The sequence below is a fragment of the Urocitellus parryii genome, chromosome 7 (assembly GCF_045843805.1).
Source record: "Urocitellus parryii isolate mUroPar1 chromosome 7, mUroPar1.hap1, whole genome shotgun sequence".
Classification (NCBI taxonomy): Eukaryota; Metazoa; Chordata; class Mammalia; order Rodentia; family Sciuridae; genus Urocitellus; species Urocitellus parryii.
Genome location: NC_135537.1, coordinates 159760246 through 159828546, shown reverse-complemented (window position 1 = coordinate 159828546; position 68301 = coordinate 159760246). Strand labels below are relative to the sequence as shown.

The following is a 68301-nucleotide window of genomic DNA, read 5'->3' as shown; positions in this document are numbered from 1 at the left end:
CTTCTTTTTTCCCCCTTTCTGTCCAAATTCCTCATCACCACTTTTTATAAAACCTCCAGACTGATTCTCTCTTCTGTCACGTGTGTTTTGAAAACTTAAATCTCATTCAGCCTAGCTGGTCAACTCCAAAGAAAACTAAAATTAGGAAAGTAAAATGAAAGGAGTGAAGGTGAAGGAAGTCCCTCCCACACATAAATCCCATTCTTAACGGTACAGATTTATACTCAAAAGAAAGGCGGTGCAGTCGTGAGTTCCGATTGGTTTCTGGGAAGAATCTGTTTCTGGAAATGCACATGGGTCTGCAAAGCAGCAGGTCCTTCCAAGGAGAACTGGAGTTCAATTGACCAGGCTGACCCAATCCCTTTATTATTATTACCATTATCCTCTGATGATTTAACCAAAATTAGCTTCGGAGCAGCCCTGGCTGAAGGGGGAATTAATTAACAGGCGTCAGTTGAGTTTGTTATTAATAGATAGAGAAGAGAATGAAATAAAAACGTTGGCGGGGGTTAGCTGGGTGGGCCCTGGCTTTATTTAGTCTAAATGATTGTTACAGCAATGATGATGATGATGATGATGATAATAATAATAAACAATAATTTGACTAGACGCCTGAGGCCGAAATTTCTGTTGCTTCCCCTGCAATAAACCCCAAACCATCGCAGGACGGAGGCCAGGCGAGTGTGGGAAGCGAAGGAGCCAGAGACGTAATAGGAAAGAATGGAGACTCCGCCGGCGGTGATACAGGGCCGGGAAGGTTTGTGCACCGGGAGAGCCCCCGGCTGTCTCCGCCGCTGCTGCCGCAAAGGCTGGCGATGAGCTACCCGCCGCCTACGCTGGCCCAAGGAAGCGAAGAGAAAGCGATCGGGACACGAAAACGGTTAGCAGCCGACAGGTTCCAAGCACACCGGGCCGGCCCTGCAGCGGCAAGTTTGGGCGCTGGAGGTAACCGAATTAAAAGGCGCCTTAGCAACTCTGCACCGGGACTTTGCCCAGCTGGGCTCCCAGCTGGAGGGCGCCGAGGCCTGGCTGACAGGACTGTGGGAAGAGGGAAGGTGCTGCGGGGATCTGAGATCTGGGATCCAGGAGAAGAGGGGGTGGGGAACAGCTCTACCCAGCCAAACACTGTCTATTTCCCTTGCCTCCATGTTGGAAAAATTCAGGCTCCATATGGCTCCACGGAGGGGTGGGAGGGAGACGGTGGCTCCAGGCTTTCCCCCTGGGTCTCGCTGGAGAAGGGAGGTAAGCCCCACCAAAAAAAAAAAAAAAAAAAAAAAAAAAAAAAATCATCTTGCCAGGCGTACCCCAGGGAGAGCCAAGGAGGGTAACAATAGCTTGGTGAAGCCCCAGGAGAAACCACAGGCCACCTTTCAGGACTTAAAAAAATAATAATAATAAAAATGGAAGTAAAGAAAATAAAATAAGAAAAGGCGAGAGAGAAAGATTAGGCTCTTCTTAGCAACCGGGGGAAATTTCAGCCCTGGATCTGGCTGCTGGAAGAAAAGAGAGCAGAAAAAGAGAGAAGCAGGAAAGAAGAGGGAGAGGGAGAGAGAGAGGGAGAGAGAGAGAGAGAGAGGGAGGGAGGGAGAGAGAGAGGGAGAGAGGGGGAGAGAGGGAGAGAGAGAGAGAGAGTCAGTCGCTGCGTGGAAGGAAGCTTAAAGCTTGTGAACTCTTCTTGAACCGAGATTGGAGTCATATGGGCCATAAATCATTGAGACATACTCTCCGCCATTCACAAACTGATAGCCTATTTCAGTCCAGCTTACCTTAGCCACCGACGAGGGGAGAACAGGCAGACATAATATATATTCACATCGAGCCCCAGCGCGAGCGGTAGGCGAGAAATCTCCCCTCCTTGAAGGCAAAGGAAAAAAAGACCACTGTTTAAAGCTGCGTCGCCCCCCCTCCCCAAAGCCACCCCGGCTGGGGAGCCCGAGGGGCAGACCGGCCAGAGGAGCCGCGCGGCGTCCGCTTCAATTCACTCGGCTTAGGAGCGGGGGTGCGCAGGAGGGAGGGGGTGGGGGAGCGGGGGAAAAAAATAGAAGACCGAAAGGTGCCGGGGCGGCTCGCTCGCCGAGAATCCAGCTCCAGGCTCCGGCACGGCCAAGCCGCCACAGTGTGGTTGCCCTATAAGACTGGTACGCCCTACTCTCGGTAACAATGGCCTCTGCTTTTGCACAGGGAAAAAAAACCACACAGACACACACACACTCACTCACTCACACACAAGCTCACACACACCCCCACCTCTCCCCCTTTAGCAAGCTTAGATGCCTGATAAGGAGAGAAGGTGATGGTGGTGATGGGGGAGGGGGGAATTTTAAATACCCCCCCCCAAAAAAAAAAGAGAAGGAAAGAAGGTAGAAGTGTTTTGTTCTTGTTTTTTTAAGAATAGGTAGATTTTTAAATTGAGAAGGGGAGAGAAAGAAGAGATGAAGGAGAGCTGGTGGAGTTCAAAGCTACCCCCCAAACCCCAAGAGTGAACCATTATGCTAATTTGAGAAGTGGCCTCTGGAGGCTTAGTGAAAGACTGGCCTGGCCTGAGGGTGCTGGGTGCCCCTCCACACTCATTCACAGTTGGAACACCAGGACTTTTTTTTTTTTAAGTAGTTTTACTTCTCCTGGATTGAGGCTACTAGGTCTCCTGCCCTCTCTTTCCCTCTGACTCCCTCCTTAGTCTCCCACTTTTCTTTTCGCTTCTGTCTTCCACAACCTCTCTGTCCTTTCCCCTCAAATTTCTAGGCCCAGTCTCTAACAGGGGAGGGGGTAAAGCAGTGAGTGACGATTTTAAAAACCCAGAACATCTTGCAGGGGGTGTGGGTTTGAGGAGAGAGTACAAAAGAAGTACCCTGAAGTTTAGTTTGAACTCCAGACAGTAAGAACTTCACAGAGAAGTTTCTGTTAGGATTCTCACCTCCAGATAGGCAGAAGAGCTAAGAGGTGATAAGGACATTTGTACTTCTGAGAAGACGAAAACTAGCAGGGCTTCATTTTAAATGTGCATGTAGAAGAGATGGAAGATGGTTTTTGTTATTATTCTGAGCAAACCTGTTTGTTTCTCTCCTCTCTCAGCTGTGCAAGATTTACGACTCTTGGCACAAGTGAGGAAGGCTACAAAAGCTAAAGTTTTCTTAGGGCGTGTTTGAGCAGGCCAGGAAAAGGCAAGGGGGGAGGCCTGTAGGAGGAAGACAAGAGCCAAAAATGTAGGTGTCTGCAGATTTGAGGCGGGGGTGGGGATGAACCATTCCTAGCCAAGGAAAAAGACAGAAAGCACTAGGACATTTCCCCAAGCAGGAGTGTTTGCAACTCTCTTTAACTGCTGACTCGGGGGTTCGGGGATAAAATAGAGGGCAGGCAGTCTCTTCTACAAAGGCAGCCTGGGAAGCGGGTTCTCTTAACTTCGTGTAGACAGAGCCTGCCACCATCCTGTGATTTCCTGGTTAAATACTTTTCTTTTGCCTTCTCTCATCTGGATGCACCAGGACAGGCGATGAGACTGGGAAAAACAAAGGTGAGAGATGACTTCCAGCTATTGTCTCCCCTCCAGAAGAGGGTAGCTATATCTGATTCTGCCAATGCTTCCCTCATACCCTCTTACTCCCCACTCACAAGCTCTGCTTTATGGGTGAGAAAGGGGTGGTCCCTAGCCTCTGGTCCCCACTCTTTTTCAGGCCCTCCAAGTCAGGCCAGGTGGGATGGAGCAGCCAGTTTCCTAGGGTCCTGTGGGACAGGGAGAACCTGTGGACCTCCCTACCCTCCAGCAACAGAGTCACTTTCAGAGCCCTCACTGTTTTGTCCTGAGGATCCTATAGCCATCCTGGAGAGCTGGCGGCTTTCTAGAGCATTGGCAACTGGGAGTTAGGGTAAAATTGAGGGTGGGAGCCATTTTCTGTGTTCATATGGAGAAAATGCCCAAGCCTGATGAAGTACTGGGGTTCAAGCCAGGATACCTCTAAGGAGACCTATTAGGGCTATCTGGGTATGTGGCTGCAAGAAACTGCTCTTAGATCTATAAATTGTGACTGGAGATCAGCACAGTTAGACAGCAAGTAACTTTGGGCCCTGGTGGGTCAGGGACTCAGGCCAAGGAGTAAGGGAACAAGTACTCTGGGATCTTTTCTCTTGCTCCCCAAAATAATTTTAAAAAAAAGAATGTACTTCAGATCTTTCAGCTCTTCTAACAGATATTACCACTGGCTAAAGAAAATCACTGTGGACTTGTGCTCCTGATTGTTCTCTGGACGGCACAGTTTTGCCTCAAGGAATAACAAGAGAGCCTGGAAGGCACCCCGCCAGCTGCGGCCAAGGAGAGGAGATGGGGCTTGGTGAAGAGCAAGCTCTAGGGGTGGAAACTGCAACAGTAGGGACCCTTCCCTTTCCAGCCTCCTCAACCCTTTGTGGTCCCCTCTGGCGATGGGACATCTTAGGATAGGAGTGAAAAGGAGGACTAGGGAACAAGAAACAAACCCGGAGAAAATTTCAGAGGACACACACCCCTAAATGCGGTAGGAGCTGGAGCAAGGGCTTCTAAACCAATTCTGCAGAATAGCACCCATTTGGAATGCTTGGGAGGCAATGAGATCCCAGTCCGGTTTCTTTCTTGCCTTTTTTCTTTCTTTCTCTGAGGTTTCCAACCAGAAGTTCAGTTGCCTCTGATTGGGGCTCGGAAGTTGGAGGGTGGATAGAGGAGGGAACACACAGCCCTCAGGGTGCCCATTTCATTGGAAATGTGACTGCAGGTTAGGGACAAAGGTAGCAATGAGGAGCTTGGGGAGGGAAATTGGGGTGGGGAAACTCAGAGATCTGAGGAAAGACAGTGGGGTCTGGGAAAAGAGGGGGAGGAAGGAGAGATTAGGACAAACTAAAGATAGAGAAAAGGAGAATTATTTCTTTTTTGATTCAGGGAGGGAAACTTGATAACTGTGTGTGAGAGAGAGAGAGAGAAATTGGGGGGTAGAAAGAGAGAGATTGGAAAAGAGAATTTGAGAGAAAGAATAAGAGACACTAATATAAACTAATAAAGGCAGAAAATAGTTAATGTAAAGATTGGGAAATGTGTCCACCATCATAGACATGCTTTCCTCTCCACAGAGCTAGAGCGCTGGCTCTGACACTCATGGGCCACTCAGTATCCAGTATTGGGAGACAAGCAGCTCTATGAACCCCTGTGAGCAATTGCTGGCTGCCAATCCTTATGAACCTGGATGGGATCATGCCTTTTCCTCTCATCCCCCCCCACACAAAAAAATCCATCAAAAAGCTAATTTTCTCAATAAGGGCAAACGGGGTGGGGGGCTGGCTTCTTTAAAACTGGTTTCTGGTTTTATCCTTGGAGCGGCCAATGATTCTGCCCCTAGCTCAACATCAGAAAACTCCTCTGGTCCATCCCCCAGCCTCACAGCTCTCTGAAGCTGGACCTTGGGAGGCATTTAGCGATTTGCTTCTTGCTGACCCTATCCTGGTTCCCTGTCCCACATTCTCTTCCAACTGGACAACATTGTGGCTATTGTGGAGTGGTATAAAGTTAACACACTCACCTAGATTTCTCTCTCTTAAATCTGAATAAAGATTTCAACACTGGGGATTGTAAAGCTACGGGGATAGTATCTGTCTCCCCAATCAACAGCTCCCTAAAATGAGAGTGGGAAAGAAAAAAGGGGCATCCGAAGGAGAAGATTTGGCACCTCCACCCAGGCCTCTGAGAGCTGTGCAGCAGTAGCGCAGATCCGCAAATCCGAGGTGGTAATGGGGAAAGGCCTCCACGGAGAAGAAAAAGCCAAGCTGTACCCCCCACCCTACCCCAAACATGGGTGTGCTGCTCTCAGGCCAAGGCTGCAAGTCGAATCCAGGAAGAAACAGGATGGTGCAAAAGTCTGCCAGGTCTACTCAGTGACCACAGAGGACGCCAGAACATGTTAATGGGAGGGGGGGGGAGGCACTGCCAGAGTGACATAGGAGCAGGCTGTCTCTTTGGTGGTGAAAGATCCCGTTCTGAATCAGGGATCCTGCCTCATCTAGAAGCTCTATCCAGGCCTGGCAAACCCCACCCCTCGGGAGTGAAGAGACAAAGCTGGGCGGGATTTTGAGGAGGGCAGAGGAGGAGAGACTGAATCTTGGACAGCTGAGAGTGGGGTGCTGGAGAGGGAGGGAGAAGTAAGCAAGAGAGGAGCAGGAGCCCGGTACCCTGGGAGCGGCTGCACACTCTCTCCTGACAGATTGGATGTCTCTCTCCCAGTGACCTCTGTTTAGCAGACAATAACTCACTGGATTAATGACCAATCAGTGGAAGACCTCCAAATATAAAACTCCAAAGTCAGGATGGGACAGAACCAGAGTCTGGGCCTGCTGGCCCTTTTGTTATTTTCTCTCTCAAAATAGGGTTTAGGGTGAGGCTTTGGGAAAGTGGATAGTGTGGCCAGAGATAAATTTCTAAACATGACATTGTTGCCCATCTCTTTCTCTTCCCACTTCCTCTCCCAGAATTTATGTCCCAAATCACACTTCCCAAGACAGCCTGAAATCCTCCTGTCCCATGCTGACTTCCTTATATCCCTGATCCCATAAGAAATTTTCCTTCTTACAACCACACAACTGAGAAAACAGTACTCTTTCAAATCTTGCCCCCCCACCACCAAAGTTGGAGAATGAAATGGAAAATAAGAATAAGAATAAGGCTGAGGTTGTAGCTCAGTGGTAGAGTACCTGCCTAGTATGTGCAAAGCCCTGGGTTAAATTCTCAGCACAAATAATAATAATAATAATAATAATAATAATAATAATAATAAATACTACAATAGAGTAGGGGTCTTTCACTTGCAGGCTTTCTGTCGTGGTTGCCCTGGAAGGACACCTAGAATAGTGCTATGGCATTCTACATATACACCCCCTCCCACAAAGAGAAAGTCCAAAGGTACAGAAGTCAAGGGAAAGGCTGTGGAGAGTGCACCTGCTGTCACAGAATCTAAACTCCCGAAGAAACCACAGTTCAGGCCCTAGGCTCTGGTAAGATAGGAAATACTCTAGCCTTCACCTAGTACCTATCAGGGAGAGGGCCCTATTTGGTGAGGCTGAGCCCCTTCTTCATTAGACCCTTTCCAAATGTCAATCTCAGCACAACCCAGCTAGCTAGACTCTTTCTCCACTCCTTTCTATCACCGTTGCTCTTAGCCTTGACTCCTGTTGAAAATGAAGATACCTTCAGGAGGAGGGACAGTCCAGATTTCAGTGGACTAGAGTCAGTCTGAGTAACCACTCACTGCTCTGGGATATAAGACTCTGAATGATGGAAAAAACATGCAGTAACTTCTATACCCAGATGCTTCCAGAACTCCAAGACATACAAGGAGTTTGCTCCTGAGCACTGTCACACAAAGGATGGATACATAGAGGTATTCAAGATCAGAACTGGAGAGAACTCAAGGAGTATCCAGTCCAACTCTGCCAATGCTACAGAGAGGGAAACTGAGGCCCAGAGTGGGGAAGAAATTTGTCTAAAGTCACACTTGGGATAGCTCGAGTTCTAGGCATTCCAACTTAGCTGTGTGATAGAAGGCAGAACACCCCTAGAGTTTCATTGACCCCTTCTGTAAAGCCAAGGTATGCATATGGAATGAAGGGGTTGGGTTAAATGATCTCTAAGGTCCCCTTTGAACAGAATGTTAGTGAATCTCTATGTGATGATGTAAAAATGAGTGACAACGAGCAGTAACAAACTGAATTTAGATAATAACCAGCACCACCATGATCAAATTCAGGATATTTCTCTTGGGATTTAAATGCTTACATCCCTACCACTGAGTACAAATGCCACTCCTGGTCCTCTCACCCCTACAGCGGTTCATGCAGTGGGTTTTTACTGCTCTTCTGAGTAGGGGATAGGTTGTTTTCTATTCTCATTACCAAATCAAAAGTGTTATTTCTGGACACAGCAACGTGAGCAGTAAATAATTAATTTGTATATTAGAGAAGGAAGCCTTCAACCTGGCAATTTTTAACCAGGCATCAATACATCCATTGTACCAGCCTGGCCTTCTCACCCGACCCCCACATCTGTCCACACACCTACCAGCCTCTCCAACCCCACCCCCACAAGTTGGAGACCAGCATTTCTAGGATGGTCACAGGGTCCACAGAGCCAGAGTCTGCTCCCATTCCCAACAAAGTTCCTTCCGTTCTCTGCTGTGCTTTATCAGAAATTTGTCTGTGGGCAGCTGCCCCTTGCAGCTTGCTTTCTCTACCCCACCCCCAAAGATGTGCTGGGCTACTGGTCCCAGTTCTTAGCTCTTGGGAAACTGTAATCCACCGTCCCCAGCTCAAGATGCCCCAACAATGCAGCGAGTTTGCATTTCAAGAAACCCCCATTAATATCAATTTACTTCACTGAAACCTCGGGTTCTTCATCAAGTTGATGATTTATGATAAAATCAATTAAATTACAGCCACTTAGGGCCCAGCCGCTTCCTCTCAGATTTCATTGGTGCGGGGCCCAAGTGTCTGGTGGAAAAATGCAAGTTTAGCTGGAGGCGAGGAAAGATAATTCTGCGGCTGAGAAAATTTAATGCAAAACAATTTCCAGGCAAAGCTGGGCGTCTGGACAGAAATGCAGGAGCCTCTAGCTGGCCTGCGGAAATAACTATCTGGGGGTCAAAATGCTTTTCTCCCCACCCACACCATTCAGCACCGCTTCCTTATTTTGTTCCTCATTTCTGCCCTCCTCCCAAGCAGAGACTTTGGGGGAATTTGGGTAGTAATGGTGGGACCGGGAACAGCCAGGGCCCAGCCTCAAATCAACACTTTCCCAATCTCCCATAACACACCAGGCCTTTTTCTCCTCTTCCTCCCTCCTCCCCACCCAATCTTGTTCACTAAGGCCTCAGTCTCCCACTGCAAAGTCACAGATCCAAAGGGAAGATCATTCTGTGTGGGCAGATAGCACACTACTAAAGGCAGAGGAGCAGGGGTCAGGGGCCAGGACAAGTGGGCTCTGCTACACGTGGCTTTGGGAAGATAGAAAACTCAGGCAGGAATGCGCAATACCTCATGGACAAGGAAAGAGGCAGCAAATTATGCCTAGAGCTACCCCCTCCCAGAGTACCAGGACCTGAGAACACCCAGTCTCCCTCCTGGTTCCTGAAGTGTGTTGAGTCACAAATGTTGTCTCTAAATGCACCCAACAAACCCTAACCTGAAAGCACACATACACATCCCAACGTGTAGATACACTCCTACAATATACAAACACACAAAACCACATCCTCATCTACAAAGGGACCTTTCCCCCTATCTTGTCACATCTGGAAAAATAAATTCCAGTGTATCATCCTGGCATCGCCTCCCACTCCAAGAAGGAATTCTCCCGCTTCTGCTCCCTTTGGTTTTGAGTTTCTAGAGCAGGCAGATAGTAAACACAGCTTCTCTGAAGTCATAAATCACCCCCTCTCCTACCTTCCCAGCTTAACACCTTGCATCAGCGCAAGGCCTTGTAATTTCAGCTTCAAATAACCCCTGGGTGCTAAAGGGCTGGGCCATGGTAGCAGCTGGACCATGGGAATAGAGCCCAGCCTTCCCTCTCAACAACCACAGCTCCGGATGCCTCTAGCATCTCCTACACCTTTCCTGAACAGGAGAGCTCCTCTACCCCAACCGGATCCAGTCCACACAGCCACAAGTACAGGGTCACATTCCTCCACACCCAGCTCCACTCTGCCCCCTTCTACCTCTTCTCAGCCTCCATCTCTTTGTAAGTTGCTCTCATCTTTGTCTTCCATTCGGATCTCGGCCTGATTTCAGAGAGTCCTGGAAGTGAACACCTCTCTCTCCATCCCAGCCTGGCCACGGGCTCCCGCCTGGGCACCTCACACTTACCTGTGTGGTCTCCCGCTAGGGCGCCTGCTTCGGCAGACCGCCGGGCGCTGGGGGCGCGCGGGAGCCGACGGTCAGGCCCCAGTCCCCCGGCCCTGGCTGGGGCTCCGCCGCCTTAGCCGACCGCATCCTGGTCACTCCAGCCCCGGCAACCCCGAGAGCGTCCGGCCCAGCTGGGGGAGAGGCCCGGATGCTAGTGCCCCTACCCCACCTCCGCCCCGCCCCCGCCCCCGGCTTTGTTTGGCCTCTGCCGCCGCAGGGCCCGCAGGATCCTGCGCTCGGGCTGTGGCCACTAGGCGCCCTTTTCTTCAGAAGCCTGAGATCATACTCTGCCAGGGCCCGCGTCAGGCTGCGGGAGCCTGGACCAGTCTGGCACCGAGCTGGGCTCCAGCTATGAGAGCCCGCCAAGTTGCCAGGCGAGAGGATCGGCAACTGACAGGGGCATGGCGAGCGGGGGGCGCGGGGGGCGCCATGGCGGAAGGCGGGCGCACCGGCGGCTCTTCAATGTCACCAGCAAAATGGGTTCCATATGTCCGACCCAGCAGAGAAGGGAGGGAAAGACAGACAGTTGGGGCAGGACAGGAGGGGGTGGGGGCCTCGACGGAGGGTGCAGAGAAATGGTGAGGAGATAATGGGAAGGATCGGAGGGCAAGAAAGGATTGTATATTCCATTTCCCTCGAGTTTTCTAAAACTGCTTAAGCCGGTAGGAACTTTGTCTTTTTCCTTCTCTTTCCTGAAACACCGGGAAGGAAGGAGATTAGTAAAGGAAGCATCCGTTTGTTAATCTGGGGATTTGAGCGGGGGAAATGTGAATCCTAGGTGAAAGTTCTTAGGCGGCAGTAAGAGCAACTCCTTTTCCCAGGTCCCCAAAGAGAGAAAGAAGAGATCAAGCCCATAAGAGGGAAGAGAAACCAAGGAAGGGTTCCACAATTCTCCAGGTGTGAGAGACTGACCCCAATCCTCGCCCCAGGTTGGCATTTGTGTTGGGAGGTCCCAATGATAAAGTTACTGGTGGTGGAGGAGGAGACTGAAGTGTCCAAGACATCTTGGTCATTCCCTAGCACTTCAGTTCCTACCCCAGCTGATTTAGCACCCACTAGGGCCTATTCTAAAGACAGTTGCTTCTGAGATAGCCTCAACTTTCGCAGCTTCCTGTAAAGAAAGCTATATGTACTAGGAGGAAAAAAAAAATTGCACTTGGATTCTGGAGGAGCTTCCCTGTACCTTTGCACCAGGAAGGGACGGGGCTCTTTCTCTGAGTTTACATCTCCATTTCTGTTCTCTCCTCCTCTCCGCTTTTTCTAACCCTCTCTGTTGTCTCTGTCCCTCACAGCCCCTTTGTCTTTTCACACCGCCTCTCTCTGCATCTTAAATGAATTTGAATTGAGCTTCAGGAAAGACTCACAAATGTCTCCAGAAATCACTTCTGGGTTCACTCATCAGGCTACCTTTTCCCTTCTCCTTGCCTTGGGTCCCTTTCCTCTGTGAGATCTTATTCTAGGGAGAAGGGGCAAATCAAACAGCTGCCTTTCTGTTCCCCTTCTTTCTCTTAACTCTGCGTGCATGTGTGTGTGTGTGTGTGTGTGTGTGTGTGTGTGTGTGTGTGTGAGTACCTAGCGTGCGTGCTTATGCCCATCAGAGTTGTGGGTCCTTCTCTAGCATGGCCTCCCTTCCCCTCTGACTGCCCTTTGTCTTCACTCCCCTATCACCCTCTCCTTGAGCTCAGCCTTGACTTCCCACCCCAGAAAGGGAGCCTGCTGCTTGTTCTCTCTCTGGGTCCCTCTCCTCCCCCCTTCTCTCTCTCTCTATCCAACACCTCTGGTCATAAAAACCTTAGCTGACTGACTTCTTAAAAGAATAAGGATAGTCACAACAATTATACAGATAAAGAGGACCCCAGCAGAGACTGAGGAGAAGATGGGGTCAGCAACTTTCCTACAGTCCCATCTACCAAAGGCATTCTACACCATTCCCTGAACAACAAAAAAGCAGAGGGGTGGGGGTGCAGAACTGCCAAGAGTCAGAGTTCTTCATGGCTAAATAAACCCAGTGCATGAACATACACACACAGCAACAAAGTCTTTCAAACTTGGTGATTTGGGAGGTAGGCCTAGGTGCCTGGATGGAGGGTATCAGGCCTCACATAGTGGGATTTAGCAGAGATCAGTGACTGAAAGATAATGGTGGCAAGGGATGGTCTCCCTGCTTTGTCTCCTGGGGAAGTCTGTGTTCCAGTTGGGGAAAAGGAGGGGGAAGGGTATCAATGCCACCTCCCTTCCCCAGGGCCAGAAGAGACAAAGACCTGAAGGGAGCTGAGAGAATAAAGAGGATAAACTGTGTGGAGAAGAGGGTGTCAGACTTCCACATCACTGGTAAAGGTAGCAGAGGAGGGGAGGTAGGAAAGGGGTTGGGGAGGAGGAGTTAGAATCATGCACGTAAGGGCCTCCAGCACTGGCTCCCAACAATCTCTTAGCTATACCCTGGCCCAAAGAGCTGTTCCTCCAGCTCCCCTTTTGTTCCCCATCTTCTAAAGCAGACTGAATTCAGAAACCAATACAAGTAATTCTACCCTCTCCCTTCCTCATGTCCCTCCTTCTTTCCAAGGAAGAGGTGATATTTCCCCTTTTCTCAGAGACTCCAAGGTTTTGACCTAAATTCGGAAACACTAGTTGGGGGTAACATACCCTCTTCACTTTTGTACATATGCACACACCACACTTCCCAGGTGAGGGAGTAGAAATGCCTGCCACACTGAGTGTATGGGAGATTCTCCAACATTCAATGGTGACTGGGGAATGAGACCGAAAGGCTTGGAGCCCCTACTCCCAGGTCTCTTAGATGCCTTACCCAGCATCTCCCATCTTACACCCTCTAGCACTGTCAAGGTTGCCCCTGAATCCAAACTCTCCCCAATTATTTTAATCCAGGATAGGCAGTGCCCCTATCCATCTAGCCTGGGCTCTTTGCCTTCTCATTCTTCTTCTCAAATCCTTTTCAACCCAGACTCCTAAATTAAGAGGCTTCACCCACCATTCACCTGAAAATCTCCTATTAACCACTTTGGGGCTCAGCACCACCTTTGAGAAGAGTATAGAAGTGAGCTCCTGCATGCTGCAAGGACTAGGGCCTAAGCTGCCACTCTAGGAGGCTGATGCCCTGAATAATTAACACCTAGGTATAATGACACTCTTAATTTTTCCTGCTCAAAGGTTTACACTAGTAGGCAGAGTTAAATATCACAGATAATAGTAGCTATAAAGTCAGCTGGCCTAGCTCCAGGCAGGGGATGAACAGCCAGCAACTTGGATGGGTCTTGGCAAAGGCCCTGGTCCTCTACCCCCCATCCATCACAACTTTAGGGCACAGAACACGATGTCCCCAGAAGTCATTTCTCACTTTGCTATTGACCAGCAGCCTCTTCCTAATGGAGCAGGACTGTGACCTCCATGAAATCCTAGGGGAAAGTTACTAGTTTTCCCTCTCCCAATCTGTACCTCATTTGCTCTTTGGAAATGAGTTTAGATAGAGGAATAAACCCCATGTCCTCAAACATGCTCCAACTTTTCAGGACTACCTGATTCCTAGAACATTTCTTTTCTGAAAAAAACTTAAGAGAACTTCAGCCCCAAACACACACACACACAGTCTAACTGCTGAGGAAACTTTCTTTGTTTCAGGAGGTTGAAGGAAGGTTCCTGGGGTGTGAATTCATTTCCTTGTTTTGTTAGCCAGGAGGGTGGGGAGCCAAGGCTTTCAGCTTCACTCCCTGCCCTTCATCCTTTGCCTGCCTTCATTGTCTCCTCCAATTTGAGTAGCTTATTCTCCAGCCTCAGCACCCCTAATACATATCAGACCCATAAATACAGCTTTAATACTGTAGCTGAATCATTTCCATCCCCTTACAGTTGCAGAGGATTTCCAATGGGTCCCCATCGATTTCAAAAATCTTTGCCTTCAACTCCAGTAATTTCTTTCTCAGCCTCCACCTCTCTTGCCCCCAGGCTACTTCTGTTTCAGAGTTGGGCTTGTTCACCCAGGGTCGGAGTTGGAGAAGCCAAACTCCTGAAGGGGAACTGCCTAAAAAGTAGAGCTCTGTTTGCTCCAGGAATGTTGCCTCTATCAGGCTTACAAATGTAATTTTTATATTAGTCTTTGACTGGGTTTATATGCCAATGAGGCATTTCTGGTTTACCAAATTTATACAAATCTTGCCTTAATTGATAATCACAGATGCTGTAATTTAAGACCTCCAGCTATAGAGCTTTCATATTAACTGTTGATCTATTACTGTAAATTGTCTGAAATAACCAACTCCTGGGAGCAGAGCAGAGAGGGAGGAAGTACCTCCGAGAGCGACTCTCTCCCGGCCCCAGAATCAGCCCAGCTTCCACATCATTTTCCATGAGAAATGATTTATCGAAGACATGGCCATAAACAACACAACTTGCTCACAAATACACACAGACGCACGCAAACACACGCGCGCGCACACACACACACACACACACACACACACAAACGGCTGGCATGCCGGCTGAGAAGCTGACACCCATATTGCTATAAATCAAGAAAAAGGTTGGAGGAGAGGGAGAGAGGGAGCAAGGGAGAGAGAGAGAGAGAGGGAGAGGGAGAGAAAGAGAGAGAGATTCCTAAAATCTCTATGCAATGCCTCAATGGGTATAAACACACAGAGCACCGTGTGAAGAGAAATGGCAGGAAATGAAGATGGCTATTTGTCACATTTTACGACAATAACATTAATAACAAACAATAAATTTACATGGACATATAAGACGCGGTAGGTAGTGAGAAATCCCTTCTACTTACAATACCCCAGCCCGCGATGTGGCTCCGGCTGCGGGGCTGTTTTATTGCTGCCTCCCTTTCTCTCTCTCTCTCTCTCTCTCTCTCTCTCTCTCTCTCTCTCTCTCTCTCTCTCTCCCTCTCTCTCCCCCTCTCTTTTTTTTTCTCGGGGTACAGGCTTGTTTTTCAAAGGACAGTTGAATTGCACGTCAGAAACAGGGAGACCGATCCTGCGATTTTCCTGACGAATACATATCTATTCTGCAACCTCGGCATTAATTATTTAATGAATCACGTGACTAGGAGGGGGAAGGGGGTCTTTCGATTTCAGGCTCAAAGGACCACTATGACCTTCCCCTTCAGGAGGAGAAATTTTCCTGCAAAATAGGTTCCCCCCAACCCACCAATGGAATAGGAGTGAGGTCTCTCTCCCACACGCACATCTATACCTACTCTATCTACAGCTCTCTACATCCCCCCTACACTTACCCACAGCCCACCTCTCCTCTCTCCCTTCTTCTCCTGCTACTGCTTAGTTCGTTGAGGTGCAGAAATAGTCTGCAGGGGCGCCAGGGGTGGGGGTGGGGTGGGCACAAAGCCCTTCTCCAAGCCCCTATTTTTTTCAGCTTCCAACTCTTCTCTTGGTATCCTTTAGGATTAAGATTCCCCTCTAACTTCAGTCTGCCCTTTCCAGAGCTATTTATAAGTGAAATGTGCTCCCCCTCTTCCTAAATAATCAACAAGATTTCTAAAGGGACCAGCTTAAAAAGAAACATGTCATAAGTCCTTGTTACATATGTATCAAGAGTGGGACTCCTGGCTTTAATTCTCTTTTTGATCTTTTGTGGTACCTTTGAAAGGGCAGGAAAGAGACTAGGTAAAGAGATGACTCTGGAGCTTCCAGAGTTGAGAATAACCGCAAGGGGGATGATTTTCCCTTGTGTTGTTGCTACCACGGTGCACCAAATTCTACTCACTATTTGAAAATAGGCTTTAGAGACAAAGACCCAGGACTTAGGTTTCTACACAAAAGAAGTGGACAAGAAGCCTCTCCATATATAATGTTGAACCCTGTCTCAGTACCCCCCAACACAACAGTGAAGACAGCTGGAGATCTGAACAAGACAGGAAAGAAGGGGAAGGAAGGCTTTGAAGTTTCCTGGCAGCCCCAGGTCCCTATTTCCCAGGTGTGAGTACCCTGTGTTTCCAATCAGCAGACAATGGAGACTGAAAAATGAAGGAAGGCCTGGTGGGGGTTTAGGTGAATGTTAAAGGGTTAAACATGGGGTTGGGAGAAATCCATCCCCTAGGCCTAGGGAGAGAGGTATACAGACTCTTTTGCCTCAAATATAAACAAAATCAAAATTCTCCCAAACTTCACAAGTTATAACCAGAATCCGAGCACAGGGTGGGTGTGAATGTGAAGGGAAGCAGAAAAGGCATTCCTAAGGAGCCGGGCACTGCACATTCCCAGCCTTATCTAGCTTCAGCAGCTCTGGGGTTGCAGCACAGCAACCAGGGCGAGCAGGGCGGGCAGGGAATGGGAAGAACAAGCTCTAGGGTAGGGGAGCATGGGGCTGAGGGGCCTACACTGGATTGTTTGGAGGAGTCTGAACCAAAGGCAACTCGTTGTAGGAGAAAGTACAGGACCTTGTTGGTGTAATGAACCCCAAAGAAACTGCCACTCCGGTGCTGAGGTTCCAGCTGTAGAGGCAGGGGGAGGGGGGCTCTGGAAAGACACTGGAATCCTGAGCAACCCCATGGGGTGGGGCGCCAGCAGGGCCCAGACTCTGTAGGGGGGGGTGGTCAGCTTTGATTGTCCAGATACAAAACAGACTGGTATTGAATTCGCCAGTGGTCGGCCCTGCTCCTGGTTCCTGCAAGGGCAGCTCCCTGAAAAGCCTTGACTACAAACCCAATAAAAGTGGTTCCCCAACGACAAACACTAAAGTCTAATACATATATATATATATATATATATATATATATATATATATATATATATATATATAGTGGGAGAGGGGGAAGAGAGAGAATACAAATATGCCCCGAGCATGGGAAGATAGCATTTTTTGACACTGAGAAATTATTTTTAAAGACAAGAAAAAGAACAGCAAAATAACACAGACACGAAGGCAGGCGGGGCAGGTTCTATTAAAATGCCCAAACTCTGTTCAGATCCTGGGAATGTCCACGTTCAAATAAACAAGCGCCCGAGCGCGAGCTGAGCGCTTTCTTGCTGCCGATAAAGCGAACGTTTAGACTGTGAGAAAGGCGAGATTGATTTACGAATCTGAACGCGCCGGTTTTATGGCTGATCACAAATCCGTCAGCGCTCAACTCACGCTGGGAAACTTCCCAACTGCGTTTTTTAACCAGACCCCCTCCCCAGCAGCTGCTTCTCAGGGAGACCCACCACTGGCGCTGTGGCCACCTCAGAGGGCTCTGGCAAGACCGGGCTGACCCTCTGCACAGGCTGGCAAGTAGGTAGGAGAATGAGTGGGGGCGTCCCAGGGAACTGGGAAAAGAGGTCAAAAGATTAGGAGACCTCACTCTGGGTGGCCTCTAAAATTGTAGAAAGTGAACCCAGGCTGCTCTCAGCTCTAAAAAAGGCCGAATGAGGGGAAGGGGAAATTTTGCAGTTTGGACCTGGGGGCTGAAACCCTTTAGCAACGGTTTTCTCCTGCCTTTTCATTTTGGTGAACCCCTAACCCTCACAGAGCAGAGAGCAGTTTGTAAAGTCCTAGTCCGAGGCTTCTTTGTCACTTAGGCCTATAGGGAGCCCACAATTGGTTATCTCCTCTTATGGGTAATAAGTACAAATCTCTGAGCCCCCAAATATTTTCAGTCCAGGAGTGACCCATCTTGCCTTTCTGTTCACCCTTTCCTTCCTGAGGCTTCCAGTCTCTCCATTTTTGCTGCCCAGGCACAACAAAGAGAATATCAACCACTCTAGTTATTTCTTGCCTGAGACAACAGTCCCTCAAGTTACAAGAAATAATTTACAAAATGGAAACCAACATCCCAAACACATCCCGGCAAGGTTCTCTTTCTCCTTTCTTAACCCAAAGAGCATTTCTTCTTCCCAGCCAGAATCAAGCTCAGTAAGTACCCCCTTCCACTCTCTCTCCTTTTCTTCCTCCCTCCCTCCCTAAGGGAATGACTTTAAAAGTAAAGCAAAGATACAGCAAATAGAATACAGATTTGGAAAGGCTCTATGTTCCAGGTTCACCTATTAGCAAATCTTCCACCACCTTTTAAAATTAAGTTTCTGCAGACTCTGATTAATATAGCAGGCTGGCCTTGGAAAGTGGTCAAAGTGGGTGGGAAAGGGACCCTGCATAGCTGCAGTGGGATTGACAATTAGGGGTAAAGGGTAAAAATGAGTAAAGATATAACTTCCTAAGCAAAAGAACCTCAACTTCAGAAAATGGGTTGAGAGGTTGTGGATTTGGATGTCAACCAGAAAGGGGGGGGGGAGTAAAAACAATGTGTGTGGTGGGAGCCTTCTCTTTCTCCTTATTACCCAAGGGCTTATTCCTCTGCCCTTTGGAGCACCAGGGTTTGAGTCTGTCCAAACTCTCATACTGTATCCCTTTGTGTTTCTTCCCTCAGCTCCCTCCAAATGAAGTTGGAAAGGAGGAATGAACTGGACATGAGAAGGAGGTTGGATCCTAGTTTAGGGAAGGGGCTGTGTATAGACCAGTACCTCACCACTGCACTCTTGGAATGACATTTTTATTCCTTCTCTCTTTAATGGACAGTGATAGAAAAGTAATCCAGAAATTTCAAGGTAGCAAAGAAGGTTTTGGGGCTAGAGGGGAATGGAGAAGATGGGTTATATGACAGCTCAAGTACCACTCTCTGTGGAGGTGTGACTTTCCCTCCTGGGAAGGAGGCAAGAGCCAACACAATGTCCAGTCTCAGAGAGGTCAAGGGGCTTCCGAGGTCATTTTGTGGTTCTAATACTGAGCTAATCGCCTAGAAAACGTGGCCTCTCCATGAACTCTCTCTCCTGCCAGCCTCCCGCCTCCAAACCCTAAGTGAGGCCTCAGGGAAAAAGGGCCAGAACATTCAGGTCTGATGCAAAGCCCACTGATTCTCTCAGCCTGAGAAGCAGAGTCCCAGAGGAGAGAACAGAGCCCCCAAACAGAAAGAGCAAAAGGAAATCAAATTGAACACTGAGCCTCCAGGAAGAAAACCAGAGGAACAGAGCAGAAGAGGAATATTTCTGTCAGTGCATCTCACCTGTGAACTGAGCAATTTCTGACTCCAGAGAAAAGCACAGATTTGTCTAAAATCCCAAACAAGACACAAGAAGAAAACCAAGCACATCCACCTACACTAGCCCCAGGGCTGGGACATTCCATCCAAGAACTGGATTCCATTTTTCCAGGAGGCAGCAGTGACATCTTCGCTGGTAAACAGGCATGTAGAACAACAAGCCTCCAGTATAGACAGAATCCCAGGAATAGACTGCCACATGTGTACTTCGCTAGACACACAGGCACACATGCAGTCCTCCCCATGTCTGTCTGCATTTTCAGAAACCAGAAAAGCACTTCTGAGCCGCCTCAAACAATCTCCTTCCCTGTAGTTTTTCAGGGGCCCTGACATGTCTGCCAGCAAACACTCTCCAGGTGTCCAGCACACACCACGCATCCACCCCTGCAAGCATCAGTCATCATAAAAGGCAGCAAACCTGCCCAAAGTGACCACCATAAAAATCCCCGGAAGATAGTTGAAAAAGAAAAAGGAGGTGAGAGAATATTTCTTCATTTGCTTGTGAAACGAGCTCATAAAACGATCAAAATACGCCAGACTAGGCCGGGGCTTTGTTACCTTTGCGACTCTCGCCTCCTCTCGCCTGAGCTTCGCTGGTCCCATTCATGCCGAACGGTTTCTTCCAAACAGAGAAAAAAGTTTTCAACTTTATGGTTCCAAATTTTTTCCCCCTTGCAGATCCGGGAGAGATGGCTAACACTTTTTTCCCCCAACAGCCGGTCTGCGGAGATTTGCTGTTGAATAATAACAAAGGAGAGAGGATACGTATTTAAAGAAAAGAAGTGATTAATGGTTTTCTGTATAATTCTCACATTTTTCTTAGCTCTTGTCTACACAGAATGGCTGTGAACTTTAAGCTCCATAGAAATCTTTTTTTTTTTTTAATTCTATTCATACCTTCCAAGGAGAAGCTTTGATTTGGTTCTTTAGAGACATTCCTGGGGGGGGCGTAGGCTTTTTTAACAACTATTTCCCCCCTCAACTATGGGCCTCCCCATCCTCTTGTGGCTACAACATCATACCGCGGTGGACCGAAACAAAGCTGGCTCCCTCATACTCCTCCAGGTCCTGGGCGATTTTTTATAAATCTCCCGGCTGCATTTAAACCAGCAATTCACCGCCCTTTCCCTTTCCCAAACTGGGTACACCGGCCCTGTCCATTCTGGCCCTACCCATTCTCCAACTACCCGAGCTGCAAGGAATGCAAAATAAATAACAATAAAACATATGGGTGGGGTTGGCGTTTTTTATTATTATTATTATTTTCTGAAAGGAGATGGGACAAAAAAAAAAAAAAGACTTTTAACTGCATATACTCTTGGTGTGTAGCCCTGAGCCTTTGGGAGGCAGAGTGGCTGTACCCTGGACCATCTTCGAACCAGAGACTATAAGATTGGAGACTCAGACCTTAGAACTTATCGACGGTACTGCTCAAAAGTGGCTCAAGACTGACAGAGCTTTCTGAGGATCACCTGCACCCCTTCCCCTTCCCCCACTCCATTCTAGGGGTGACTGGGACCTAAGAGACAGAAAGCTATTTGGTCCCCAGTCATACTTTCGATACTTTCTATGAGAAAGAAAATGAAAATTAATACAGGAGCAGGGCTTCACAAAAGAGGCCATTTGTCTTCTTGATTATCTATTTGCTTGTCAGAGTTTGAGCTATGGCACCAGCTAGCTCCTTTGTAATATAAAAATCTCTGAAAACCTGCAAACACCCAGAAACATCTGTGCAAAAAATTAGACTCATTAAAGCCTTAAACACCTCAGAGGAAAGTGATACCTTCTTATGTGGGGGAAAGAGGCCGGCCTCTTGGAATCCTCTCTCTCGGAACTTTAATAACCAAAGAGCTGTCTGTCTAGAAGGAGACAGCTTAACCGCATTTTATTTGCTTATGACAAATAAATCATGATATGAAAGGCTTTGCCATACTTAAGCCTCTTGTGTCCTACAATGAAGCATTTTCCCCCATTAGGGACTGGAATCAGCCCTCTCAGTCCTTCCGATCCATTTTTGGATTGGAGGAAAAAACATTTAAAGCCCCAAACAAAACACACCCACCCCAAAAGGGTAACAAACCAACTACTGCAATTTGGGGTCCTCTGAGACAAAAATTCCCATTGGACTCCTTGGAAAAAAGATTTCAACCACATACAACAGGAGGCCAAACCCACGAGGGTGCTTAACATATACACTGGGTGGCATTTGTCCATATCTTTACATTGAGGTTCCAACAAAAACACGATGTGATGGTCACAAGAAACCGAACATTTATTTCTATTGTCACTCTGTACAGGACACAAATTTTCACGCCAACGAAAGGTTCTAGACTCAGGCAGCCCCAAAGGTAGGAAGGTGCCTGGTTTGGAATGTCAGAAAGAGAACAGGAGAGAAGGACACACATGACATAAAATAATAATAATAATAATAATAATAATAATAATAATAATAATAATAAACAATGCAACAATGATAAACTATGGAAGAGGGCTCTGCAACATCATCCTTTCAGAGTGGGAGGGCCACAACATTTTATTTCCTAGTTTCACATTCATTTTCAGTCTAAGAGAGAGCCTCTGCTGTACAACTCAGGATTGGCCAGAGAGTCCTGCCCAGCTCCCAGAACTCAACTGGCCCCTCACCCTGCCAGGCATGGCAGGGTCTTCTAGTGGAAGGCCCTCCCAGGGGTCCGGGTCACTCTCTTTTTTTTTCCCCTTTGGACTCAATTTCCCTGCCCGCTCCTGTGTTGTCAAGGCAGGTCCCTCCCCCACGTGTCCCCTTCCTTCTGTTCCCTTCATCCCATGGTGGAAGGGGATGAGCAGTCATTGTCCCCCAGAACCGGCACTGAGAGAGAGGGAAGTTGTGTATGTGTTTGTTACCGTAGCCAAAACACTGTGCTATCTGGCAGTCACAGGGTGCTTTCGCTGGGTGTCAGGAGTGGGGGACAAAGAAATAAAATCCAGGCTGTCTTCCAGCAGCGGCAGCAGCAGAGGCGGCGGCAGCCGAGCCGGGCCTCATTTGTTAGCCGAGTGTCGAGGTAATGGTCGCCACCGAGGCCCGTCCTCTCCTCGGCAGAGTAAACAAGACAGATGGGCCTGGGCCTGGCGTGATTAAAGATGAAACGTGGATCCATCTTCGCCAAAGCTGAAATGAGGAGCTTCAGCCTCCTCCTATTTCTCTTTCTGTCTTTTTCTTTTCTTACTTCTTCTTTCTCTTTTCTTTTTCTTTCTTTCTTTCTTTTTTTAAGGAATAAAGCAAGAGACTTGAACCTTGCTTCTGGGGGGGGGCTCTCACCAGGCTCCCTATTGTCATATTTATAAATAAAGCTCCCCTACCCCTCCTTCTTTGCTTTTATTCACATATAGCTAAAGTGGGGGGAGGGCAGGTGGGATTTTCCAGGCCCAGGCCCAAGGGAGGGGGGTCCTCACGCACCCCCCAGTCTCCCCTCCCTTGCACTCTCTGCCCACCCTCGACCCCCACCCCAGGTTCGCAGCTCCAGTTTAGGGAGGCACTAGAGCGCAGGGGGGCCTCCGTTGGGTCGGCCAAGGGGCCCTCCGGCTGCTGCTGCTGCTGCTGCGGTGCTACCCGAGCGGATCTTGGTATTGGGCAACTTGTGGTCTTTTTTCCACTTCATGCGCCGGTTCTGGAACCAGATCTTGATCTGGCGTTCAGACAGGCAGAGAGCGTGGGCGATCTCCACCCTCCGGCGCCTTGTCAGGTAGCGGTTGTAGTGGAATTCTTTCTCTAACTCCAAGACCTGCTGGCGAGTGTAGGCGGTCCGAGAGCGTTTGGGCTCCCCACCGGCGTAATTGGGGTTTACTGGACACACACAGAGAGAGGGAAAAAGAGAAAGTTTTATTGCCCCCGAAAGGGAGGAGGGAGAGCCCTTTCTTCCTACTTACAGTGTCTCCTTCCCTCCCTCCTTCCCAGACACCTCCTCTACCTCCTAGAGGGGAAAAGCCCCAAAGGGAAGAAGTGGAGCTCAGGAAGAGAAAGATCTTAAAATGTGGAAGGTTGTGCTGTCCTGGTTGTTGTTGTTTGGGTATCTAGTGTGGGGGGGGGGGGGCAATGAGGAATCTTTGTAAGGTTTTAGTCGCTCCTCTCTCCCCCTAGGCCTGGGGCCCCCGGGTAGGAGAATAAGGGGTGAAAGAGGGAGGGGAGTTGCCCTAAACCTCTCCTCTGTTTAGTTCCCACCCTCCCTGATCAGATTCCAAGCAGTGCCTGCCCCCTGTAAAAACTTTTCCCTACTTCTCCAGCCAAGGAGGCCGACTGGAATAAAGGAAAAAATAAATACTGGGAGTTGACTCAACTCCGCTTAAATACGGATTACTACCTCCTCCTCCTTCTCCTCCCCCACATCCCACACCCCTCCCCAATTCCAACTTCACTGAGAATGCATCTCCCTGGCGAAAAAGTCGCTGGTGAGAATGGGGAAGAGGATGGGGAACCGACTTCAAAGGCGCAAGGCCCACCAGGCCATAAAAATTTATGGGGGATGTAATTATGTGGCTCTGAAAACAGGCGACCGTAAATCTCTGGCAATGGCGAGTTTATAGCGGGGACAATTGGCTTCCCCCAGCTCCCTCCCCCCATGCCTCCGAGGTCCCTTCGGTGTAAAGCGCCAGGGGTGGGAGGGGAAGGGGTGCCCACGCACTCACCCGTGCTCACGTGAACTTTGCGCATCCAGGGGTAGACGACGGGCTCTTTGCACGCGGAGTGGGACGGGCTGGGATGCAGGGGGTTCTGGGCGCAGGGAGGCGGCGGGGGACTGTTGCTGACCGCCTCACAGCGTTGGCCAGGCTCTGGGAGGAGGGCCCCGGCGGGTGGCTGCACAGGAGCCCGAGGGGACAGCCCCGGTGGTGGCGGGGGCGGCGGGGGTGGTGGCGGTGGCGGAGGCGGCGGGGGCCCGGGGTCCCGGCAGGCCGCGTAGCGCTGCACGGTGCACGCCGCGCGCCGCCCGAAGCCCGCCTCCGGCTGGAAGCTGCTCTCTCGCCTCTGGCCGCCGGCGTAGTACCCCGGCGAGTGGTCGCTGGGTAGGTAATCGCTCTGTGAATATTCCTCGCACGGAGGGAACTTGGGGTCGACATAGTTTGAGTTGATCAAAAAAGAACTCATAGCCATTAATTTCTGGGAATTGCCCACAAAATATACTAAAATTTATTCCGACCCCTGACTCGTTTTCCTGTTTCCGAAAGCCCTCCTACTTACTGTCAAGTGAACAAAGTTAGGGGCCCACGTGATCCTCCGAGCCAATGGCCACCCCGCCTGCGATTCCCGGATAAGGAAATCTGCTCACCCGGACCCTACTCCAGCCAAAGAGGTTTATTTCCCCTTCTTCTCTTTCCCCTCCCCACCCACCCACCCAACACTAGGATTTACATAGGGCTCCTGTGGGGCGACCCCCTCCTCTCCTTGCTCTCTCCGACATCAGAGAGACTGAGAGCCAAGGAGAGAGCGCGCAAGAGCTAGCAGGTTGCGACTGGAAGGCCTGTTGTTGCACTGGACAGAGAACAATCCCTGGATCCCCTCAGAAGTTGGGGTTCCTGATGTCGCCCCTCCTATTCTTCCTCACCTCTGTCCAGCATTCTCTGCTTTCCATAGGGCCCCATCTCCTCCCCAGGACGACCCCCTGCACCCTGCATCGGTGTGGGAATGGAGTAGCGGACGGACTGGGGGCTCCGCCTCCAAAGGGGAACCCACTGGGGGCGAGGGGCACTGAGCTTGGGGCATTTCTCTTCTGCCAGATGGGGAGGGGTATGGGGTGAGAGAGGAGGCGTGGGGAGTTGGAGGGCGGGTGCACAGAGTGACTTGTCAGAGATGAATGGAACCTAGGGCGGATCGATAGGAAATTCATGCACTAATTCGGGGAGACCTCGCCTTCCAAATCGCATTTAGCTGCGCTATTAGCCTGGCGGTGTCAGTCCGTCTGTCCGCATTCTCCCATCTACTCCTTTTGCCTCACAGGGCCCAACCTCAGAAAAACGACTTGGTTTCCTACACTAAAGATGAACGCTGGAGTAAAAAAATCTGCAACTTTGGAAAGCAAATTGAATAGCAATTTGCCAATTCCAGAATCAACCGAGCAATACAAACCGTGGCGCCAGAGACGTTCTAATTGCCGCTAATGCCGCAGCCTCCGCGGCGAATAGAAATCTCACACCCTAGTAGTACTGGGGATAGAAACCCTAGCGGTTGGATAACACCCCCCCCTACACACACACATACACACAACACCACCCTTAGTAATCACATATTTCCAGGGCATCTTGTTCTGAACCCTAACGGAAAGGCAACCTCAGCATCCGTTTGAAAAGCGAATTTCCTTTGCCTTAGCATTGTATGCAAGAGTCATTTTTTTTTTTTTTTAGGATTTCCAATAAAGCTTCTCTGAGCCTCGAATGGAAAATGGGTGGGCTTGACACCAGAGGATAAATTTTAAAACATCGCCAACATTCATTAACTTATTTAGACTAGTGGAAAAGGACCACAACTCCCAAGGTCAGGCATGATGTTCAGGTAGAAGATTCCTTCATTTATAACCAGTGGTGGAGGGGAAAGAAAGACGAAGAAACAAAAAGGAAGGAGTCTTCTTATGGTCAGTCAGTGGATTGTCCTCATTTAGAAAAATGTTTATTTTTTTTCTTCTGGAAAAAATGAGCGGAGTGTTTATGTCAACTACATATTCCCCTAGATACGAATTTGTGACCACAAAATTCCTTACACAAATTCGGATCTACAGGGTATATACAGAAGACAGACAGATCTTCTTGGCCCAGAAATTTTCCGGTTCTCCTACTTTCCGCACGTTCTTCCTTTGAGGTGTGGTTTGAGTGCTTTCATTTTATTTCGTTTTGTTCTAGTTTTGAGCTCTGGGAGCAGAAAAAGGCATGGCAGTACCATTCTTGGGATTACAAGGTTTTCAACTCTCCTCTTCTATTAAAGAGAAATAGAAGCAGCCGGTCAGCAAGGGGACGCGAACCTCGCGGTCGACTCGCAACTCTCAGTGGCGGCGCATGAATTATGAGATGTAAACATTAGCTAAGCACAAAAGGAGAAAGGGTCATCCTGAGGCTGCCTGAAGTCAGAATCAGGCCCTTCTGGGTGCACTCGCGCCCCTCTCCGCCCCTCCCCCTAGGACTTTTATTTTTTAAAGGAAAAAACAAAACCCCAATCGGCTCCTCCAGTGCCCCTCACGGTCTTTAGGATGTGATCAAACGAATATCTAGATATTTTCCAAAGCGCCTCTCAGTAAAGGGAGGAGGGAGAGGCGGCTGGGTGTGAAGAGGGTGTAATAAAAGTCCTTTTGGAAAAATTCAATGGTAAAGAGAGGGAAACAGCTGTAAAGAAAAATGCTGGGAGACCAAGCAGATGGGGTCCTGGATATTTAATGATGGGCAATTCTGTTTACAACCTGAGAAAAAGATCAAAGGCATTTCATTTCCGAATGAAGGGCAATGAGGAACCATAAAAGATGCAGCCAGATGATGTGCCTGCCCCTCCTAGTCCCCACAAACCTCCTGGGGGCCAGAAAAAGAGGATAATCCCCTAGAGATATGGAGAAGAACCCCAGTCCCTAACTCCCTAGCCCCAGGTGGATTTCCTATGTCTAAGCCAATGTACTTACTTGCCCAGCCACCTGCTTGGATAACTGGCTGTGAGGCCAAAATGTGGATCTGGGGTTTCTGAACCAACTTCCTGAGGCTTCTAATAACTGCTAAATTTACTAAACTGGGAGATTGGAGATTGTGCTGGAAGGAACCGGGCTTAGACTATGAAAGTTGTGGCCAGGTGAGGGATGCTGTGCCCAGAAGAAGCCTCCTCCCTTCAGAATCCTACCTATTTCCCTAGCTTTGAAAGATACTTGTAGCCCTCCTGAACAAGTCTAACACCATGAATTTCATTACCAACAAATCAATTCTCTAACCCCCACACTCCAGAGGTGTCTGCCCACCCCCAGTCCTGGGATCCTAGCAGGTAGATGGAAATGGAACTCTCAACTTCAGACAACTAGGTCTAAAGACCCTCATTTTTTTTTATCCCAAATCTAGTCATTGACACAGTTGGCCTTGGTTTTTAATTGCTAACACCAACATTCTCCTGGCTAGACCAGGCCCATACATAATTGAAGCAAAACAATTACATTGTACTTGCTATTTTTTGCCATGAGAAGGCCCAACACGGGTAATTTCAGACCCCATCTAGGCACCCTAGGAGACTGGAGACTTGCCCTGGGCCCACAGAGAGCCCCTGGTAGGATCCCCACCAGCTCTTTACCATCAAACAAGGACCTTTTAAATAATCTCAAATGCCACTTAAGGGTTCCACGACCCATTCCAACCTGCCAGGACCCTCTCCCGTCCCGTACCTACTGTCCTTTTCTCGCCGGATCTCTTAAAACCCGTTAGCGTTTTGATAGTTTTCGAAACCCGTTGGCTGGCCGCCGGGCCTCTCTGCTTCTCTATACTTCACAATGAATTAGGCCCAGGTGCCCACAGCACCTCAAGAGAGTGGGATGGGAGGCAGAGTCACCTCGGGGCTGGGTATGGTTGGTCTTGGGGCCAGAGTTCAGAGATTTTCTTCTCTGCGCTCTGGGAGCCACCACCTGCGCATCCCAACAAGGCACCGCATACACACCCCTCCCCGCCCCCACCATCACTCCAGCCGGGTGCAGCCACCAGGGGTGGAGGACAGGGTTTATCGGCGAATCCCAGAATGGGTTTCACCAGAGCTGGAGACTGCCTTTCTCCTCTTCACCCGGAAGAATACCAACAGCAATGTGCATAGTAAAAATAAGAACAGCAAGGGACTCGCGCGCGTTCAGAGCAACCTCTCCTGCGCTCCGCGGTCGTTTGGAGGCTTCCCGGTCGCCTTCTCCTGGCAGCCACAGGTTGCTAGCGTGACCTCTCGCTGCCCAGCCCCCCTCCGCCGTGTCAGGCGTGCCCAGGCCGTGAGGAATCATCTACCTTTTGTTGACACGGAGAAAGGGACGCAGGAAGGAGGGAAACCGAAGGGCCAAGCAGAAGCGAGTCCCCAGGCAGTCTGCACCAGCTTCCACGCAGAGGAGAGGAAGGCCCAGAGGGTGAGCCCACAAGAGTACTCACCAGGCCGCTCCCCGCGCCCTCCCTGCGGACCCGTGGATCCGTTGAGAAACAGCTGAGCTCTCTCTGGTCCACTATTGTGTGTCCGGAAAACCGAACCTCGGCTGCGGGCAGAGGAGCCACCAGCCCCCTCCGAGGCTGGAACAAGACTTTTTTTTTTTTTTTTTGGTGTGTTTTTGTTTTGAAGCTCAAGTTTTCGTATTAATCTCATACTTTGGCAGTCTTTGTTAAACAGTGAGGCGCGTCATGAGGCTCTCGAACATTTTAATAATTTTTAGACGCCGTGACCTGCGTTTCACCCCTCTACCGGCCTCCCCAACGAGCAGGCAGTTACTATAATATGCTCCGCAGTTCGCTCGGTCATATTGTATTTTGCTCAGGTCATTACTTGGGAGAAAAATGACAGAGCAGGAATTTGATTCAGCTCATCCTCTCCAGCTCGACTTTTCGCCAGAACCTCCTCTTCCCCTCACCCAACCCCCACCCCCAAAAAAGTCCCATTCGGGTAGGATTCAGGCGGGCCCGCCCCTGCTTTGATTTTCCATCATTCCTATATTTTTGGCAGATCTGATTCCCTGGGCAAAGAGTGAACGAATGAGATTCCGTGGGGATTCCTTTTGAGGTCTGAGTACAAGGTTGGTATGGAGAGAACTGAAAGTTCAGCATTGGGTATCTGGACCCCAAAGCAGGCCTGAACTAGAAAGGCCCCTTTCCCTCAGCCTTTCCCCTAAATGCATGCACTGGCAGAGCCTGTATCCCCACCCCATTATACACTCCATTGGCTTCATTTACTCTCCCATGTGCCAAAGATACACCAATTATTGTAAAAACTTTGGAAGCTTTATGTCCCCAGAAATGACTCTTCCACCTCTTGCAGCCTAACACATTTGAAAGAAAAAAAAAAAAAAAGACAGAAAGAACTCAGAGATAGGGACTGGACTTCACTAGTCAAAGCCCAGACTTGGGGACTTCGCTTTCAGAGGCTTAAGTTGTTCTTTAAGAACAAAACAACATCTTTCCACCCCAAAATATTTTTTGAATGAAACATTTTTCATCTATAAGCAACTCCTTTGCCTACCCCCACCATCACCACAAGGAGGTTCAGGAGCATATCAGCAAGGTTTTTAAATAGCCAGAAATTTTCGCGATTTGTTTCTCCATAGTTAAGATCTGGTGGAATGCCTACAACACATTTTTTTACTTTCTCTAGGTAGGTCAGGTGACTCCTCTTCCACCCAGTTTAGGGTTCAGGCCTAGGGAGAGTCTGAAAAGGTAGTATTCCCCTAGTATAGAGGGAAGAAAGGAAAGTTGCTTCCCAAGGTGCCCAGCTTGGTCTGAAATGATAGAGGTCACTCTTTCCTCATCCTGAGGGCCCTCCAGCACAGGACCTTATCTTACTGGAGTCTATTCCAGAGATCCCTAAGTTCATTAGCATTCTATCTTGGAGGAAAAAGAGATTGAGGGGGAAAAGAAAGAGATGGATTCTTCAGTTCAGACTTTGACTTCTTCCTCCTCAGGACCCAGGAATTCCTCCCTGGCCTGTCATTCCAGAGAAACTTGTTTGAGAACTAAGTATAAATAGGGACCTACAGGAGCTGGTTTAGTTTAAAAACAATGAGGTCAAATCAATTTAAATTTTGATAGTAAACTTTTTCTCCATTGGCCATATTTCAAAGGGCATCTTTACAAAAACTCTCAGGTTATCTACATTCTGGAAGGGCAGTGCACCTCTTATATTAAATGCTTGGAAGAGACTATGATGACATCTCATAATACAACAGTCATTTAAAGACCGAAAATAAGCATATGCCCTGGTGTTATAATTACAGTCTCTTTAAGCATTTTACTTATGAGCTAAGCTTAATGCATGAATTCAAGGTTCATTTCAGGTCGCCTGTCTCAACTCCAGTTAAAAAAGATCTCTGTGAGGCCATTCAGTATTTTTCCTTTGCATTTCACCTCCCTCCTCCTAATAGGAAGAGAGGGAGCCAGAATGAACATCCAAATGGAGATTTGGGAGAGTGAAAGAACTAACAAACTAACCACCTTTCAATATTCTAGTTCTTAAGCCTAGGAATTGTAGTTTAGAAAGCCTCTAGTGCTTGTCCATGGTCTTGAACTCCAGCTGCCTGGACTCAGCCTGGGGGTTTGGTAGTTCTTTAAAACAAGTCAAAAGATGGGAGATGGGGTGGAAGAGCCAACAATTTGGCCCATTTAGGGCAAGTGGGGTGGGGTCGGTTTAGTGAGAATCACCTTCGAAGCTTTCTTTGGCCCTGCTGAACGTCCTGCAAGGACGTGTGGGTAATTGGATTTTTAAAATGTATGCGGCTGGGTAAGTTTTAATTACATTTTATATGGTGACTCAAAGGTTATCTTTGGGAGAGAAAACTGCACAGAGGATTCGCCACGCCCCTAGACGCTCTCTTTTGTGCAGCCCCCCACCACCACCCGTGAAGTTTTTAACTGAACGTTTTTTTTTTCCTTCTCAGTTTCTCCTTCCCCAGATACCTGCCTCTCTTCTGCCCATGTCTGCTCCCGCCCCCAGTTCTCACAACCCATACGCCTGCCTTCCTTACCTCCAGCATCCCTTGCTCCCTCTTTTCTCTTCACACACACCGCCCCCTCCCTCCTTTCCCACCCCGCCCCCACCGCTAGACGCCTCAGCCTCCTGGCTCACGCATGCTGTAAACTTTTGACCCTCCAACTTTGCGACCCCTCGGGCAATAACACTGGCCTCACAGCCCAGAGTCTCCTTCTGCTATGCAGACTGCAGAAACCCAGGCGCAAAAAACGCTTTCCTTGCCCCTCCCGCTTCGCCACCTTGCCCCCACCCCCACCCCCGCCACCCGCCGTCACCGCTTATGGGCCTTACTAAGACCTGGGGAATAGGAGTCTTTGATTATTAAATAATTACTTGGGAGAAAAAAAAAAGCCGATCCTGCTGCCTGCAATTTCACTGGTCATTTCAGTTAGGACTCCTGGAAGAACTTTGACCATCCACCCTTCTTCATTCTTGTCCCTCAGAGTGGGACCAAGGTTGCTAGGCGAGGCGTCTATGAGGAGCCGCAGAATGGGTGGGCTGACCCGGAGAAGGGTATTTCTGGGGTGAAGAATGAAAGGAGTCTGGGGCAGGGTTTCCTTGGGAGCGGAGAGGACCACTATGCTTTTAGGACTGATGGGAGACCTGCCTGTGTCCCAATAATATCAAGCCCGGCGAGGCCTGGGGCCACCTTGCACGGCCGCTCGCTGGCAGCTCGTAGGCCCCAGCCTGGCTGTGAACTTGGTCTAAGGCGGACTCTACTGGCAGCTCCGGGATGTTACAGCCTCTGCCTTTCGGCCAGTGTGAAAGACCCTGCGCGCTTTCGGTTTCCCTTCCGCCCAAATAGCACCTCCTAGGCCCCCAACTGTGGGGAGGAAGGATTTCATTTCTCCTTCCTTTGGGGGCTCTTGGGAGTCAGAAAACAAAAAAGGAGAACGAGCACAAATTAAAGAGCTGGAGAGAGAGAGAGAGAGAGAGAGAGAGAGAGAGAGAGAGAGAGAGAGAAAGAACACAAGAAAAAGAGTAGACATCCGGATATAGGGATTAATCCCCTTAGTGCTTCCAAATCCCCAACAAGGAAACTCCCCCCTCCCACGCTGTCATTTTCTCTGCACCTGCCCTCTCGGTACCTCTTATAAGGTTAACTGCCCACCCCTCCATGGGGTTAGCTCATGGTTAGGCCACCGGGCCTGGGGCCTGCGGTACTTTCTCCCCCCTAGACGGATTCATCTCTACCCCACCGGTCCCGGAGGTCAGGGCTCGTGGCAACCAAAGCCAGCGCAGCCCAGGCAGCAGCAGCTTGGGCTCAGCCCAGTCCACAAGGAGAGCAAAGCCAGGGCGCGGCCCCGCGGCCTGGGAACGATTCCAGGGAGAGGAAATTGCAGGATGCTGCACCTTCCTCTTCCAGAGGAAATTTAGGAAGAGAAGAGACAGGGCGGGAGATGCCTAAACCATAGAGAAAAGGAAAAAAGAGGGAAAGAGAGAAAGATTAAAACTTGAAAAGGAGATACTCTTAGGGATCCTACAGGTTCCTGAATTGTTCGAAATCCTAACCTCTCCAGTGCCCTAAATATCCCGACTCTTTGAAACCCGCAACTTGGATTTCAGTGAATTCGCCAACAGAACGGAGGAAAGATTCGCCAAAACCTGTCGGCATGCCCTGCCCGGCCTGCTGCTGTAGAGGTGGCGGAGGTGACAGCGGTGTGGCCGGCAGTGCATAATGTATGTGGCAGCGACTCTGAGCCCCAAGTAGGCCAGCGCTGCGGCCCCCAGTCTGCTGACCTCTGCGTGATCCCGGACTCTATGAATTATTGATGAGATATGAGCGTTGATTTCCCCTTTCAGGATGCAAACTCCATTATATTGTTAAAATGGCGATTTAATCGTTGAGAATAGCTTTGGTGTGGGTTTTTCCCCCAACTCATTTGCGCCTCCTTCCTTTTCATTTAACTCTCTTAATTAAATCCTTTAACAGATTTTAATCACTTTTTGGAGGGAGGGGTAGGAGGAAGGGGAAGGCCATTACATTATTACTACCAAACAACAACAAACAGGACCCTAAAACAAGGCAAAATAAAACAAACCCGAAACCCATCAAAGGCTTCTACCTTTGAAAAGTTGAAAGGAAGGTGGGGAGGAGACGTTTAACTCCTCTTTAAAGGTTGCTTTGGGAACTTCCATCAGAGACAGCGAGAAGACGGCAGGCAAGAGAGGGTGAGGGTCGGCCAGAACCGACCTGGGAGGTATCTAATTCCACCCCAGGAGACTCGTGTGGAGTCCAGACTCAATTGTCATTCTTCCCCTTTCTGAGAAGTCCAGAGACCTCAATCTTGGGGATCTTGGGAAGGACCACAGGATTCTTGTGAGGGTGACTCTCCAATCTGAGTCTTAGAGGCACTTAGGGAGAAATGTCTATTCTCCTTAAGGGGCCCCCATTTCTCCCCTCCCCCTCCCCAAACAGCTCAGTTTCCAGGCGGTGTCTGGGCTAATTAATATGGATGTATAACAGCGCTGCAGTAATCAATAAATCCCTGCTCTGAGCAGATCCCATCCTCAAAATTCGATTACCCTGAGAAACTCCAAAATAGGGTGAGGGACCAATGAGCTCCCTTCTAAAAGAGGGAGCTTGTTCTTGCTAGCCCTGTCTTCCAAGGTCAGCCAGGGAAGCCCATATAGAGAAAAGGGTACTGAGGAAAAGTCCTGGAAAGGGACTAAGTGTGGGGGATTGTGCTGAGTAGTCTATCTTCCCCTTTGCTCTGAATCCTTGGCTTCCGCCCTAACATCCAGATTCCAAGGATAAAGGAACCAGGCAGAGAAAAGAGCTTCCTTTTTGGTCTCCTGCGTCCTGCCCTTCCAGCCCTCAGTAAATAACTTCTCACAGCCAGGGAAGGGTTAAGTGTCCCTACCACAGTTATGGAGAGGAAGCCAATGAAATATGGGCACTTGGAACTCCAGGCCCGGCTGGCTTTCCTGTTTACACTTCTTTATACTTCCTCCCACCCTGTGGCCTCAGAGAAACATAACAAAATAAAACAAACAACCAAATAAAACAAAAAATCAAATTGTCCACTGAGTGGTGGCCAGGCTGGACGCAGAGCAAAAGGGAAACTGCAGCCTTAGTCTCTGGCTGCCACCTCCTGGGGCTTTCTCCAGGGTAAGGATTTGGTCAGAGGATGCCAGCTTATAGCCCAGAAGGTTAAGGCCTGGACTGGCAGGGGAGAAAAAAAGTAGTGGGAGAGGAAGGAAAAGAGAGATATGGAGAGAGAGGAGCAGTGTTTCCTAATAGGGATTCTTGGGGGAAAAGTGGGAAGAGAGGACTCAGGTCTGGGGCAGGGAGAGTTCTTTGCCCCCACCCACCTCCCCAACTCTCATTCCCTCTCTCAGTTTGTCCCTGCTGGGGTTCAGGGAGAACTGTTGCCCAGGCAGCCCACAGTGGGGAAGAGGAAAGGCCAGTCAGGGCTTCTTCTCCAGGATTCACTTAAATCCAGAGGAGACCCTCCAGCGGTTTGGCTTCTGAGGCCTAAGTGGGCTCCCCCTTTTAGGGCTGCTCTTTGCTATTCAGGAAAATCTGCCCAGCTATGTCCCTGGGCTGCTAGCATCATTCATTCTTTATCAGAGTTTACAGAACTGATATGTGATGGGGGGGGGGGGAATCTTTAGGGGCTTGTCTGGGGCTTCAGGTTACTAATGAAGTATCCAGGACAGAGAAGCCAGAGTAAGGCCAGGGGCTCAGTAAGAATGGGGCTCCCCTGGATGCCCCATATTGGACTCGGCCACCGTTACACTCTTCCCCTGCACCTCTATTAATCTCTTGCCTTGTATAGAGTGAAAACCTGTGGAGGCCATACCTCCAAAATGTTTTCATATTTTAAATGGTGCTGACCAATATCACCAAGGGACACACATCATTCTTGGGGAAATGTTTCTTTAAATCAGGGTGAGGACCCCCAAGCCCTCTATACTCTAACTCTGCTCTAAAAGCCTGTTAAGGGTCTCTTGTAAGTGAGGCATGGGTAGAGAATGGCAGGTCAGAAAACAGAACGGCTTCAGAAAAGAGAAGACAGGACAGTCCCACTGCCCCTTAATGAAAAACAGGAAATCTTGTAATCCTTTTTTATCCCAAATATCAGGAGCCCCTCAAGATGCCACATTTCCAATCCCAGGTACTATCTACCCAGGAGTTGGTGAGCTGAATCAAGAGATGGTGGGACAGAGAAAGCAAGAGGGAGAGTGGTTGGCCCCAGTGATCTTAAATTGTGGGGAGGTGTCAATTTGGTACAGAAGAGGTCTCTGGATTTTAGAATAAGGGTAACTTTTCTTTAGAAAAGGGTCAGATCTTGAAGTTCCTCTGGTTTATGGGGCCACAAAACAAAGAGGCCTTTGAGGGTATAATAGGGAGAGAGGAGGAAAAAGAGGAGAGAGAAAAGAGCACCTTCCCAATCTCCTTTCCCAGCTCCTGGGTCTTTTTGCTGCTTCCCCACAGTTGGGGGTCTGTGTTCCTGAGGTGTTATTTGTGGAGGGCTTGCCAGGGATCTACTTAAACACCGAATTCCTCCAGGCTAGGGCAGAAGCTCCTTTGCTCTCCACCTCCTGGTCAGGAATTAGGTTTGGTATTGAGGAGATTACCCTCTCTGTCCGCTCCCCATTCTGACTTCAAGATCCTTCTTAGAACCTAGAAGAAGAGATCAGTTGGAGCCAATGGGCTCAATTTTGGTGCAATAGCTGTGTATTTCCCATTCCGCATAAGCCTGATGAGGTCATAGAGAAAGAGAAGTTCTCTTTTGTGGGACTTACAGATCCAAAAGCCAGAGAGTACTCCAGGGCAAAGCAGCCCACAGCAGCTTCTTTCCCTAGTGCTTTTTCTCAGCTCAGATGTATTCAGATAAAAGTGACCAGCAGTGCGCCCCCCACATACCTCTGACAAATGAAACTCACTGTTGTTTTTTTTTTCCTGGGGGTGTGAAGATAATCTGAAGATAGCCAGTAGTGAAATGCCCCCCAACAACAGGCCCTTCTTCCAGCAATGCACACCCTTCCTTCTTGCTCCCCAAATTTCCAAGGGAACAGAAGGAACATGGGTCTCCTGCAACCCTCTTTGCCCCAAAGAATCCGACACTTCAGCAAACATAAACCAGGCAGCCTCAAGCACTGAAAGCTTTTGGAACTGAGTGCCCCCACCTCAGGCACCCAATATCTCAGATCTGGGTGTATAAAAACAAGCTAAATTTCCCCTATATCACTCCACAGCCCTGCTGGAAGCAAGATTTCCTTCCCCTAGTCCCAAATCCCAAAATTGCAAGGGAAGAAAGCGAAAGCTGGAAGCGACTTACTGCGGGAATGCTGGGCCTGGGCTGCCGCCATCGCCTCCTGGGCTGGTCAGGCTGCTCTAGGCTGAGAGAGCGCTCACCTACCTCTGCCCCCTTCCCCACCACAGCGAGCAGTTAAAGTGTCACTTAACATTCTGGAGAATGTGAAATATACCGCGCGGTGTCAACTCCCCAAAACCATAAAACTAACTTTATGGACCTCACGTGACTTTCTCGAGCCAGTGAGGGGTATCTGTCTGACTTCTCGGCGATTTTTACGATCTAACTTCGAGATAAAACCCCTATCCATTTGACATCTAAATGTCATAGCGACTTTTGGGATAGTTTGCTATCGGCAAAGGGGGACAAATTCAAGGGGTGAAGGGGAACAAGGGCCCAGTACAGCCTCCAGGACCCTCTGCTGCCTCCTCACCAGCCCCCCTCCCCCCAGGTCCTGTAAGAAGTTGGGCCCAGCTGGAAGGGAATTGACCGGGTAAGTGTCCAGACTTGACTGTTGGGCTCAGGGTGGAAGCTGACTTGGATGGAAGAAGACTGGGCCCTGGCTGGAGGGAGAACCAGAGGTTCATTCAGGAAGGACCCCAACTCCTAACCTGACCAAAGGGGGAAGATCATTTGGGCCTCTGGAGAAAAGTAGCCCCTGAAAAGTGTAGAAAAGGCTGAGGGTAAAAGGACATCTTTGAAACTGAGTTGATGATTTTTTTTTTCTTTAGTGGGTGGCAAAACTGAATTGGGATTTGGAACAGGGGACATGGCAGCTGGGCAGGCCTCTATAATTCCCAAAAGGCCAGGAGCCTCCTGCTCAGCACTTAGGCCTACATTACTTTCCCTGGAGAGTTTTTCAGAGGTTTTTCTGGCCAGCTGGTGGAAGGCCAAGATGGAGCCCATCTCTGCCCCACCTGAGGTTTCTGGCCCTCTTAGTCCTCCAGTCCTGAAGGCCTGTTTCTTGGCCCAAGCAGCATTGACCAAGCCAGGAACTTAGGTGATTAAGAAAGCCTGCTGGTAAGCATCCTATTTGCCCTTCCCTAAACCCTAGATTTATTGAGAATGATCCTAGGGTATGCCAGGTGATGGGAGAGGCAGACCCCCTGGAGAAAAGACAAGTGGAAGGGCAATGGAGTAGGGGAAACATTTATTTGACTTCAAGGAAAGCTACAAACAAATACCAAAAGCAAACCACTGAGACAGGCCTGGCAAAGACAGATTTCACACATAGCACAGCATCCACTCACTCACTACAAATGGCCTTGGAAGCGAAATGGATAGGGAGGAAGAGATGGGTCTGACCCAGACTATCCCCATATTTACAAGCTTTGGGTCCTCTAGCTAGACCCACAGAGAAATACACAAGACATTTTACACTGAGTATTATTTGTTTCCGCACACTCCCAGACCAGGCCTTGTGGGGCCTACCAGGCAGAAGGAACTTAAAATCTCACTATTTTCCTTCCCTCTTCTCAACATCATCCTGTGGTACTCCCTGGCCCCTTCTCAGCCCAGGACCAAGTCACTGGGAGACATGGGCCCTGGGAGTGAGGAAGGAGGAGAAGGAGGAGGGGGGTGAAAATAGACACAGTCATGGACTCCATCTCAGAGGCCAGCTCAGCTGGGCCTGGGGATGTGGCACCCCACCTCAATTGCTGCCTCTTAGCGAAGTTTCCAGCTGAAACTCAAAAAATACAGCTATCATTCTTTTATAAATAAGTTAGAACACAGGTGGGAAGGGGAAAGTTCACATTAAACATGCGAATTTCTTTTTTTTTTTTTCCCCTGGGGGAAGGAGCTCAACCACAGACACGAACATTCAGAAACACTGGCGGATTTGGGGCGAGCAGAGGGGAGTGGGGAGCATGGAGGGAAAATAATAAGGATTATTATTATTATTATTATTATTATTAACAATAATAACAAGATAACAAGTCCAGGAGAGAGGGAGCCACGGGAAGACATAAGACCGAACGAAAAATTGTAACACAAGGCCAGGGTGAGGCAGGCTCATGGGAACCGGTCCCCAGCGGTCAGCGGCAGCGCAGGGAGGATCAGAGGGGTCGGGGCTGGGGGTGGCCCGGGCTGTGGGGCTGCCCAGAGCTCCTCCGTGCGGGTTCAGGGCTGGAAGGCGCTGCCGGCTGTAGCCAGGCTCATACTTTTCAGTTTGTTGTCTTTCTTCCACTTCATGCGCCGGTTCTGGAACCAGATCTTGATCTGGCGCTCAGACAGGCAGAGCGCGTGGGCGATCTCGATACGCCGCCGCCGGGTCAGGTAGCGGTTGAAGTGGAACTCCTTCTCCAGCTCCAGGGTCTGGTAGCGGGTATACGCGGTCCGGGCCCTTTTCCCGTCCGGCCCGGTCATATCTGGAGTAGAGAGAGTAGAGCCACAAGGCAACAGTTATTCTGGTTACAGGAGGGGGCACTGGGTGGGAGGGGGCGGGGAGCAGGACCCGGGCATCCCCAGCACCCAGCTCACGCAGCTCCAATCCTCCCCACTCCAGATGCCCGCGTCCAGGCTCGATTTCTGCGCCTGTTTCTCCTTCAGCTCCTACTTTTGCTGGCAGCGAATGCGCCCGGCTTTGTCTCTTGCTCCCTCCCAGTGCCTCACCCTTCGCTGGGCTCAGGCGGCCGTTCGCCCCGGGAGGGAGGAGAGCGGCTGCACTTTTGCCCTAGAAAGCTCCTTTTACTGCTCACCCCTCCTTTGCCAGCGGTAGTCTCGAATTTTCGGGGGGTAAGCAAGACCCTTCCCCACGTATTACATAAACCCCAACCTTCAGAGTAAAGCTGGCTACTGGCTGGATGAATAAAACCTAACACAAACCTGGGAACAAATTATTTAAAATATCCCCCCCCCTCCCAGCAAAAGACCCTGTTTGGCTCTGTCCACGGAGCTGTGAGAATCCTCTTAGGGACTTCTTCCCCTTTAGAAAAATAAATCTATATTTGAGGAAAAGCCTTCCTCAAGCTCTCCTCGTCCCCCCTCCCAAACGCAGAGAAGGAAAGCCGAGAAGACAAAAAAAAGAGAGACAGAATTACCATGGCTGATGTGAAGCTTCCTCATCCAGGGGAATATCTGAGGAGTCTGCCCCTCGGGCGCGGCTGTGGAGGTGGCCATGGGTTCTGGCTGCGCCCGAGCTAGGCTCGGGCTGCTTAGCTGGCTCGCGGCTTCCTCAGGCTCCGAGGACGCGCTGGCCTCGTCTATTTCGGTGAAATTGGCGCTGGAGCTGGCGGGGGTCGCTTGGTCGGAGGGGGACGAAGCAGAGGGCTTGGCGCCGTGGCTATCACCGTTGGTGCAAGGAAGGGACTCGGGCGAGGACAGGGAGCAGCTCGACGCCGCTTGCCTGAAGCGGGGCTCCTGAGAGGGCGCAGGGAAGGCGCGGGAGCTCTCGCCCACCGCCCCAAAGTGGCTGGAGGAGGCCGAGGAGCGGTTGACGCTGAGGTCCATCCCATTGTAATTGTAGCCGTAAGAGCCGGTGTGCATGGCAGCGGGATCCCTGTAAGAGCCGCTCAGAGAGCTGCCACTGCCATAATTTAGCAACTGATAGTCCGGGCCATTTGGATAACGCCCCGAGAAGGAGTTTACAAAGTACGAGCTCATTTGGGTGATTTTGGAGGGCTTGATTTGTGGATCGTGGTCGTTATAACCCTGTGCTTCACGATTTATGATGTATTAATGAATTATAGCGATGCACTGTACTTCGTTTTGCTATGTATGCGGCCAAATATGGGGGGGGGCTGAAAGGGGGATGGGGGGGCGTTAGGGAATCACGTGCTTTTGTTGACCAGTCGTAAATTCTCGCTGATGACCTCAAGAGGTAATTCATGCTCTATGGTTACAAATAATGACGATCCGAGAATCGTTAGGGCCGATTCAATGCGAGCCTCCGAGAGGGGGAAAAAGGAGAAGGGGGAGAAACCGAGAAGGTTGGCGTTGGCCTCTGAGCAGAGCGCGCCACCTCCCGGCGATCTGCGGGAGCGCGGGCCGCAGGCCGCCATGGCGTCGGCGGCTGCCTCCCTGCTGGCTCCCTGCAACCGCCAAGCGAGAAAGAAATCCGGTCGGCCGTGGCTCACTCGCGGGGTTGAGCCTTCTAGAAGAGGGGTTTGAACCTTTTACCCACTTTCTTGGGTGGCGTTAGTTTCTCTATTTGTGCCTTGTCTATCAAATTACCGTCATTATTATTTTGGCTGTGGATGAAATGATCAAAGATTGAGTTGCCCTGTCCCATAATGGGTCATTGCTAGTTGGGGGCATAAGTGGGGATAAAGGGTTGGAAGTTGTGTGTGAAAAACAATTATTATAAGGAGTCTCCCCCACCATGTTCAGTCCAGCCTGCTTCCTAGTGGGGCTGCAGTGGCCGATCCACAGCCCCCAGGCTGAGCAGCGAAGCTGAGCTGGAAGCTCCAAGACACAGAAAAGCTTACTTCTCCTAGGTCCCTTGGAAATTTGGAATCATCTTCCTGACCTCATCATCCTTATCCCAGGCCTGAGAATGGCAGATCAGGACAGGAATCCTAGAAGGCTAACACAGCTGAAATTAAGTGGCCTAGCTGCCGAAAAGACTGCTGCAGCAGCCGCCCGGGGTTGCTGTAGTTTGGTTATTAATATGTGCCTGAGAGTTTGGGGTTAAAGCAGACCCTTCACCTTGTCTCCATATGCCAACTTGCACCACTCCAGGCCCCTTTCTGACAGCTGGGCAGTTTGAATTTGCCCATGGACCTACAGCCTTCCCTGGGAAGGGGTTCCCCGGACTGGTGGTGTCTTGCTGAGCAAGCTGGGCGGCCAGAAACCGCTGCAGCTGGGCTCCTTCTGCCAGGAGCTGTTTTCTTTAAAAATAAAAAATTTAAAAAAAGGAGAGAGGGAGGAGGAAGAAGGAAAGGAAAACAATGTCTGCAGCTAGCTGCATGGGTAAGGATGGAGGTGGAGAGAGAAGGGCCTCCGTTTTGGGATAAGAGAATGAGATCAAGTGCCTTATCACCTGCCCTCCTGCCCTTGAGTCTCCAAGGAGCAGGGGAAAGTTGTGCCCTTGGCTTCACACCTACCCCAGACTTCACATTCTCTTCCTAATCACTGAGCTCCTATTTGAGATGGAAAGAGGTACCTGGAGCCTTCAGCTGCATAGTGGAGAGATGCCCAGTGGCCCCATTTTTTCAGTTTCCAGAGCCACAGGCCAGGAGCAAGAGCCACGGCCAGAGACCAGGGGCCTCACCTCACCAAGGACACAAAAACTCTGCTGAGGTGCTCAGACCCGCCCAACTCAGTCACTGCAGGGGCTTTCGGCAAGGGGCCCTCAGTGGTGTCCTTCCTGTCCTGGACAAACGAAGAAAGTCTAGAGACCAAGAGGAAAAGGGCCCCTCTCCGTTCTGGATATGCACCAGGAGAGGCAGTTGTGAGGCTTAGCATCAGGCAGGCACAGTTCTGGGGCCTGAGCAGACGGATGGTTCTAGCCTTTATCTCAACAGTACTTCCATGGAGTCCAGGTGGCTGGCAAGGCCCTGGGGCAGCCTAGAGCTCCTGAGTTCAGGCTCAGGAAGGATGGGGTAGCTGGGATGTGGGATGGGGAGGGAAAAAAAATACGGGGGAAGATTGGAGGTGACTGAGCGGCGAGTTTTCATGTCTTTATTATTATTATCATTATTAATAATATTAATATAATTACCGAAGTATTTCACGTCCAGAACTAAGACAAGACTACAAACACAACACATAGAAAATTAATAAAATAGAACTTTGTTTTCTTCTGAGGCTTCTCTTCTTACGTCTAGGTAGTATGTGCTCCTTCCAGTGGCTTTGGGGAGAGGGGGGGAGGGACGACAAGTCTGGGGTTAGGGATTCTTCAAGGCCCCTGCTGAGGGGACAGCGAATCTACCATTGAACCGTGCACAGGGGACATGGACGAAATGAGACGCGACACGGACAAGAGCATTTTGCTCTGCTTCCAGGAAACATCAAGTGAGTCCGATCCTCATTTCTCACAGGGAGCCTGATCGGGCCAAGGCTGGTTCCTCTGGGAGGGAGGAGGCGCTGGGGTGCCGGGTGGGCTCAGGCAGCTGGGTCTCGGAGCACTAGGCTAGAGCTCTGCGGACGGGGGGCGAGCAGGAGAACACTGGGCCCCTCCTGTCGCACGCTGGAGAGCAGGTCCCTAGGCTCCCCCGCCCGCAGAGCCTTCTCCGGGCTCTCCGACGCCCTCAGCTCCCCACAGGCCTCTCCCTTCGCGTCCCCCCTCCCTTTCCAGCACCTTCACTCGGCTGGTTTTTCTTCCTCCTCCTCCGCACTGAGCTGAGACGCACTGAGCAGTTTGCTCTCCTTTTTCCACTTCATGCGCCGGTTCTGGAACCAGATCTTGATCTGCCGCTCGGTCAGGCACAGGGCGTGCGCGATTTCAATGCGCCGCCGCCGGGTCAGGTACCGATTGTAGTGAAATTCCTTCTCCAACTCCAGCGTCTGGTAGCGCGTGTAGGTCTGGCGGCCTCGCCGGCCGCTGGGCCCGAAAGAGGAACCTGTTACGCAGAGTGAAGACGCTGAGGCCTGGGGTCACCGAGCCCAAAGTCCCCTCCCCCACTCGACCCTTAAACGTGGACTACAGCCTGTCCCGGAATGCCCTCACTCCCCCCATTTCCTTCCCCACTCCTCCAGCGCCCCCTCCAGATTCCTTCCCGGACTCCTAGGCCTTTGCCTTCTGTCTAGACTTCTGGTGGGGGAGGGGAGGAGCACTTTGAACTCCCACCTGAGTTTAGGGGAGGGGCTGGCCAGGTGTGTCCCTTCCTAGCTGAATCCCCCCACCTCTTTTCATTTCCATCCATCTAGTTCCCCCCAACTCAGTCCACCCAATGATAGATTTTGGCCTTTAATCCGTAATGACGTGGATCAATCCATAGTCCGCATCAAGGGCTCCTCACTTTCGTGTCCCTCTAATGGATATCTACTGGGACTTAAGGCCTACAAATAATCTAACCTGAGACCCAGGAGCCTACTTCAACGTCTCTCCCTGCTCCATCTGCTCCTATTCTTTTCTATTCTTATTCTTCCTCCTTCCCCGGACTGCCACCCTTTTCCTGGTACCCCATAATTTCCCAGCCCTACCCGTCCCCCACCCCACCCCGGGAAACAGCCCGGGACAGACTCAACTCTCCGCGTCACGACGCCCCCACCCCTTGCATGACGCACTCAGTTTTTAATGGAGCGGTCTTTGGATAGGGGACCCAATCAAGACTGGGGGTTGGGGAATGAGTGAGGGGCGCAAAGAAAAACAAATCCATTGACTGTGGCCCCTGTTCCCTTCAGGAACCCTGGCTCTGGCCTGGCTCTCCAGGAGAGCCCATTCACTCCCCCCGGCTCCCAGTACAGCTGGGACTTTGCAAACTTTGCAACTCCTGCGGAGAAGAGGACAGTGAGCAAGACCCAGTGCAACGCCCTATCTGGCTCTATCTTCTGAGATGCCCACCCAGCAGTCCTGGGGAGATTGGGGGTGGCGCTCGCTAGTTCATCTTCCCGGGTTGTGGCCCGCGAGGGAAGAGGCTGAAAGTCTCACTTACTGTTGCACGAATTCATCCGCTGCATCCACGGGTAGACCGGAGTGGAGCACTTCTGCTCTTCTGTCTCGCCAAACACGCTCTTGTCCTGCGCGCAGTCCGACTTCCGAGTCTCAGGGTGGAATGGGGGCGGCTCATCAGCGCCCGAGAGCGCGCAGGCCGACTCTTTCTCGCGGTAGAAGGCCGGGGCGGGCCCGTAGTCGCAGGGCGCCGCTCGGCCGTAGCCGCCGCTGGCTGGTGGGTAATAGGAGGAAGTCGCAAAGCTCTTGTCTTGGCCAGGCCCGGGCCCATAGGGTGCCGGGTAGTGCCTCAGCGGGTCCGCATAGCCCGATGAGTAGAGCGGTAGCTGGCCCAGGAAGGACTCCTGCCCGCTGGCCAGAGTGACGGGGAAGGTGGAGTTCACGAAATAGGAACTCATTGGGAGGGGAGGCGCGCGAGGCCGCTGCTGCTCCGCCGGGTTTATGATTTGTTGTGTTTTATAGTCCGAGCGCCGCGCCTATTAGTAGTATATCCGAGATTGGGTTTTAGCTGAGGGGGGATGGCGAGGTGCCAGTGAGGGCCAGAAGGAAATACAACCATCTGATCCAACACTGACCAATGGCAGAGGCAGGAATTGTCAAATAGCACCCAGGAGGAGCGCAGCCCGCACGAGGGACCCGCGCACAAACCTATCAACCTTTTTTTTTTTCCTCCTTCTTCTCTTTCTCTTTTTTCTCTCTCTCTCTCCCCTACAACACAACACGTCCTGTTCCACCTACGTAAGATCTGCGAAAGAGGCGTCTGTGCCTTTGAGGGAGGAGGGAGCATTTGGTTTGAGACCACCCCATTCCTCAGTGATTAAATAAATACATCCCTCCCCCACTCCACGCAGGATAGGAAAAAGTTAATTGTGTTTTCAGAAAAGTTAACCCCTGCGTTGCTTGGACCTGTTCCCTCAAGGGAGGGCTGGGCAAATGTCCCTGAACCTCCTCAAGAGAAAATTAAGGGAGGTTGGTTTCTAGGGTTTTGTGTTGGCAGAAAGAAAGGAGAGTTATCCACTAATTTGCATCGTTTCAGAATTCGAAAGGGAAGACAAAAACACCCTCCAACCGAGGTTTTGAAAATCGTTTTTCCTGTTTATCAGGTCTGCTCTCTCTTCTCCAAGTCTGGGTTTGTTATCCCTGCTTCCCCCACAACTCTCATGGTCTGAGAGAGCAGGCCAGATCCTCTGCCTAGAAGACACAGAAGAGGGGAAAATGGCAGCAGGGCATGAGCCCAGGCTTCTTCCTCTGCTCTGCAGCTAGGCTAGTAGCTATTTCAAAGTGTGAGGCTCCTTCCCAAGACATCCCACCTAGTTAAGGAGAAACCCCCAGCTTAGATAGCTTTATTTGTCTGATCCCTATCCTACCTATAATCCTCACTCTGACCCTGCCTCCCACCCAAAATGATACAAGAATATCCTGGGCTATGGGTCTTTAAGAATCAAGGATGTTCCAGTGAATCTGGGGACAAGGAAGAGATTGTACTGATACTGACAGCAATCAGAGGCCACCGGGAAGAGCCCTGGTTTCTTTTTAAGATCTCTCTAGAAGCTGACACTTCTTAAAATTATTTCCCAAGACTTGGTTTGGGTTTAGTTTTATAAGGAGGGAGGGATGTTCAGGTCCTCCTGGGGACTTAGCAGCCCATCTTCCAGTCATCAGCCCATATCTCCTCTCCAGGCACTCAACCCTTCTATTTCTAAGCCTCTCTACAATCCCCTCTCTTGCTTCATGTTTGTATCATTAGCTTTGCTTCTGTACAAGCTTGGGTGTGAGAGAGTATATACATCTCTGTGCCTTCTCTATTACTCAAAGAAAATGAGCATTGAACCCAGACTAGGAGAGAGGGTCCCAGTGTGTTTCCAACATTCTAATAAGCACTCACAGGCCAGGCAGTGAAGGGTGACAACCTTCCCACCTGGGGACAAGAAGGGGTCAGGGTGTGAGAAAATCTGATATCAGGCCAGACTGATGCACTTTTGCCTCATTCTTTGGACTCCTTTTTGTCAGCCTGCTCTGCCCACTAATGATGGAAGGTGGTAGAAGGCTGAAGTTGACTGAGGGTGGGGACTTATTTCATTGCAAAATGTTATTTGAGGCTCTCTGAACTCAGGTAAACTTCTAGGCTGCACCTTCATGGCAAAGTGGCCATCCCTGGATGTCCCTCCAATCATTTCCTAGCCTGACTATCTGAGGGTTATGATGAGCATTTTAAGACTGAAACTCAATTCCCCAAACATGCCCTAATCTCTCTCTGGTTGGGCACATAGGTAGGGGCTGTTTGAGCAGGGGGGAAAGGTAGAGAAGAGTGCTTATTTGCACTGACCTCTCCACTGAACTGAGGCTAGGCCCTGAGCCTCAACCCTCCTCCCTGGTCACAGTGTCCCCACCTTAGGACTATACAGTATGGTCTTCCCTATAGAGTAAGGGCAGAGAAAGAGGCAGTGAAAGAGGGGGACCCTTTCCCCTGTGATAGAAGCAGGAAAATATTTGCCTTATCCTTAGAGTCACAGTTCCCAAATTAACCACACCTCTGCAGGTTGCCTGTTGGGAGATGGAGCCACTACAGGCAGGGCCGGCGCCTGGAGTCGGGCATGAAAGGAAATAGCGCCTCATCGCTCTTATCTAAGCCCAGAGGTATTTATGAGCGTTTATTCGTCTGATCCGTTTGTTTGGGAAAAAGAGCAGGCAGGCATGGCCTGGCCAGAGACTGCCTGGTTTCTGGAGCCAGATCTCCATGAATCTGTCTGTGGTTCGGTCCATGTTCCTCTGTCTCCATGGGGGAATATGTAAATACACAGCAGTCTGCCATTCTGTGGTCTCCCCCCTCCCTCTCTCGCTCTGCCTCAATTAAGAAGTGTATACAGAGATGTGGGTATAAATGTGTACCAAGTCTCGAGTACACAACAGAGGGGTGGTATGGATCCCTACAGGCAGAATTTATAATTGTGATTTTCTGTGCTTTGAGTGAGTCTGCAGTCCTGTGGGTAAGCATGTACATTCCAGTTCCCAGGAAAATGTTTCCTAAGTTGTGTTCAGCTCAGGAGTAAAATTCCCCTCCTGGGTAACCTCTAGGACAGGCATCTGCCTGTAAGGAAAGGGGTTTTGAGACATTGTCCAGGCTTCTCATTTTCTAGACTCTATTCAAAGCCCCCTTCCCAGCTCTTTAGATTATGGGCACCATCCTCCACCCAACCCCCAACTTTGCCTGGGTGGGGCAGATAAAAACACCTCAATTCTCCCCATAGATTCTGATTGCCTGGGGTTGGGAAACAGATGTTCGCAGAGGTTCGGTGTGGTTGCTCCCATAGGTAGAGAGAGGCCCTTTACATTGGACATTTTGCCTTAAAATCGGCTGGTCCAAATCCAGGTACAAAGACCTCATTTCCATTATGCAAATGAGCGACATCCTCTTTGATCTCTAAGGGGAGTGGGCGGTGACGATCAGCGGCTCTCCTAGTTCCTTTCCCCTGTGTCCACAGGCACCCTTAAATCCCCTGGTGTTTCAAGCCTCTGTACCAGCCTGAGTTCCCTCCCTATTTGTTCTTCCCATTGCCCGAAAGAAAAAGAAAAAAAAATCTCTAAGGGGCCCAAGACTTTCCCGCCGGCTCCCTCTGGGCCTCCCGCAGAGCGACTCACTGAGCCAGGCCATCCAGCCGCCAGAAAGTCACTCTCGCTGCCGAAAAGCTGAAAGAGCTGCCCCAGAGGCCCAGACTCAAGAGGCGCCGAGGGGGCCGCAGAGGTGGTGTTTGCCCCAGCACTGCCGGGCGCCTAGACCTCCCCAGCTCCTCCAGCTCTTGGCCAGACTCTAGTAACACCTCGGCTTGCCTGGCACCACAGGCAATTTCCTGAAGCCCCCGCCCAGGAATTGGAGCCGCGCACCTTGAAAGGAGCGGCGGGCCAGAGCTTCCTCCTGCGGCTTGAAAGCCCGAGCTAATCAGTAACCCGTGAGACAGGGGGCCAATACTCAAACGCGGCAGCAGCAGAGGAACGCACCCCGGCCTCCTACCCCCTCCTGGGAAAGCCATCGCATTAAGCGGGTGTGTGTGGGTCCCGCAGAAACGGAAATTCCTTCATGATTTATCCCCACTCCCACTCTCAATTCCCCCCCAAAGCATACTTGCGTCGATTTCTCTTGAAGGGATCAACACTCACTTGCAGACACCAACAATTTCCAGAAAACTCGGTTCAATTCCTTCACCACGGACCCATCAGCTAAGGAACTGGCAAGACCTACCAGCCAACTGTAAGAACACAGACTCGGTTTGTCTTTTGACAACCAAGTGGAACTGCCGGGCTGGCGACTCTCCTGACCGGCCCCCTCCCTTGGCTGAGAAGAAAACCAAATAAACCTCCAACAGCCTTGACTTCAGATCTCTTCCACGGCCCAGATCCTCTCTGGTGCCTTAGGTATAGGGTGGGGGCCACGGCTCTGATCCCCCGACCCTTTGGTTCAATACCCGGGTCCCAGGATTGCAGTATCAGTCCTCTCTAATATGCCTTCAGAGAAGCCGCTTCCCCTGCCAGCCTCCAGGTTTGGGATTGGGATGGGTGAGGGTTGGAAGAGATTGGAGAGGGATTGAGGTTAGTGTGTGGGGAGGAGGAGATTTATTCTGTTTTCAAATCACATCTCTGAACCAAGTTCCAGCCGACAGCGTCGGTATGGGCCCGAAATCCCCTGAATCCTGCGGAACCCCGCTGCGAGAAATTCCAACGGGCACTGCAGGGGCAGCATCGCCTGGCTTGCAGCACCTAAGCCGCGCGCTTGTCTCTGAACGGACGGTAGATGGCAGCAAACTGCATAATTTGGGTCAGAGCAAACTGTCTAAGGGACGATTTATAACCCGCCAAGACTACAGGAGAAAAAGACCTTTAGTCTGGGTGGGTTTGGGGGAATTTTCCTGTTAATAATAGGCCCTGAGTACCATGGGCGCTAACGAAGAACTTCTTTTGCCCCAAAGCCAAGGGGTCTCTCTGGGATCCCAGCCCAGGCTTGTGCCTAGGGCATCTACTTGGGCCCCCAGGGACACCCCCTCCCGTGCCACAAGTGGCTGTGTCTCCCTCTCCTTCCAGTTCAGGACTGAGAAGGCCAATACACACATACACACATGCACACAACTAGACCCCCCCAAACAAACAGGCCTGAGTCTGAACGCCCTGCATCTAGTCATAAGAAAGAAAAAACAATAACCTATGGGTGCAAACCAAACTAAATCAGTGTCTCCCCAACCTCTGTGCCCAACAGCTTGCAGCTTCTCCAGGAGCCTTCTCACCCCATTTTTTAGTCCTTATCTCCATGCCTGTTCCTTCTTCCACCTCACCAGCTACTTTAGGAACCTGTCTCCCACCCAGCAGTTCTTCTCTGCCATCCCCCAACCCAGAAGGCCTGACCGAGGGATGAAACCATGCACCAGAGCAACAAGGCTAGCTGTCTGGGCTCAGCACCAGCAGGCTTTCCAGTCCTGACACCACTCTTTAAATTTTCTCCTTTCTTTGTTTTCTTTTTGTGTACAAGACTAAAACAACATGCTAAACAGCTCTTCACAATCACCACATTTGGATCCAGGAAAGTTTGAAATATTTTCATATCAGACATATATGACAATTTTCTTCTCCACTGAAAACCATATGCCCCATACCAATAAAACACAAGTATTAGAATCAATATTGCCCAGAAACCAACATGCTAGAAACCACGTTAAAACCACAAAACTCACTCCCTGCAGAACGAGGTTCCCTCTTACAGAGTGGCGAGAGAGACTTGAGCATTCTCAAGCAGACTTCTTGGGGAGTCTCCCTCCTTTGGGGTGCCTCCACCCACAGCCCTTTAATTCCGGAAATGTCTCCGAAGGGAGATAGTGAACATTTCTCTGTGAATTGTTCTTTCTGTGTCTCTCTAGCCGCCTCCTCGCCCTCTCTGGCCTCTGCGGAGATTCCAGGCCCTACGGAGACCAGGACGTCCCTCAGCGCCACCGCCCCTCGTGCCAATGCTGCCGGGAAATCGCCGATACCCGCACTGGGCAAGAGAACTGCGCGGGGGCAATTGGGGGAGGCCCGGATCAGGGAGGGATGGTGAAAGGGGGAGGGAGCACAAACCCACAGGGGTTGTAGCGACTGGCTTCTTCCGGCCAGAGCCGCTGAAGCCCAGACACCCCCATCCTCTCTTTCGCAGCCCCCATGCTTGTTCTCCTCCCAGCTTAAAAAGGCGACTAGAAGCTGGGCTTCAGTGGCCCCTTTCGGTTTCCCCTCCCATCATCTCTGATTAGGATCCCCCTTCAGAGAGCGGCCACCCCTGTCTCCACCACCGAATTTCCTAGGAAACCTCTCCCTGCAGCCCCAGAGGTGGGGTTCAGCCCCTTCTTGGAGTGTGGGGGGGGAGAAAAACCCAAGCCCCACCCCCTACAAAAGCGATGCAGAAGAATATGAAGAGTATTGTAGAATCTCCCTTACCTTTGAAGACCTTGGCAGATTTTTCCTCCGGATTGAAAAGAGTGGGAAAGGAGGGGGGGAAAGCGTTCGGTTTCTTCTTTCAGCTTCCAGATAATATTGTCCCAACCTGAGAGCCGTTGCTTCCCCTTCTCTGACTTGGGAGAGAGGGTGTTTCTTTTTTTCTGACATTTGCTTAGAAAATGGAGTAAGTTCTGGCTTTGAAAAATGGTATCAGGCTGCAGTCCTGAGTAGATTGTCCATTTACCCTTCATGATGACTAAAATCCCAGATCAGCAAGCAAATTAACTTAAGAACCAAAATTATTTTTGTTTCTCTCTTTTGTGTGTAATTCCCACCCCTCCTTCCCTCTCTCACTCTCTTCTCTCCTCTCCCCCCTCTCTCCCTCTCTCTTTTGCTCTATTGAGCTGATATTGAAGTATAAAAATATCAAGAGGCTGGAGCCCTGAAGGACGACAGTGCTCCGACCTAGGTGTGGTGTCCAAAAGAATGCTGCATTATAACCACCAGGGAAATGATAAAAAGTTCATGTTCACGATCGCCCGGCCACATGACCGGCGCCGGCCAATCGCTGGATTCAACCACTCATAAACTTCTATCACAAAGTTGTAAATTTTCATAAAACAACAAGGAATTTATTGCATTTCTTCATGGCTGCTCCACCAGCAACCCTTTTCTCAGTCGCCATCTTCTTTTCTTCTCCTCCTCTCTTTTTGGGAAACCCCAATCTGAGAAAGGGTGAGATTTGGGGTTCAGGAATTCAGGATGGAGAAGTCACAAGGGTCCAGCTAGGAAGGGGGTTCTTTTTGGAACCTCCCTATTTTCCTAAGGAGCTCTGCCTCTCTTTTTTAGTAAAGAATAACCCCAAATCCTCCTCATGGGACTATTCTAAGGCAATTTGGAGGTGAGACAGGAGTTGCCATCAGCATCAAGGCAAAATGAAAGCTTCAGTAGTTCCTTTCCCCCTCTGACCTGACCCCCTCCTCGATCTTAGTCCTAAAGATAGTAGGAATCCCCCACCTGTGAGGCTTGCAGGGTTTCGGGTGTGGGACCCTAAATTCCCTAGGGCCTAGTGTTTGCCCAGAGGGGAAGGTGGCCTGCAAGGGAGCCAAGACCCAGTAGTTCTTCAACTGGATTCTGCCACTCGGCACCCCAGAAATTGGGGGAGGGTAAAGCCGGATCCCAGCCTTTCCCGCCCAAATGCCTGCTGGTCCAAGTTTCCAAGTGCCGGTCCAGGCGCTCTCCAGGGGGTTCTCTGGTCTTTAATGAAGGAAACTACAGGTTTAGGGACCTTTTACTTTCAATTCAATTTAAACAGATTTTCTGAAAACCAGTCCTCCAATCCCCTTTCTGTTCGCCATGTCTATTCTTTAAATTTAAACAATGCAGGGTTTGCAATCAAATAAATGCTTTTTACATTTATTCAGCTCTGAGAATCTAGCTGTAGAGGTACCGTCCTTCAGAGTTTTGCCCTATTATTGAGGCTCTGCTGAGCAAAATAATAACAACAACAATAATTCATCCCGTGTTTTCCAGGTTCCCTAAAATATTCCTGAATTTTGAATTGAGCTATCAAAACTCAAATACAAGAAACGAAATAACCTTCCCCCAAATGTTTCTCTCTTTCTCTCTTTCTCTGTGCTCTTGAGAAGATTCCAGGTTGCCGGCGGCGCCGAACAGGCAGAAAAGCGAAGAGGAAGCACCCGGCGGTCGGCGCGGCTAGGCTCAAGGCGGCCGGGATACACTCACACCAGCCTGGTAAATTCGCACCGCTCTCGCAATCGGGAGTCCTTTTGCCCCATTTTTAAGGTTTATACGGGTCGCCTGTGTCAATTTAGAGTGAGACAAATTAAATCAAATGAAAGTAAAATAAACGGAAATAAAAATAAAGGAATAGCTCTTGACAAAAAAAAAAAAAATGTTTGCCAAATGAGCAGAAAGCTGGGTGCGGGTAGTTCCTCTGGGCCGGCCAGGAGGCCTCTGCACGCGGGCCTGGCCTCTTCCCAACACGGCCTAAGAGGCAGGACTGGATTTGGGTGTTCACCTTCCGTTACCATCCGCCCTTCTTTCTCATAAGGCCTAGCATTTTGCATTTCACCTCTGTATTTGTAGCCAGGGGACTGCTCAGACCCCTCAGCCTTTTTCGAAGGCCTGCATAAGGAAGAAAGTTTGTGGAATTGCAAGATTTTTCAATTTTGTTTTGTTATATTTTATGAGTGTGTGACTGAGCATATGGGCTCATGGATATATTTACTTGGGGGCAAATGTGAATCTCTGTTTATAAGCCAATGTGTGAATGTGCATTGGTATCTATCAGTGTGTCTGAGTGACTGTGAATGTGTGTTTACTTGTGAGTGTGTGTGAACTTGAATGCATTTGTTCTGGGCATGGAGCCCTGATTGTATGAATGCCCGTATGTTCATTTGTGAACACATGAATATGGTTGTGTTTATTTGTGACTGTATGTGACAGTATATATATGTGTGATGTAAGCCTGTGTGTGTGTGTGTGTGTGTGTGCGCGCGCGCGTGCGCACTGGTATATATCAATATGTGTAAAAGAGTGTAAAGGGAATATATGTGCATATGTAATATTGGGGTCCACAAGTTGGCAGTCCCTAGAGCAAGGGGCCTGGGGGGCAGAGAGCAAGCCCATACAGAAAGGGCCTGCTACAGAAGGATGAAGGGAAGGATTCTGGGTCGCCCACCCATTACTAACCCTAATCCCCTTCCAACCCCTGGGAGACACAGAAAACAGGGCACCTGCTTATTTTTAATTGTGTTTTATTTTTTCATTCTTCAGATACACATAGAATGTAAAGAGGAGCACCCGTGGGGCGCAGGGAAGTGTTGGTGGGAGCAAGGAGCAGTAATCAGGCAAAGGTGGGACACTCCAGCTACTGAGCTACTGGAAGGGTCCTTAGGGCTCCCTAATGCCCTTTTGGTGTTGCTACTAGGAAGGCCAAGGCTCAGGTGCAAGGGTGGGAAACAGGCTGCACTCCTCCAGACCCACAGTCCACAAAGACAGCATCCAAGGGGGTTTACAAAACAGCAAAAATTTGCAAAGACCTTACAATAGCCACATAGAAAAGGGGAGGCAAATTTTGAAAAGCTACAGAACAGTAGATATTGTACAAAAAACGAACCCAACAGTTTCCTATAGGTAGTATTTTTTTTTACAGTGTTGAGAAAACCAAAATTTCACCTTTTTCTCTCCATTTTTTTTAACTGCTTTCATTTAAATAGTTTTTTTTTTTTCACCCTATTCACTTGAGTTTCCTAGTTCAGTTCCCAGAACTGGAATTCTTCTTTCCCTTGCTCTTCTCTACCTTCTTCTGTCCTTTACTCTTCCTCATCCTCCTCTGCTTCAGCTTTGTCCTGGCCGGTGATTCCCGGGCCTGCGGTCTTATTTTCCTTTTTCCACTTCATGCGCCGGTTCTGGAACCAAATCTTTATCTGTCTTTCGGTGAGGCAGAGCGCGTGCGCGATCTCGATGCGCCGCCGCCGGGTCAGGTAGCGATTATAGTGAAATTCCTTCTCCAGCTCCAAGGTCTGGTAGCGGGTGTAGGTCTGGCGGCCTCGCTTACGGTCGGTTCCTGTGCACGGTATTTAGAGAAATATCAGAGAGTGCGGAAAACCTTGTGAGTAACCATCTCGCTCAAACCTAGCAGGGTATTTGAAATCTATAGATGGAAAAAGTCCATTTCCCCACTAAAGCAAATATTTGCTTTCCATATCCTAATCCATACTTCAGGCTGTCCCTCAATGTGAAGAACTTTCCTTAGCCCTCCAAAGGTAAACACTTCCATTCTTTTTTCAGCCTGGAGCTTCTGAAACTAGGAAGATCTCACCTGCTGGCTCTCCGAGGCGCTGTTCCTAAGGGGTTTTTATACGGAAGGAGGGGAGGTTAATCCTCCGTCTTCTCTGGGTCCAGGGGCTCCAAGCATTCCCTTTTGAATGTTGACACTAATGGTCTTTGGGGTAAGGTTGGAAACTATACAAGTGACCTTGGAGTAGGGTTCCAGGCCTTGCCTATTTCCCAGGAAGTTAGGAGACAAAGAGGCCTCACAGGCTGAGGGAGGTGAGAGGGTGTTGCACAGTCTGTTGTGGAATGAGGAGGAGGTGAAAATTTGCAGATATCTTGGAGCATGGAGTTGGTCTGGAAATAGCTGCCCTCTGATGATTTTTTTTTTCCAGTAAGTGGCCAGGGTTCAGCTAAGGCCTGGCTGCAGTCCCTGCCTGCCTGTCTGCCTTCCTGCCCACCCACCTGCCCAGACAACCTGTTCTCCAAAGCAATCTTTGGGCCTCCAGGACAGCAAAGGGGGTGAAAATAGACAGCAGCCTGCAATAGAATGAAACATGGTGTATATATGTGGTGGGGACTGAAGGGTAGATGGGAATCTCCTAACTTAGGCCCAGAATCCTGAGGATACTTGGGGGAGGTGTTGGCATCAGCCCTTCTGGAAAGGAGACAAGGGGGGAAAAGTAACTAAGGGCCCTAATTCCAAGTCAAATAAAAGCCAAGTTGAAATGTTTATGAGCAGAAAAATTAGGGCTTTGATAAATCAAGTAGAAAGACAGTTGAATGAGGGAGCAGGTAATGGGGACCATGACCACCAATCCTGATGATGTAAGAACTGGGCTCCTCTTGGCCCCCAACCATGGCTAGGTTAGGAGCTTCTGACTACAGGCTTGTAGGGTCTTCTGGATTGTAGGGTTGGTGTTCAAGTCCATCTGTCCTGGGGTAGTGAGATATATATATATATATATATATATATATATATATATATATATATATATATATATATATATATATCTCCAGGCTTGGCAGGAAACCTAATAGAAGTCCTGGTCTCTTGGGGCTCCTGAAGTAGCTATTAGGTGGCTCTGCACTGAGGCTTGATTTGGCTCCTTGGAGTCCAAGCCCCTCCCCCAAGAGGAGACTCACCCTTCTAATGACACCTCCAAACTTGTTGGCCAATTCTCTAGGTGCCTAGGAGCCCCAGGAAGGAACCTGGGACAGCTAGCTATATTTCCATGAAGGCTCTGTCTTTTCTTTAGTTTTCCTGCCCCCCCCCAAGTTCACTGGAGGATTAGGAGCCTCATCTCTCTTGATTTCTGCCCCCCCCCCCCGCATCTCTGGCTCTGTGTCCCTGGCTGGGTCCTCAAGTCTCCTACCCACTCCTCCCACCAGGCCTCTAGAGCCCACCTCTAATTGTTCTAATGGGAATAATAGGGGAACGGGGTTGGCTGGGAAGGAAGGGGGAGGGGAGAACTGCTTAACGCTATGGCCCCCTCCCCCATACCTTATCCAAGCTGGGATGGGGATGGGGGACACACCCAGAGCTGAGATCCCAGGCGGAGAAGGGGGGGGAGAGGGGGAAGACCCTAATGGCTATTCTCTGCAAACCCCAGCCTTCCTTCTCAAGACAAACGGCCTCGTCTCCAACCCGTGCCGGCGCTGCTGATAAATATTTAAAGCTAAAAGGCCTGAAGGAAGGGTAGGGGGCGGGCTGGGGGCTCTGCGCGCCGCGGCGTCGGCGAAGAGAGATCCGCGGGGAAGCAGAGCAAGCCTGAAAGCACCGAGGAAAAATGAGGGTGGGGGCAGCGCGCCAGGTCGCAGCCAAGCGGGGTGCCGCTTTTCCAGGGCCGATCCCGGGCGCGCGGAGCACTCTGGACGCGGAAAGGGGCGCCTGGCCCGGAATGGGGCACCTTCAGGGGAATGTGCCCGGGCCGCTGCCACAAGGGATGGCTCGGTGCGCTGCGTTACCTGAGCTTCGCATCCAGGGGTAGATCCGGAAGTTACTCTCGGCCGCCAAGTCCGAGTCCCTCTGCTCCTTGGCGCCTGCCGCTTTGGCGGAGTCGCCGGGACACACCCCGGAGAGGTTCTGCTCAAAAGGCGCGCAGTGCATGTTGAAGGAACTCGGCTCGAGCCCGTAGCCGGCCGCGTAGACGCCGGCCGCGCTCTGGCCCGCCATGCCCCCCCCGCCGGGGTACAAGCCCTGCATCGACGCGGCGAAGGAAGTGCCCGAACCCGCTCCATAGCCCGGGCGCTGGGGGTTGGAAGCAAACGCACAAGAAGTTTGTTCGGGGAAGGCTCCGGCAGCGAAAACCGAACTTGCCGCTGGATATTTAGAAAATAAAGCATTCGCATAATACAATGAACTCATAATTTGGCCGGATGATTTGTAGGCAGGGACGTTTTAGTGTCGGTTTTACGAGATTCCTTGATATATTACAGAATTAGAGTCCAGATTTACACCAAAAAGGACCCCCTTTTTCCTCTCCAGACCACGTGACTCACACCCACGTGACATTCCCTCTGCCAATGGCCTGACGGCCTCCCCACGGCTTCGGTAATGTGGAAAAAATTGTGTGGCGTTAGATTTATAAAATATGATCAATAATGAATGGGAAAGCCGAACTCTGTGGATTGGCGTTGGGGGCTCAAGGGCCGCTGTCGACCCCCGCGGGCTGGAGGCAGCTTGCAGGCGAGATTTGGGGAGGAAGGAATTGAGTTCAAGGGAAAATAAATAACCTCTGAGCAATCCGTGTTGTCACCCCCCACCCGTTTCCCCCAGTCCGTTACCGAGCGAAAGACAAACGCAGAGATTGAATGCGCGCAACTTGGTGGGTGGGTAAGGGCACATCAGGTCTTTATTAAGTCGAGCTAATTCATCTCCGCTAAGCCTTTAGGAGAAGTTGGTCCGACTCTCCCAAGGTGAAGAACGAGGTGAGCATGGCCTCACGGCTGGCTCTCTCTCTCTCTCGGTGGCCCACATATACTGTCGGAGATGGAACAAGGCTTCGTAGGTGCTCTAAGGCAAGGGATCCAGCCCACGGGCGGACACTGTGCTTTCTGATGGCTAAATAAAACGGATTGGAAAGTTTGAAGAAAAAAAAAAAAAAGGAACGGGGTGGGGGTGGGGTGAGGAGAGAAAGGAAGGGAGGAAGGAGGCCTGGGGCTCGGGCTCTCTGCTTTCTCGGTTCCGGGAGGCGGATGCTTCAGCCGAGCGTGGCTGCCAGAGAAGCAGAGGCAGAGAAGGAAGGAAGGCGGCGAGCCACCGCCTCGGAACTGGGCAAAGAAGGTCACATCTCAGAGAGCCAGAGGTGGGGAGGAGGATCTCACCTCCCCTCCGGCTCCCGCCCTCCACCAAAGTCTGAGAAAAATAAAAATATAAGCGTGCTCAGCAGCCCTGCACTTTCATCTTTATCCGCCCCCCTCCCACGGGAGGACACACACTGAAACAAAGAGAGAAGTGGCAGGGGATACAGTCACCAACTGGGCGCATCTCTTCTTCAGCGCGGCCTGGGCGCTGGGGTCTCTGGGGCCGGCAACCTCGGAACGCGAGGGGAGGGGGTTTCTCCGGGCTCCCTCCCTCGTCCCTCTCTCCTCCAATCACAGGCAGCCGCCTCCCTCACCCCCTGCGCCCCTGGGCCGAGGGACTCGCACCACCTGCCTCCAGCCCCCGCCCCCTCCTCTCTGCGCCTAGCCTCAGCGGGCCCAGAAGCCTGCTGACCCGCAACCCCCAGCACTGCGAGGCGCCTGGGAGCAAATGAGGAGCGCGGGCCGGGCGGGTCTCAGATTCTCGCTTGTAAACTTTATTGTAACTCTTCCGCCCTTTTCAGGCGCAGACAACAGAACAAAGTATAGAGGAACAACAAAATATATAATTAGCCCTCCCTCCCCCCCATAAAGCAATTCACGGATACAGGATACATTCTCTTCACAGTAAACCTAAGAACACTTTTAACAATTGCCCACAGCGCGCATGCTAACTAAAGTAATCTCTTTTGAGAAACACTTAAGACAAAATTGTCAAACCAAAGGGGGTGGGGAGGAAAAGAGAGAAGCAAGAGAGAAAGCCAGCGAGCTAGGCAGGGCAGCAGGGAGAGAGGGGTTGGGAGGGGAAATGAGGACGCGGCGAGAGAGGGAGAGGGAGAGAGAGAGAGAGAGAGAGAGAGAGAGAGAGAGAGAGAGAGAGAGAGAGAGAGAGAGGGAGGGAGACAGAAAGAATTACGGCGTGAATAGGCAGTTTCATGTTGTTGGGAGAACTTAGCAGAAATCAGTACCTTCGGTCATTACAAAGAAGCACGTTCAAAGGAAATAAAGACCATTGCACAAGGAGGCTTTTTACACGGGGCGGGGGTGTGGGGGTTCAGTCGGGCCACGGCCGCTCACCCTCGAAGGGCGAGGGAGTCCTTGCTTAAAATCCTTGTCTTTTTTTTTTTTCCCACCCGGCCCTCAAGAGAAGGGAAGGAGATCCACGGTAGCTCACACACAGAAGCTATTACGAGATACTACCACTAGCGGGGACTGGCGCGGCAGGGGACGCTGCGGTGGGAGGCCTGGCTCCTGGCCCCGCTCGCAGGGCCAGAGCTCTCTGAGGCGGGGGCGGGCGGGCGGCGGCGGCGGCGGCGGCGGCGGCGTGGGGGGACCCGCGGACTTGCGGGCGGCCGCGGCCCTGGTAGTCCCAGCTGGAGCCTACTTCTTGTCACCCTTCTGCGCGTCGCCCTCGTCCGCCGCCTCTGGGGCCCTCTCCAGCTTCTGTTTCTCCAGCTCCTCCTGCTCGCATTTGCTGCTGGGGAACTTGTCTTTGTTATTCTCTTTTTTCCACTTCATCCTCCTGTTCTGGAACCAGATTTTGACCTGTCTCTCTGTCAGTCCCAGCGCATGCGATACCTCGATCCGCCTCTTGCGAGTCAGATAGGGATTAAATAGGAACTCCTTCTCCAGCTCCAGGGTCTGGTAGCGGCTGTAGGTCTGTCGGCCTCGCCTGCGTCCGGCGGCTGCTGGGAATGGGGGAAAGGGCGAGACGGAGGGGAGGGGAGGGGAGAGTGGGGGAGGGGGCAGAGACAGAGAAGGTTGGAAGATTCGTGAATCAGCCTAGTAGACCAGTATAATAAGAGCAGGGGACCTTCTACCCCGGGCGGGGTGGGGGGGTGAGCATGGAGGCAGCGGTCAGCGGGGGGAGGGGGGTGAGAAGAATTAGACACCACTGAATCTAAGGGAGTCAGAAAAGGGGAGCCCCCTCTTCTAATAGCCAGCACCAGAGTTGGGTGGGGGGTGGTTGAAATCTATTAAAAGTACCATAAAGTTTAGAAGGAAGGATGTGAAGGGGGGATAAGAATAAAAAAGCTGTGGTGGGGACGAATGGACCCACCTTGAAAAGCCCCCAGAGCCTCTGCCCCAGAAGAAAAGTTTCTTCAGGGTAATTAAACTATAAAGCAATTGAGAAGTGCAAAAGTTGAGAGCGCCCCCACTCCCACCACCCTTTTCTGCACTACCCCCCATAAAACAGTAAAAGGGGGATAAAAAAGGAGGGGAAGAAGAAGAAAAGTAAAGTAGGGTGAGGGGTTTATGGCTTCAGGAAATGTCGCTTAGCGACCCCCCTTCAAAGGAAACAAAAAGGGAAGAAAGGAAGAAAGGAAGGAAGGAAGAAAGAGAGAGAGAGAGAGAGAGAGAGAGAGAGAGAAAGAAAGAGGCGTAGGAAATTGGAATAGAGCCGACAAGTCTTGCAAGAGCTGGAGGAAATGCTCCCCTGGCCTGCCCAGCCCCCTGACCGGCCCTGGGCCCTCCCGGCCCCTTCCTGCCCTGGCCAGCCCCTACGGGAGCTCACCTTGCGGGCGCATCCAGGGGAAGAGCTGTGTGGGCGACGGGCTCTGCTCCGAGCCCTCGGCCTCCTCTCCCAGGCCGCTGGCGGCGGCGAGCTTGCAGTCTGCGTACTGCACCAGGTCTGGATCTTGCGCACCGAATAGGCTCTGGCGCTGCAGCGGGTCGTAGCCGTAGAAGTTGCCCGGGTCCCCGTGGCATGCCACGGCGCACGGGTTCTGCTGGTAGGGAGCCGTGGACAGCGACGATGGCCCGTGGTAGAACTCCTGGATTTGCGACGGGTGCTGGAAGCTGCCGCCGCTGCTGGGACCGTACACCACGGTGGGTCGGCCGCCCAGGTCCTGGGCGAAGCCGCAGTCATAATAATTGGGGCGCAGGGACTCCCCGGTTTTGTATTTGGAGAACAGTGAGTTGACGAAATAAGAGCTCATTTTATTGAATTTTGAGGCGGCGGCGGCGGCGGAGGCTGTAGTTGGGGGCTGTTGGGGAGGGGGTGGGGAGGGGGAAAGGGAGGGAGAGAGAGAGAAAAAAACGCGGATTCGCCGGCTCCTAGTCACCCTCGCCAGGAAAGGAGAGGGAAAGGGAGGAGGAAAAAAAAAAGAAAAGAAAGAAAAGGCGAAGAAGATCTCGAAGCCGCCACACTTTTTGTGATTTCCAGGAATAGAAAAGGACAGAGAAGCCTCCAAAAGTCTAAGCTTGCATGGCAGCCGCCGCTCGCTCGCCCTCCCCCCACCCCCCACCCCCCAAACAAAAATATACCGCCACTTAAAGAGGTCCTCGCTTTACATTTCGAAGAAGGGATGCCAGTTCATAAACAGTTTTCGGTGATTTACTTCCCTGCAAATGAGTTGTTTCATATTTTGCACTGTCTTTTCATGATCATTTGCATCCATTAGAGACCCCGCATCCTATTGGCTTCTCCGTACTCCTCCCGGACAGAACGCAGAGCGAGGGTGAGAGCGAGAGAGAGCGAGCGAGAGAGAGAGCTAGAGCGAGAGAGCGCCAGGGAGTGAGGAGAGAGCGGAAAAAAAAAAAAAAAGGAGGGGAAGAAAAAAAAACACCCAGGGAGAGAGAGGGGAGAGGGGGAGAGAGAGGGGGAGAGGGAGAGGGGGTGAGAGAATGAATACGGATTAAATCTGTTTAACTACCTACATTAATGAGATATCTCTCGCCTCACAACAAATCAAATACCTTCGCAGACCACCCCCAAAGACTGATGTGGGGGAGTCACGGAAAAAACCATACACACACACACACACACACACACACACACACACACCGCGCCAGGCGTAGGCACGCTGTTAATTTCGCGATTTTAACGAGGCAATTGGAGTCTTTCTAAATGTCAGGGTCGCTTCGGAAAAATGTAAAAGAACACGGTTTAATTGCGCCGAGTTTTAAAAGGTCCTATAAATGTAATTGGTATTTTAATACAAGTTATCAAATCATACAGCTTCCTCTCCTAAACATATTTTCAAACAAACGAGGTAGTCATATTTAAAGCTTTAATGATCAATTTCCTTATTATTGATAAAGGTTTAACTATCGTGTGGAGGGAATTGGCTGGGTAACCGGCCCCCAAAAAACGGCTGTAAACTCTTTAACAAACTATAAAACGCAATAAAGCCGGAGTCTGTTGTTGTTTATGCCGCAGCGCATAAAAGCTGTTAGCATTTTACGAGTTCTTTCCTCTACAGCTATAAAACTGCAGCTTCGATCGCCCCCGCCGCCCGACTGCAGCACGGTGGGGGTGACGAAGCCGAAATGAGAACGATTATGGTTTTTTTTTTCTTTTTTTTCGGTGCAAACGGTTGACTTTTCCTAGACTTTCACCTCCTTCAGCTGTGATAGGCACCTGCCCCCACCCGCTCTCTGGAGACCCCAAACTTGTCCCCCTCTCTGCCACACCCAGGCCACTGGCAGAACTTTCCCTCATTAAACAAACAAGAAAGGATTTTCTGTGGAGGAGTCTGGAAGGTCTTGGAAAGGGACTGATAGTAGAAACTTTCTGGTTAATGGGCAGTGGTGAAGCCCAGAGCAAAGTTCACCCTGCAACTGCTAATTCTGCAGCTTTGCACAATCTCTACTTGTTGGGGGAATGCTAGGGCAGAAAGGGGTCTCCTGAAGGCACTTTTGCCCAGTCAACTCTTTGCAGGGAAGACAAAATGAGGGGAAAGGGTCCTGATACCACCAAAGGGGTAGCACCTCACAGGGCTGCCCCACACCTGCGACTAGGCCTTGGAACCTAGTAACCAATCCCAATGGGCATCCAACCTTCCTGGGCCAATCCCTCACACCTTCTATGTGACCTTTCCCTGAGAGGACATTGCCAATCCCATCAACCCACCAAAAGAGGGAAAGGCAATGGAGGCTGATGCTAGCCACCCAAACCCTGGTGACTGGTCTTGGTTACTATTGTTCTATGCCCTCCACTGCCCCAGGCAGTGGCTGTAAGATATTTGCTCTGGAGAAGCACTTATTATTCCTCAGGCTCCTCATGGCCCTTTGAGTTACTATCACTACCCCCACTGACCTTGGAGTGGAGGGAAGTGGGATAGAGCAAGACCACTGAGGTTTCCATCTTCTCTCTTTGTCCCTTGGGCAGCCTGTAGTTAAACCTGTCCTCCCTGCAGATCTGGGCACCTGAGCCCTGAAACCCAGAATGCAGAACCAAGTTGATGGTGTGCCACACTCTCAGACCCACGGCCTCCCTACATACCTGGCCTAGCTGTGGTGGTACCCAGACTTTAGAAGGCCCCTATCTGTCAGAACCAATGGTTTCCTGGGGTGTCTGATAGGTAAAGAAAAAAAAGGAAGGAAAGACAAGGAGAAAAAAATCTGGAAGCAAAGGCAGAAGTGGCCTGACAAATACATACAATCCATTGTTATTCAGAAAAAGAGTGATTTGCTTTTAGAGACCTTTTGAGGATCCCAATCTTTATAAAAATGAAACTAGCAACTTTTCTGAAGGAAAGTTACCATTGGGGTCACCCAGTTTTTCAAAAGTGAATCCAGAGAATGGGAGAAGAGCAAAAGGGGAGAAGGGAGAGAGAAGAAAAAGAGGAGAGAAGGGACAGGAAGAGGATCTGGAATTTTCGGGAGGCTGAGGGGGCGGTAAGGCAGCAGAAGGCAGAGTCAAGTTGTTGAGGGAGCGAACATTTTTATCAAGTGCGGGGGATTTTATGGTCATGATTTGAGGACTTACCAGGGAGGTAGAAATTCAATGGCTTGTTCTAAATCATCCCTACACCGTGCCAGAAATTTCTGACGGAAGGAAAATGTTTCTATTATAAGAAGAAAAAAAAAAAAACAAGAAAAAGAGAGAAGATAATTTATAAACACCCAATGGAGCATAGATTTATTTGTGAAGCTCAAGTTAAGAAGAAACTCCACTTTTCTCTTTGCACCCGGTTCTGGGGAGGAAAAAAAAGAGGTTGGGGTAATTTTGAGGGGTTGGTTATCTATTTCTCCTGCAGGTTTATCCGAGGGGAGGCAGGGATCTGGCGGCTCCGGGAGGAATTTGGAAATTTGGATTTGAAGGTGCTGTGGGCAGATACAGCGCCGATGCCAGAACGAAAAGTCCTTGAGTCCAGGCCTTCATCTGCTAAATTACATAAAGACCTGAGCCCCTAAGGTTTGCCTGGGCAGGGGGGCAGCAGAGCTGGATCCCCCCAGCGCGGGAGCCACAGCTCTCACCTGGAAGCCAAGGAACGCGGGAGGGAACCGAGCTCCTGCCCACTGCCGCAGTGCCTGCGCCCACAGCTATCCGAAAACGCGCTTTTCCCGACCCCCGACCCCGACCAACACAGGGAGTGTGGAGCATCCAGAGGAGATATCCGAACCTTCCCGCACCCGCCGCCCTGGGGAACTCATACCCTGCGCCTGGGTCGCCAGGCGCGCGCCCAGCCCAGACCCGGACTGGTACAAAGGCTCTGGAGCCTGAGCTCCAGCGGAGCGACCCCGGGGGCCCAACCGCTTGGGGAACCTCTGAATCCCCATAAAAGCCAAGACTGCATTCCTCCCCAAACTGCCCCATCTCCGGACTGGCTCACCAGGTTCCCTCTCCAGCCAGTGTGGGCAGCCCTTCTCCTGGCAGCTTCCTTTCCATCCGACCCTCTTCTGCGGGTTTGTCCCTCTCACCTGACTGATCACCCGCATCCGTCGACATTCCGCTTGCTCCCCTGGACGGAAAATGTTATTTTCCCAAGTCAATTCTCTTTGATTTGGACCCATTATTCCTATTATTACTCTTATTCCCCGTTTTTACGCATTTGTTGCCCATCCGAACAGAGCCACTGGGCGAGAAACACTGAGCCCCCATGAGGGAAATTCAGAAAATTGACCATTTGAGGGGAGGGGAACACTACTATATCTGAAATCTATAAAATGGGGTGGAAATACCATAATGAACCCTATATTTTTATTACGTGCAAATTATTCATGACTTTTGGTAGCGCTCAGTTCATAGATTGAGACCCGAACAAGGTGCGGTGTTGGAATAAACCAGAGTCGGTAGGCGCCGCACCAGAAATTTTCACGTGGAGCAAGAGTGCCATCTAGCGGCATCTTTGCAAAAAGGTTCCCACCACCGGTTCTGCCAGGTTCTCTGAGAGCCAGCCACCACCGTGACAAGCGAGAGAAACTTTCATTATTAATAGAAAAGGGGGAGGGAAAGAGCGGGCAAAAGAAAAGTCATTGGAATCACGAAACGGTTCATGAAATTGTGCAGATAAAGTAAAAGAAAAAAAAACAAGGGAGGAAGAAAAAAAGAAGTTATAAGCTTTTTTCTTTCTACTTTCAGCCCCCCGCCTGCAACCAGCCGCTTCTACAGAAGGCCGCCAAGCAGTGCGCCTTTATGTCCGTAAAAGGGGGAGTCAAGCACTTCTCAACCCCCACACTATTGTTTCAAATTCAGACGAGTAACAATTGGGCTATTTGTGGGGGGAGAAGAAGCCTGAGAGGAGGGGATAGGACTGTAAAAGGATCAAGAGGCTGCCCTCTCGCCCAGACGTCTGGCCTTGCCAGACCTGTGTGGGGTGTGTGTGGGTGGGTGGGTGTGTGCGCGCGCGCGCGCGCGTGCTTGAGCACGAGGGCGAGTGTGTGTGCAGGGCCTTCTTGCTTAAGACGCCTGATTGGGGGGGGGGCGGGGAAGAACAAAGACAAGAGTCCAAATTGCAATCTATGAAGCATTTTCAACAACAAAATGTTACTCTCCTTCTCTTTTCTCTCCTCTTTGTCTCCTGGGGTGGGCTTCCCCAAAAGTCCCAAACCTGGAGTCCTGGGCGACTGAGGGTGGGAGCTGCTGGAGAGGGGGCCCACCCATTCCCCTTCCCCGCCAGGCAGGGAGCCCAGGCCCAGCTGCGGCTTTCTCAGCTCCGGAAAGTTTCCCCTCACTGTTTGCTTTGCTGCTGTTTAGTTTCTTAACCTTCAGAAATTTATACGCTATAAACTTTTATAGCGGTCATATTCTTTTATTGCTGCGCACACGGCATTGAATTCCTCTCCCGGCTTTTCTCTGCCTCGCACTCTCTCGGTCTCCCTCTCTGAATTTCTCTTTTATGACAACTGATTTCCCCATCTCCGGCTTACTACCATGCGCATCTTCGCCTTTGTTTGTCTTGAAAGAAGCCACCGGGCTGGGGACCCAGGAGCTGCCGCCCGAGGCCACTCCAGGCTCCCTCGCCCCCTTTTCCTGCAGCACTCCGATCGGCTCCAGCCTCGCCTTTTGCATTTCCTTTGAAGAAACAAGCTGACTCCTTGGCTCAACCTCAGCGCCGGCTGAGCCAACGGAGCCTGGGATGGCCAGGCAACCTAGTCTACACCAGCTATAAAGCCAGATTCATTTCCATCCCTAACGGAACCCTCCTCGGAAGGCGTAAGGGAACCTCGCTATCTCTGCCTCTCTAACAGGATCACTTCATCCTTTCGTTAGAAAGGGGTAGGCCTGGCATTTTGCAGGCTCTCTTCACTGGGGCCAGTCTTTGTCTCCACCTCTACCCCAATCCACAGGGTCTCCGTGGGTTGCAGTGTGGCAGGGGTGGGCCTGTGAAAAGCTCCAGCAGGAGGCAGCCCCGGGAGCGCCGGCCCCATAGCAGTGGAATCCTAAGGCTTGGAGAAGAAAGGCAGGGATCCCCCAAAATGGGATGTTTGTAAAAAGCCCTGACTGGGACACTGCAGTCTGAGAGGCCAAAAAAGGGCCTCTTGAAATCGAGCTTAATTCTGGGGACTGTTTGGGAAGATGATTCTTTTTTTTTTTTTTTTCCAATGGAGACATTTGTGTTCCACATTCAGCCCCTACCCAACCAGCTTGCCTCAGAACAAGGCTGCTATTCCATGGCTCTAAAAACCGGGGTGGGGGTGGGGGCAAAGAACCCTATGTGGCTGCTCAAATAAGATCTCAAGCCAGGAACCTGTCTAGACCAGTCTACTCTGCTGCAGGGAATAGCAGAGAGGGTATTGCCTTCCTCCCTTGCATGGTATTTTAAAGTGCCCAAGCCAAAGTGGTGATCTCAGTTGCCTGAGAGAAGAGCCACTTCCAGGAGTTATAGAGCAGGCCTTGCCTTCCCTCTGGCTCTCCAGACAGTGGGGAGGTCTCCAGAGCAACTGTCTGGTGGAAGACCCCCTGCTCTAGGAAGACCCAGTCCCCTCTCCAAACCACAGATATTTCTTTTCTTCCTCTTCCAGTCTCCTCTTCCTAGTGCTCTTGTTGAATGGCTCTTACTCAATTTAAACACCTTGGGTCGTAATCAGCTAGCTGTCAGCTCCACCAGTGAGTGCCCAGAGGTCTGTAGGGTCTAAGAAGAAACTTAGGGAACACAGCAATCTTTTTTCCCAAGCTATGCTTTTAGCAACTCAGATTTCTACCTATGGTAGACGACAGCCAACACAGAATGAGACTCAGGAGAGATTTATTTTCTAGAGTGATATATATTTTTTGTTCTTTTTCTTTTTTCTTCCAAAACAAACAATTAGAGCTCTAGGCCCCCTGCCCTCCCCACTCCCACCCACAACCCTCCCATATAAGCAACAACTTAAAACAGTCGAGACAATCTCCCCCAAAGAAATCACAAAACACAAGCACAATTTCACAACAGCCACAACAATGCAAAAAAAAAAAAAAAATCTACTGGAATGCCCCCTTGCAGGGTCAGGAAAAGCAGAAGCAAGAGTCCTGGAATTGAGGGGATTGAGTAGTGGGCAAGCAGGATAGGGGAAAGGAAGCAGAGAGTGAGCTTCGCCTGATGCTTAGTTGAGATTTTGCCTCTTTCCTTTGCACGCGGGAACTGTTCCCCCAGAAGGATGCACAGAACCAGCCACACAGAGCAAATCACCACCCAGGCTGGTGCAGTGGGAAGTGAAGCCCAGTGCTGGAGTGGGCAGTCTAAGGGTTCTTCCTTGTGTGTCAGGAAACCCAGTAGGATGAAGAGAGATGCGGCAGCTCAGTGCCCTGGGGCCATAGCTCCTCCCTGTCCCCTATAGCTTACTCCAGAAGAAAGCTGGGAAGTCGATTCACAATAAATTCTCAATCAGAGTCTCCAAACCTGGCTTTCCTGTCTACAATGGGGTTGACATGGGAAGGGTGGGTGAAGGGTTGAGGGAGTGTTCTAGAAGGGGCAGCTTGACTCCCTGGTGCAAGGTGGATTTAGCTGAACAGAGTTGATTTCAGAGCTGAAGGGGATGCAGAAGAATGCAGGGCTGTGCAGAGCAAGAAAAGCTACAGTCTCTGTCAAGTGGGGCACAGATGAACGGGGGAGGACATTATCAAGGCTCTACAACCCACAGTTTGACCTTCTTTTGTTGGAAGGTGAGGAAAACATCATGCAGAATTAACATTTCCTGCAACAAAATGTATATGGAAGGGGCTCCATCTAAGATAACTTCATAAAACCACTTACTGCCTTTTCTTGCCCTTTCTAGCCTACCACCTTGGGGACTAGGTTGTCCCCATCTGCCACAGGCGGTGTCCTGGGGTAGAGTTGGCAATTCCATGTGGGATGGTATTGGGATGCTGAGACTTTGGGCTGCAGCACCTCACTCAGGCTTCTGTCTCTAGACATCTTCCTGGTATATATTTGTATCTGGGGTAGAAACCCAAGCTTGCCTGATGATTTGAGAGCTGTTCTGCCAGACTTGGTGTGTGATGTTTGCACTTAGAGTGTCATTTCATTTGACTTAATTTCACCAATTTACTGTGAACTCCAAACTTTATGCCTGTGGGCGTTTACTAGGCTGTGTGCAGTTGGCGTGTCCCTGGGTGACTTCTGCTTAGGTGCAGAGAAGGAAAAGGCGGACTGGAAGTGAGGGGTTAGGACTTCTCAGAAACATTACAGGGGATTCTAGGAGTTTGACTAGCATCTCTCTTTCCTGGTGGCCCACCCCTTTCTTAGGAACCAACTACTTCTATCTTCTAACTTAACAAAACTTTCTTCTGACACCCAGGAAGAAGGGAGGGACAGGTATGGGCAAAGGAAAGGAGGCAGGCTCTAGGTGCAGTTGAGGGATTGTGGAGAGGAAGCCCTTCCCCATTCACTTGAATACATCTCAGACAGCACTGGCTTTGCAGCCATCACATAAATAAGAGCGAGATGGGGAAGGGCTGGGAAAGGCTGGGAAGGGCAGGGGTGATCTTTACTCCTTGCCCTGCTCCTTATTCATTTTCTTCATTTTCATCCGCCGGTTCTGAAACCAGATTTTGACTTGTCTCTCACTCAGATTGAGGAGTCTGGCCACTTCGTGCCTGCGGTCCCTGGTGAGGTACATATTGAACAGAAACTCCTTCTCTAGCTCCAGCGTC

The 68301-nt window shown here is 50.5% G+C and overlaps 6 protein-coding genes across 6 annotated transcripts in view; all 6 read right to left on the bottom strand.

The window, feature by feature from the left end:
- Nucleotides 1-22455: 22455 nt before the first annotated feature.
- Nucleotides 22456-24071, bottom strand: Hoxb4 (homeobox B4). The gene is made up of 2 exons (XM_026386967.2): nucleotides 23609-24071; nucleotides 22456-22769 (listed from the first exon to the last, which is right to left on the bottom strand). The coding sequence occupies exons 1-2, from the start codon at nucleotides 24069-24071 to the stop codon at nucleotides 22462-22464; spliced, it is 771 nt and encodes a 256-aa protein (XP_026242752.1). The 3' UTR covers nucleotides 22456-22461.
- Nucleotides 24072-38014: 13943 nt separating this feature from the next.
- Nucleotides 38015-39496, bottom strand: Hoxb5 (homeobox B5). Its single transcript, XM_026386966.2, has 2 exons — nucleotides 38935-39496; nucleotides 38015-38262 (listed from the first exon to the last, which is right to left on the bottom strand). The coding sequence occupies exons 1-2, from the start codon at nucleotides 39494-39496 to the stop codon at nucleotides 38015-38017; spliced, it is 810 nt and encodes a 269-aa protein (XP_026242751.1).
- A 2080-nt stretch (nucleotides 39497-41576) lies between these two features.
- On the bottom strand, nucleotides 41577-43876 carry Hoxb6 (homeobox B6). The gene is made up of 2 exons (XM_026386969.2): nucleotides 43432-43876; nucleotides 41577-42396 (listed from the first exon to the last, which is right to left on the bottom strand). Exons 1-2 carry the CDS (start codon nucleotides 43844-43846, stop codon nucleotides 42137-42139), a joined length of 675 nt encoding a protein of 224 aa, XP_026242754.1. The 5' UTR covers nucleotides 43847-43876; the 3' UTR covers nucleotides 41577-42136.
- Nucleotides 43877-52744: 8868 nt separating this feature from the next.
- Nucleotides 52745-56101, bottom strand: Hoxb7 (homeobox B7). Its single transcript, XM_026386970.2, has 2 exons — nucleotides 55665-56101; nucleotides 52745-53490 (listed from the first exon to the last, which is right to left on the bottom strand). Exons 1-2 carry the CDS (start codon nucleotides 56062-56064, stop codon nucleotides 53237-53239), a joined length of 654 nt encoding a protein of 217 aa, XP_026242755.1. The 5' UTR covers nucleotides 56065-56101; the 3' UTR covers nucleotides 52745-53236.
- Nucleotides 56102-58379: 2278 nt separating this feature from the next.
- Nucleotides 58380-59938, bottom strand: Hoxb8 (homeobox B8). Its single transcript, XM_026386968.2, has 2 exons — nucleotides 59515-59938; nucleotides 58380-58687 (listed from the first exon to the last, which is right to left on the bottom strand). Exons 1-2 carry the CDS (start codon nucleotides 59936-59938, stop codon nucleotides 58380-58382), a joined length of 732 nt encoding a protein of 243 aa, XP_026242753.1.
- An 8197-nt stretch (nucleotides 59939-68135) lies between these two features.
- The window catches only part of Hoxb9 (homeobox B9), a 3340-nt gene continuing 3174 nt past the window's right edge, over nucleotides 68136-68301 (bottom strand). Inside the window, exon 2 of the mRNA XM_026387046.2 lies at nucleotides 68136-68301. This exon is cut by the window's right edge and continues 70 nt beyond it. Coding sequence (XP_026242831.1) covers nucleotides 68136-68301 — 166 coding nt within the window.

Coding starts and splice junctions, on each gene's coding strand:
- Hoxb4 (XM_026386967.2), bottom strand. CDS start 24,071: ATGGCTATGAGTTCTTTTTTGATCAACTCAAACTATGTCGACCCCAAG. Junction 22,770..23,608: donor CAAAGTTCACGTGAGCACGG/GTGAGTGCGTGG, acceptor GTGTGTGTCCAG/TAAACCCCAATTACGCCGGT.
- Hoxb5 (XM_026386966.2), bottom strand. CDS start 39,496: ATGAGCTCGTACTTTGTAAACTCCTTCTCGGGGCGTTATCCAAATGGC. Junction 38,263..38,934: donor GAAGCTTCACATCAGCCATG/GTAATTCTGTCT, acceptor TCTCTACTCCAG/ATATGACCGGGCCGGACGGG.
- Hoxb6 (XM_026386969.2), bottom strand. CDS start 43,846: ATGAGTTCCTATTTCGTGAACTCCACCTTCCCCGTCACTCTGGCCAGC. Junction 42,397..43,431: donor GCGGATGAATTCGTGCAACA/GTAAGTGAGACT, acceptor TCTGCGTAACAG/GTTCCTCTTTCGGGCCCAGC.
- Hoxb7 (XM_026386970.2), bottom strand. CDS start 56,064: ATGAGTTCATTGTATTATGCGAATGCTTTATTTTCTAAATATCCAGCG. Junction 53,491..55,664: donor CCCCTGGATGCGAAGCTCAG/GTAACGCAGCGC, acceptor TACCGTGCACAG/GAACCGACCGTAAGCGAGGC.
- Hoxb8 (XM_026386968.2), bottom strand. CDS start 59,938: ATGAGCTCTTATTTCGTCAACTCACTGTTCTCCAAATACAAAACCGGG. Junction 58,688..59,514: donor CCCCTGGATGCGCCCGCAAG/GTGAGCTCCCGT, acceptor CCCCATTCCCAG/CAGCCGCCGGACGCAGGCGA.